Below are 72,089 nucleotides of genomic sequence, written 5' to 3'. Positions count from 1 at the left end.
GTTTTTGGTATCGATTATTGACTTTTTAGCTGGCTTTGGTGCCTTGGACATGAGTTAGGACCCTAAGAATCTGCATGAAAGGGAGACTAGCAGAAAAGTTGCACGGGAGAATTTGAAATGTGCTCATATGTAGTATTAACCTGAGAAATCCGTCCGTTTTCGTCTTTTGTTATCGAGTCGACTAAAGGCCAGATCGTAACATTGTCCGCCCTTCTCTCTGAAACTGCTGTACTTATCGTCTGAAAGCTATGTCGCGTGCTGCAGTATGCGGAGACATTAAAATCACCATAGTAGAACACAGATGAAGATTCTAAGTTGACGTAATAGCCACTAAGAAATAGTACAATTCAATTTTTAGGTATCGATTATTGACTTTTTAGCTGACTTTAGTGCCTTGGACATGAGCTAGGACCTTAAGAATCTGCATGAAAGGAGGACTAGCAGCCGAGTTGCACGGGACAATGTGAAAAGTGTTCATATGTAGTAAAAACCTGAGAAACCCGACCGTTTTCGTCATTTGTTATCGAATCGACTTAAAGCCAGATCGTCACATAGGCCGCTCTTCTCTCTGAAACGGTTGTACTTATCGTCTGCAAAGCTATGTCGAGTGCTGCGGTATGTGGAGACACTTAAAGCACCATAGTAGAACACAGATGAAGCCTCTAAGTTGATGTAATTGCCAGTAAGAGTTAGTACAATTCAAGTTTTAGGTATCGATTATTGACTTTTTAGCTGGCTTTGGTGCCTTGGACATGAGCTAGGACCTTAAGATTCTGCATGAAAGGAGGAATAGCAGCCGAGATGCACGGGAGAATGTGAAAAGTGTTCATATGTAGTAAAAACCTGAGAAATCCATTCGTTATTGTCATATATTATCGAATCGACTTCAAGCCAGATCGTCACATTGGCCGCTCTTCTCTCTGAAACGGTTGTACTTATCGTCTACAAAGCTATGTCGCGTGCTGCGGTATACGGAGACACTAAAAGCACCATTGTAGGACACAGATGAAGTTTCTAAGTTGATGTAATAGCCAGTAAGAAGTAGTACAATGCAAGTTTTAGGTATCGATTATAGACTTTTTAGCTGGCTTTGGTGCCTTGGACATGAGCTAGGACCTTAAGATTCTGCATGAAAGGAGGACTAACAGCCGCGTTGCACGTGAGAATGTGAAAAGTGTTCATATGTAGTAAAAACCCGAGAAATCCGTCCGTTTTCGTCATTTGTTATCGAATCGACTTAAAGTCAGATCGTCACATTGGCCGCTCTGCTCTCTGAAACGGTTGTACTTATCGTCTGCAAAGCTATGTCGCGTGCTGCGGTATGTGGAGACACTAAAAGCACCATAGTAGAAACAGATCAAGTTTCTAATTTGATGTAATAGCCAGTAAGAAGTAGTACAATTCAAGTTTTACTTATCGATTATTGACTTTTTAGCTGGCTGTGGTGCCTTGGACATGAGCTAGGACCTTAAGATTCTGCATGAAAGGAGGACTAGCAGCCGAGTTGCACGGAAGGATGTGAAGAGTTTTCATATGTAGTAAAAACCTGAGAAATCCGTTCAATGTCGTCATTTGTTATCGAATCGGCGTAAAACCGGATCCAGACATTGGCCGCTCTTCTCTCTGAAACGGTTGTACTTATCGTCTGCAAAGCTATGTCGCGTGCTGCGGTATGTGGAGACGCTAAAATCACCATAGTAGGACACAGATGAAGCTTCTAAGTTGATGTAATAGCCAGTAAGAAGTAGTACAATTCAAGTTTTTGGTATCGATTATTGACTTTTTAGCTGGCTTTGGTGCCTTGGACATGAGCTAGGACCCTAAGAATCTGCATGAAAGGGAGACTAGCAGAAAAGTTGCACGGGAGAATTTGAAATGTGCTCATATGTAGTATTAACCTGAGAAATCCGTCCGTTTTCGTCTTTTGTTATCGAGTCGACTAAAGGCCAGATCGTAACATTGTCCACCCTTCTCTCTGAAACTGCTGTACTTATCGTCTGAAAGCTATGTCGCGTGCTGCGGTATGCGGAGACATTAAAATCACCATAGTAGAACACAGATGAAGATTCTAAGTTGACGTAATAGCCACTAAGAAATAGTACAATTCAATTTTTAGGTATCGATTATTGACTTTTTAGCTGACTTTTGTGCCTTGGACATGAGCTAGGACCTTAAGAATCTGCATGAAAGGAGGACTAGCAGCCGAGTTGCACGGGACAATGTGAAAAGTGTTCATATGTAGTAAAAACCTGAGAAATCCGACTGTTTTCGTCATATATTATCGAATCGACATCAAGCCAGATCGTCACATTGGCCGCTCTTCTCTCTGAAACGGTTGTACTTATCGTCTGCAAAGCTATGTCGCGTGCTGCGGTATGTGGAGACACTAAAAGCACCATAGTAGGACACAGATGAAGCTTCTAAGTTGATGTAATAGCCAGTAAGAAGTAGTACAATTCAAGTTTTAGGTATCGATTATTGACTTTTTAGCTGGCTTTGGTGCCTTGGACATGAGCTAGGACCCTAAGAATCTGCATGAGAGGGAGACTAGCAGAAAAGTTGCACGGGAGAATGTGGAATGTGCTCATATGTAGTATTAACCTGAGAAATCCATCCGTTTTCGTCTTTTGTAATCGAATCGACTTCAAGCCAGATCGTCACATTGGCCGCTCTTCTCTCTGAAACGGCTGTACGTATCGTCTGAAAGCTATGTCGCGTGCTGCGGTATACGGAGACACTAAAAGCACCATAGTAGAACACAGATGAAGCTTCTAAGATGATGTAATAGCCAGTAAGAATTAGTACAATACCAGTTTTAGGTATCGATTATTGACTTTTAGCTGGCTTTGGTGCCTTGGACATGAGCTAGGACCTTAATATTCTGCATGAAAGCAGGGTTAGCAGCTGAGTTGCACGGGAGAATGTGAAAAGTGTTCATATGTAGTAAAAACCTGAGAAATCCGTCCGTTTTCGTCATTTGTTATGGAATCGACTTAAAGCCAGATCGTCACATTGGCCACTCTTCCCTCTGACGCTGTTGTACTTATCGTCTGCAATGCTATGTCGCGTGCTGTGGTATGCGGAGACACTTAAAGCACCATAGTAGAACACAGATGAAGCTTCTAAGTTGATGTAATAGCCAGTAAGAAGTAGTACAATGCAAGTTTTAGGTATCGATTATTGAATTTGTTGCTGGCTTTGGTGCCTTGAACATGAGCTAGGACCTTAAGATTCTGCATGAAAGGAGGACTAGCAGCCAAGTTGCACGGGAGATTGTGGAAAGTGTTCATATGTAGTAAAAACCTGAGAGATCCGTTCGCCATCGTCATTTGTTAACGAATCGACTTAAAGCCAGATCGTCACATTGGCCGCTCTCCTCTCTGAAACGGTTGTACTTATCGTCTGCAAAGCTATGTCGAGTGCTGCGGTATGTGGAGACACTAAAAGCACCATAGTAGAACACAGATGAAGATTCTAAGTTGATGTAATAGCCAGTAAGAAGTAGTACAAATCAAGTTTTAGGTATCGATTATAGACTTTTTAGCTGGCTTTGGTGCCTTGGACATGAGCTAGGACCTTAAGATTCTGCATGAAAGGAGGACTAACAGCCGCGTTGCACGTGAGAATGTGAAAAGTGTTCATATGTAGTAAAAACCCGAGAAATCCGTCCGTTTTCGTCATTTGTTATCGAATCGACTTAAAGTCAGATCGTCACATTGGCCGCTCTACTCTCTGAAACGGTTGTACTTATCGTCTGCAAAGCTATGTCGCGTGCTGCGGTATGTGGAGACACTAAAATCACCATAGTAGGACACAGATGAAGCTTCTAACTTGATGTAATAGCCAGTAAGAAGTAGTACAATTCAAGTTTTTGGTATCGATTATTGACTTTTTAGCTGGCTTTGGTGCCTTGGACATGAGCTAGGACCCTAAGAATCTGCATGAAAGGGAGACTAGCAGAAAAGTTGCACGGGAGAATTTGAAATGTGCTCATATGTAGTATTAACCTGAGAAATCCCACCGTTTTCGTCTTTTGTTATCGAGTCGACTAAAGGCCAGATCGTAACATTGTCCGCCCTTCTCTCTGAAACTGCTGTACTTATCGTCTGAAAGCTATGTCGCGTGCTGCGGTATGCGGAGACATTAAAATCACCATAGTAGAACACAGATGAAGATTCTAAGTTGTCGTAATAGCCACTAAGAAGTAGTACTATTCAAGTTGTAGGTATCGATTATTGACTTATTAGCTGATTTTAGTGCCTTGGACATGAGCTAGGACCTTAAGAATCTGCATGAAAGGAGGACCAGCAGCCGAGTTGCACGGGACAATGTGAAAAGTGTTCATATGTAGTAAAAACCTGAGAAATCCATTCGTTATCGTCATATATTATCGAATCGACTTCAAGCCAGATCGTCACATTGGCCGCTCTTCTCTCTGAAACGGTTGTACTTATCGTCTGCAAAGCTATGTCGCGTGCTGCGGTATGTGGAGACACTAAAAGCACCATAGTAGGACACAGATGAAGCTTCTAAGTTGATGTAATAGCCAGTAAGAAGTAGTACAATTCAAGTTTTAGGTATCGATTATTGACTTTTTAGCTGGCTTTGGTGCCTTGGACATGAGCTAGGACCCTAAGAATCTGCATGAGAGGGAGACTAGCAGAAAAGTTGCACGGGAGAATGTGGAATGTGCTCATATGTAGTATTAACCTGAGAAATCCATCCGGTTTCGTCTTTTGTTATCGAGTCGACTAAAGGCCAGATCGTAACATTGTCCGCCCTTCTCTCTGAAACGGCTGTACTTATCGTCTGAAAGCTATGTCGCGTGCTGCGGTATACGGAGACACTAAAAGCACCATAGTAGAACACAGATGAAGCTTCTAAGATGATGTAATAGCCAGTAAGAATTAGTACAATACCAGTTTTAGGTATCGATTATTGACTTTTAGCTGGCTTTGGTGCCTTGGACATGAGCTAGGACCTTAAGATTCTGCATGAAAGCAGTGTTAGCAGCTGAGTTGCACGGGAGAATGTGAAAAGTGCTCATATGCAGTAAAAACCTGAGAAATCCGTCCGTTTTCGTCATTTGTTATGGAATCGACTTAAAGCCAGATCGTCACATTGGCCGCTCTTCCCTCTGACGCTGTTGTACTTATCGACTGCAATGCTATGTCGCGTGCTGTGGTATGCGGAGACACTTAAAGCACCATAGTAGAACACAGATGAAGATTCTAAGTTGATGTAATAGCCAGTAAGAAGTAGTACAATGCAAGTTTTAGGTATCGATTATAGACTTTTTAGCTGGCTCTGGTGCCTTGGACATGAGCTAGGACCTTAAGATTCTGCATGAAAGGAGGACTAACAGCCGCGTTGCACGTGAGAATGTGAAAAGTGTTCATATGTAGTAAAAACCCGAGAAATCCGTCCGTTTTCGTCATTTGTTATCGAATCGACTTAAAGTCAGATCGTCACATTGGCCGCTCTACTCTCTGAAACGCTTGTACTTATCGTCTGCAAAGCTATGTCGCGTGCTGCGGTATGCGGAGACACAAAAAAGCACCAAAGTAGAAACAGATCAAGCTTCTAATTTAATGTAATAGCCAGTAAGAAGTAGTACAATTCAAGTTTTACTTATCGATTATTGACTTTTTAGCTGGCTGTGGTGCCTTGGACATGAGCTAGGACCTTAAGATTCCGTATGAAAGGAGGACTAGCAGCCTAGTTGCACGGGAGAATGTGAAAAGTGTTCATATGTAGTAAAAACCTGAGAAATCCGTCGGTTTTCGTCATTTGTTATCGAATCGACTTAAAGCCAGATCGTCACATTTGCCGCTCTTCACTCAGAAACGGTTGTACTTATCGTCTGCAAAGCTATGTCGCGTACTGCGGTATGCGGAGACACTAAAAGCACCATAGTAGAACACAGATGAAGCTTCTAAGTTGATGTAATAGCCAGTAAGAAGTGGTACAATTCAAGTTTTAGGTATCGATTATTGACTTTTTAGCTGGCTTTGGTGCCTTGGACATGAGCTAGGACCTTACGAATCTGCATGAGAGGAGGACTAGCTGAAAAGTTGCACGGGAGAATGTGAAATGTGTTAATATGTAGTATTAACCTGAGATATCCGTCCGTTTTCGTCATTTGTTATCGAATCGACTTAAAGCCAGATCGTCACATTGTCCGCCCTTCTCTCTGAAACGGTTGTACTTATCGACTGCAAAGCTATGTCGTGTGCTGCGGTATGCGGAGACACTAAAAATACCATAGTAGAACACGGATGAAGCTTCTAAGTTGATGTAATAGCCAGTAAGAAGTAGTACAATTCAAGTTTTAGGCATCGATTATTGACTCTTAGCTGGCTTTGGTGCCTTGGACTTGAGCTAGGACCTTAAGATTCTGTATGAAAGGAGGACTAGCAGCCGAGTTGCACGGGAGAATGTGAAAAGTGTTCATATGTAGTAAAAACGTGAGAAATCCGTCCGTTTTCGTCGTTTGTTATCGAATCGACTTAAAGCCAGATCGTCACATTGGAAGCTCTTCTCTCTGAAACGGTTGTACTTATCGTCTGCAAAGCGATGTCACGTGCTGCGGTATGTGGAGACACTAAAAGCACCATAGTAGAACACAGATGAAGCTTCTAAGTTGATGTAGTAGCTAGTAAGAAGTAGTACAATTTAAAGTTTAGATATCGATTATTGACTTTTTAGCTGGCTTTGGTGCCTTGGACATGAGCTAGGACCTTAAGAATCTGCATGAAAGGAGGACTAGCAGCCGAGTTGCACGGGAGAATGTGAAAAGTGTTCATATGTAGTAAAAACCTGAGAAACCCGTCCGTTTTCGTCATTTGTTATCGAATCGACTTAAAGCCAGATCGTCACATTGGCCGCTCTTCTCTCTGAAACGGTTGTAGTTATCGTCTGAAAGCTATGTTGCGTGCTGCGGTTTGCGGAGACACTAAAAGCACCATAGTAGAACACAGATGAAGCTTCTAAGATGATGTAATAGCCAGTAAGAATTAGTACAATACCAGTTTCAGGTATCGGTTATTGACTTTTTAGCTGGCTTTGGAGCCTTCCACATGAGCTAGGACCTTAAGATTCTGCATGAAAGGAGGACTAGCAGCCGAGTTGCACAGGAGAATGTGAAAAGTGTTCATATGTAGTAAAAACCCAAGAAATCCGTACGTTTTCGTCATTGGTTATCGAATCGTCTTAAAGCCAGGTCGTCACATTGGCCGCTCTTCTCTCTGAAACGGTTGTACTTATCGTCTGCAAAGCTAGGTCGAGTGCTGCGGTATGTGGAGACACTAAAAGCACCATAGTAGAACACAGATGAAGCTTCTAAGTTGATGTAATAGCCAATAAGAAGTAGCACAATTCAAGTTTTAGGTATCGATTATTGACTTTTTAGCTGGCTTTGGTGCCTTGGACATGAGCTAGGACCTTAAGATTCTGCATGAAAGGAGGACTAGCAGCTGACTTGCCTGGGAGAATATGAAAAGTGTTTATATGTAGTAAAAACCTGAGAAATCCGTCCGTTTTCGTCATTTGTTATCGAATCGACTTAAAGCCTGATCGTCACATTGGGCGCCCTTCTCTCTGAAACGGTTGCACTTATCGTCTGCAAAGCTATGTCGCGTGCTGCAGTATGCGGAGACACTAAAAGCAGCGTAGTTGAACACAGATGAAGCTTCTAAGTTGATGTAATAGCCAATAAGAAGTAGTACAATTCAAGTTTTAGGTATTGATTATTGACTTTTTAGCTGGCTTTCGTGCCTTGGACATGAGCTAGGACCTTAAGATTCTGCACGAAAGGAGGACTAGCAGCTGACTTGCCTGGGAGAATATGAAAAGTGTTTATATGTAGTAAAAACCTGAGAAATCCTTGTATTTTCGTCATTTGTTATCGAATCGACCTAAAGCCAGATCGTGACATTGGCCGCTCTTCTCTCTGAAACGGTTGTACTTATCGTCTGCAAAGCTATGTCGCATGCTGTGGTATGCGGAGACACTAAAATCACCATAGTAGGACACAGATGAAGCTTCTAAGTTGATGTAATAGCCAGTAAGAAGTGGTACAATTCAAGTTTTAGGTATCGATTATTGACTTTTTAGCTGGCTTTGGTGCCTTGGACATGAGCTATTACCTTACGAATCTGCATGAGAGGAGGAGTAGCAGAAAAGTTGCACGGGAGAATGTGAAATGTGTTAATATGTAGTATTAACCTGAGAAATCCGTCCGTTTTCGTCATTGGTTATCGAATCGTCTTATGGCCAGATCGTCACATTGGCCGCTCTTCTCTCTGAAACGGTTGTACTTATCGTCTGCAAAGCTATGTCGAGTGCTGCGGGATGTGGAGACACTAAAAGAACCATAGTAGAACACAGATGAAGCTTCTAAGTTGATGTAATAGCCAGGAAGAGGTAGTACAATTCAAGTTTTATGTATCGATTATTGACTTTTTATCTGGCTTTGGTGCCTTGGACATGAGCTAGGACCTTAAGATTCTGCATGAAAGGAGGACTAGCAGCTGACTTGCCTGGGAGAATATGAAAAGTGTTCATATGTAGTAAAAACCTGAGAAATCCTTCCGTTTTCGTCATTTGTTATCGAATCGACCTAAAGCCAGATCGTGACATTGGCCGCTCTTCTCTCTGAAACGGTTGTACTTATCGTCTGCAAAGCTATGTCGCGTGCTGCGGTATGCGGAAACACTAAAAAACCATAGTAGAACACAGATGAAGCTTCTAAGTTGATGTAATAGCCAGTAAGAAGTACTACAATTCAAGACTTGGGCATCGATTATTGACTTTTTAGCTGGCTTTGGTGACTTGGACATGAGCTAGGACCTTAAGATTCTTTATGAAAGGAGGACTAGCAGCCGAGTTGCACGGGAGAATGTGAAAAGTGTTCATATGTAGTAAAAACCTGAGAAATCCGTCCGTTTTCGCCATTTGTTATCGAATCGACTTAAAGCCAGATCGTCACATTGGCCGCTCTTCTCTCTGAAACACTTGTACTTATCGTCTGCAAAGCTATGTCACATGCTGTGGTATGCGGAGACACTAAAATCACCATAGTAGGACACAGATGAAGCTTCGAAGTTGATGTAATAGCCAGTAAGAAGTGGTACAATTCAAGTTTTAGGTATCGATTATTGACTTTTTAGCTGGCTTTGGTGCCTTGGACATGAGCTAGGACCTTACGAATCTGCATGAGAGGAGGAGTAGCAGAAAAGTTGCACGGGAGAATGTGAAATGTGTTAATATGTAGTATTAACCTAAGAAATCCGTCCGTTTTCGTCGTTTGTTATCGAATCGACTTAAAGCCAGATCGTCACATTGTCCACCCTTCTCTCTGAAACGGTTGTACTTATCGTCTGCAAAGCTATGTCGCGTGCTGCGGTATGTGGAGACACTAAAAGCACCATTGTAGAACACAGATGAAGCTTCTAAGTTGATGTAATAGCTAGTAAGAAGTAGTACAATTTAAATTTTATATATCGATTATTGACTTTTTAGTTGGCTTTGGTGCCTTGGACATGAGCTAGGACCTTAAGAATCTGCATGATAGGAGGACTAGCCGCCGAGTTGCACGGGAGAATGTGAAAAGTGTTCATATGTAGTAAAAACCTGAGAAACACGTCCGTTTTCGTCATTTGTTATCGAATCGACTTAAAGCCAGATCATCACATTGGCCGCTCTTCTCTCTGAAACGGTTGTACTTATCGTCTGAAAACTATGTCGCGTGCTGCGGTTTGCGGAGACACTAAAAGCACCATAGTAGAACACAGATGAAGCTTCTAAGATGATGTAATAGCCAGTAAGAATTAGTACAATACCAGTTTTAGGTATCGATTATTGACTTATTAGCTGGCTTTGGTGCCTTGGACATGAGCTAGGACCTTAACATTCTGCATGAAAGGAGGGCTAGCAGCTGAGTTGCACGGCAGAATGTGAGAAGTGTTCATATGTAGTAAAAACCTGAGAAATCCGTCCGTTTTCGTCGTTTGTTATCGAATCGACTTAAAGCCTGATCGTCACATTGGGCGCTCTTCTCTCTGAAACGGTTGTACTTATCGTCTGCAAAGCTATGTCGCGTGCTGCAGTATACGGAGACACTAAAAGCAGCATAGTAGAACACAGATGAAGCTTCTATGTTGATGTAATAGCTAGTAAGAAGTAGTACAATTGAAATTTTAGATATCGATTATTGAATTTTTAGCTGGCTTTGGTGCCTTGGACATGAGCTAGAACCTTAAGATTCTGCGTGAAAGGAGGACTAGCAGCCGAGTTGCATGGGAGAATGTGAAAAGTGTTCATATGTAGTAAAAACCCAAGAAATCCGTACGTTTTCGTCATTGGTTATCGAATCGTCTTAAAGCCAGGTCGTCACATTGGCCGCTCTTCTCTCTGAAACGGTTGTACTTATCGTCTGCAAAGCTATGTCGAGTGCTGCGGTATGTGGAGACACTAAAAGCACCATAGTAGAACACAGATGAAGCTTCTAAGTTGATGTAATAGCCAGTAAGAGGTAGTACAATTCATGTTTTAGGTATCGATTATTGACTTTTTAGCTGGCTTTGGTGCCTTGGACATGAGCTAGGACCTTAAGATTCGGCATGAAAGGAGGACTAGCAGCCGAGTTGCACGGGAGAATGTGAAAAGTGTTCATATGTAGTAAAAACCTGAGAAATCCGTCCGTTTTCGTCATTTGTTATCGAATCGACTTAATGTCAGATCGTCACATTGGCCGCTCTTCTCTCTGAAACGGTTGTACTTATCGTCTGCAAAGCTATGTCGAGTGCTGCGGTATGTGGAGACACTAAAAGAACCATAGTAGAACACAGATGAAGCTTCTAAGTTGATGTAATAGCCAGGAAGAGGTAGTACAATTCAAGTTTTATGTATCGATTATTGACTTTTTATCTGGCTTTGGTGCCTTGGACATGAGCTAGGACCTTAAGATTCTGCATGAAAGGAGGACTAGCAGCTGACTTGCCTGGGAGAATATGAAAAGTGTTCATATGTAGTAAAAACCTGAGAAATCCTTCCGTTTTCGTCATTTGTTATCGAATCGACCTAAAGCCAGATCGTGACATTGGCCGCTCTTCTCTCTGAAACGGTTGTACTTATCGTCTGCAAAGCTATGTCGCGTGCTGCGGTATGCGGAAACACTAAAAAACCATAGTAGAACACAGATGAAGCTTCTAAGTCGATGTAATAGCCAGTAAGAAGTGGTACAATTCAAGTTTTAGGTATCGATTATTGACTTTTTAGCTGGCTTTGGTGCCTTGGACATGAGCTAGGACCTTACGAATCTGCATGAGAGGAGGAGTAGCAGAAAAGTTGCACGGGAGAATGTGAAATGTGTTAATATGTAGTATTAACCTAAGAAATCCGTCCGTTTTCGTCGTCTGTTATCGAATCGACTTAAAGCCAGATCGTCACATTGTCCACCCTTCTCTCTGAAACGGTTGTACTTATCGTCTGCAAAGCTATGTCGCGTGCTGCGGTATGTGGAGACACTAAAAGCACCATTGTAGAACACAGATGAAGCATCTAAGTTGATGTAATAGCTAGTAAGAAGTAGTACAATTTAAATTTTATATATCGATTATTGACTTTTTAGTTGGCTTTGGTGCTTTGGACATGAGCTAGGACCTTAAGATTCTGCATGAAAGGAGGGCTAGCAGCTGAGTTGCACGGCAGAATGTGAAAAGTGTTCATATGTAGTAAAAACCTGAGAAATCCGTCCATTTTCGTCGTTTGTTATCGAATCGACTTAAAGCCTGATCGTCACATTGGGCGCTCTTCTCTCTGAAACGGTTGTACTTATCGTCTGCAAAGCTATGTCGCGTGCTGCAGTATACGGAGACACTAAAAGCAGCATAGTAGAACACAGATGAAGCTTCTATGTTGATGTAATAGCTAGTAAGAAGTAGTACAATTGAAATTTTAGATATCGATTATTGACTTATTAGCTGGCTTTGGTGCCTTGGACATGAGCTAGGACCTTAAGATTCTGCATGAAAGGAGGACTAGCAGCCGAGTTGCATGGGAGAATGTGAAAAGTGTTCATATGTAGTAAAAACCCAAGAAATCCGTACGTTTTCGTCATTGGTTATCGAATCGTCTTAAAGCCAGGTCGTCACATTGGCCGCTCTTCTCTCTGAAACGGTTGTACTTATCGTCTGCAAAGCTATGTCGAGTGCTGCGGTATGTGGAGACACTAAAAGCACCATAGTAGAACACAGATGAAGCTTCTAAGTTGATGTAATAGCCAGTAAGAGGTAGTACAATTCAAGTTTTAGGTATCGATTATTGACTTTTTAGCTGGCTTTGGTGCCTTGGACATGAGCTAGGACCTTAAGATTCTGCATGAAAGGAGGACTAGCAGCTGACTTGCCTGCGAGAATATGAAAAGTGTTCATATGTATTAAAAACCTGAGAAATCCTTCCGTTTTCGTCATTTGTTATCGAATCGACCTAAAGCCAGATCGTGACATTGGCCGCTCTTCTCTGTGAAACGGTTGTACTTATCGTCTGCAAAGCTATGTCTCGTGCTGCGGTATGTGGAGACACTAAAAGCCCCATGGTGGAACACAGATGAAGCTTCTAAGTTGATGTAATACCCAGTAAGAAGTAGTACAACTCAAGTTTTAGGTATCGATTATTGACTTTTAAGCTGGCTTTGGTGCCTTGGACATGAGCTAGGACCTTAAGATTCTGCATGAAAGGAGGACTAGCAGCTGACTTGCCTGCTGAGAATATGAAAAGTGTTCATATGTATTAAAAACCTGAGAAATCCCTCCCTTTTGTCATTTGTTATCGAATCGACCTAAAGCCAGATCGTGACATTGGCCGCTCTTCTCTCTGAAACGGTTGCACTTATCGTCTGCAAAGCTATGTCTCGTGCTGCGGTATGTGGAGACACTAAAAGCACCATGGTGGAACACAGATGAAGCTTCTAAGTTGATGTAATAGCTAGTAAGAAGTAGTACAACTCAAGTTTTAGGTATCGATTATTGACTTTTAAGCTGGCTTTGGTGCCTTGGACATGAGCTAGGACCTTAAGATTCTGCATGAAAGGAGGACTAGCAGCCGAGCTGCACGGGAGGATGTGAAAAGTTTTCATATGTAGTAAAAACCTGAGAAATCCGTACATTTTCGTCATTTGTTATGGAATCGACTTAAAGCCGGATCGTCACATTGGCCGCTCTTCTCTCTGAAACGGTTGTACTTATCGTCTGCAAAGCTATGTCGCGTGCTGCTGTATGCGGAGACACTAAAATAACCATAGTAGAACACAGATGAAGCTTCTAAGTTGATGTAATGGCCGGTAAGAAGTAGTACAATTCAAGATTTGGGCATCGATTATTGACTTTTTAGCTGGCTTTGGTGCCTTGGACATGAGCTAGGACCTTAAGATTCGGCATGAAAGGAGGACTAGCAGCCGAGTTGCACGGGAGAATGTGAAAAGTGTTCATATGTAGTAAAAACCTGAGAAATCCGTCCGTTTTCGTCATTTGTTATCGAATCGACTTAAAGTCAGATCGTCACATTGGCCGCTCTTCTCTCTGAAACGGTTGTACTTATCGTCTGCAAAGCTATGTCGCATGCTGTGGTATGCGGAGACACTAAAAGCACCATAGTTGAACACAGATGAAGCTTCTAAGTTAAAGTAATAGCCAGTAAGAGGTAGTACAATTCAATTTTTAGGTATCGATTATTGACTTTTTAAATGGCTTTGGTGCCTTGGACATGAGCTAGGACCTTAAGATTCCTCATGAATGGAGGACTGGCAGCCGAGTTGAACGGGAGAATGTGAAAAGTGTTCATATGTAGTAAAAACCTGAGAAATCCGTCCGTCTTCGTCATTTGTTATCTTATCGACTTAAAGCCAGATCGTCACATTGGCCGCTCTTCTCTCTGAAACGGTTGTACTTATCGTCTGCAAAGCTATGTCGTGTGCTGCGGTATGCGGAGACACTAAAAATACCATGGTAGAACACAGATGAAGCTTCTAAGTTGATGTAATAGCTAGTAAGAAGTAGTACAATTTAAATTTTATATATCGATTATTGACTTTTTAGCTGGCTTTGGTGCCTTGGACATGAGCTAGGACCTTAAGAATCTGCATGAAAGGAGGACTTGCAGCCGAGTTGCACGGGAGTATGTGAAAAGTGTTCATATGTAGTAAAAACCTGAGAAACCCGTCCGTTTTCGTCATTTGTTATCGCATCGACTTAAAGCCAGATCGTCACATTGGCAGCTCTTCTCCCTGAAACGGTTGTACTTATCGTCTGAAAGCTATGTCGCGTGCTGCGGTTTGCGGAGACACTAAAAGCACCATTGTAGAACACAGATGAAGCTTCTAAATTGATGTAATAGCCAGTAAGAAGTAGTACAATTCAAGTTTTACTTATCGATTATTGACTTTTTAGCTGGCTGTGGTGCCTTGGACATGAGCTACGACCTTACGATTCTGCATGAGAGGAGGACTAGCAGCCGAGTTGCACGGGAGAATGTGAAAAGTGTTCATATGTAGTAAAAACCTGAGAAATCCGTCCGTTTTCGTCGTTTGTTATCGAATCGACTTAAAGCCTGATCGTCACATTGGGCGCTTTTCTCTCTGAAACGGTTGTACTTATCGTCTGCAAAGCTATGTCGAGTGCTGCGGTATGTGGAGACACTAAAAGCACCATAGTAGACCACAGATGAAGATTCTAAGTTGATGTAATAGCCAGTAAGAAGTAGTAAAATTCCAGTTTTAGGTATCGACTATTGACTTTTTAGCTGGCTTTGGTGCCTTGGACATGAGCTAGGACCTTAAGATTCTGCATGAAAGCAGTACTAGTAGCCGAGTTGCACGGGAGAATGTGAAAAGTGTTCATATGTAGTAAAAACCTGAGAAATCCGTCCGTTTTCGTCGTTTGTTATCGAATCGACTTAAAGCCGGATCGTTACATTGGCCGCTCTTCTCTCTGAAACGGTTGTACTTATCGTCTGCAAAGCTATGTCGCGTGCTGCGGTATGCGGAGACACTAAAATAACCATAGTAGAACACAGATGAAACTTCTAAGTTGATGTAATAGCCAGTAAGAAGCAGTACAATTCAAGATTTGGGCATCGATTATTGACTTTTAGCTGGCTTTGGTGCCTTGGACATGCGCTAGGACCTTAAGATTCTGCATGAAAGGAGGACTAGCAGTCGAGCTGCACGGGAGGATGTGAAAAGTTTTCATATGTAGTAAAAACCTGAGAAATCCGTCCGTTTTCGTCATTTGTTATGGAATCGACTTAAAGCCAGATCGTCACATTGGCCGCTCTTCTCTCTGAATCGGTTGTACTTATCGTCTGCAAAGCTATGTCGAGTGCTGCGGTATGTGGAGACACTAAAAGCACCATAGTAGACCACAGATGAAGATTCTAAGTTGATGTAATAGCCAGTAAGAAGTAGTAAAATTCCAGTTTTAGGTATCGACTATTGACTTTTTAGCTGGCTTTGGTGCCTTGGACATGAGCTAGGACCTTAAGATTCTGCATGAAAGCAGTACTAGTAGCCGAGTTGCACGGGAGAATGTGAAAAGTGTTCATATGTAGTAAAAACCTGAGAAATCCGTCCGTTTTCGTCGTTTGTTATCGAATCGACTTAAAGCCGGATCGTTACATTGGCCGCTCTTCTCTCTGAAACGGTTGTACTTATCGTCTGCAAAGCTATGTCGCGTGCTGCGGTATGCGGAGACACTAAAATAACCATAGTAGAACACAGATGAAACTTCTAAGTTGATGTAATAGCCAGTAAGAAGCAGTACAATTCAAGATTTGGGCATCGATTATTGACTTTTAGCTGGCTTTGGTGCCTTGGACATGCGCTAGGACCTTAAGATTCTGCATGAAAGGAGGACTAGCAGTCGAGCTGCACGGGAGGATGTGAAAAGTTTTCATATGTAGTAAAAACCTGAGAAATCCGTCCGTTTTCGTCATTTGTTATGGAATCGACTTAAAGCCAGATCGTCACATTGGCCGCTCTTCTCTCTGAATCGGTTGTACTTATCGTCTGCAAAGCTATGTCGCGTGCTGCGGTATTCGGAGACACTAAAAGCACCATACTAGAACACAGATGAAGCTTCTAAGTTAAAGTAATAGCCAGTAAGAGGTAGTACAACTCAAGTTTTAGGTATCGATTATTGACTTTTTAGCTGGCTTTGGTGCCTTGGACATGAGCTAGGACCTTAAAATTCTGCATTAAAGGAGGAGTAGCAGCCGAGTTGCACGGGAGAATGTGAAAAGTGTTCATATGTATTAAACCCTGAGAAATACGTCCGTTTTCGTCATTTCTTATCGAATTGACTTAAAGCCAGATCGTCACATTGGCCGCTCTTCTCTCTGAAACGGTTGTACTTATTGTCTGCAAAGCTATGTCAAATGCTGCGGTATGCGGAGACACTAAAAGCACCATAGTTGAACACAGATGAAGCTTCTAAGTTAAAGTAATAGCCAGTAAGAGGTAGTACAATTCAATTTTTAGGTATCGATTATTGACTTTTTAAATGGCTTTGGTGCCTTGGACATGAGCTAGGACCTTAAGATTCCTCATGAATGGAGGACTGGCAGCCGAGTTGAACGGGAGAATGTGAAAAGTGTTCATATGTAGTAAAAACCTGAGAAATCCGTCCGTCTTCGTCATTTGTTATCTTATCGACTTAAAGCCAGATCGTCACATTGGCCGCTCTTCTCTCTGAAACGGTTGTACTTATCGTCTGCAAAGCTATGTCGTGTGCTGCGGTATGCGGAGACACTAAAATCAGCATAGTAGGACACAGATGAAATTTCTAAGTTGATGTAATAGCCAGTAAGAAGTAGTAAAATTCAAGTTTTAATCATCGATTATTGACTTTTAGCTGGCTTTGTTGCCTTGGACATGAGCTAGGACCTTAAGATCCTGCATGAAAGGAGGACTAGCAGCCGAGTTGCACGGGAGAATGTGAAAAGTGTTCATATGCAGTAAAAACCTAAGAAATCCGTCCGTTTTTGTCATTTGTTATTGAATCGACTTAAAGCCAGATCGTGACATTGGTCACTCTTCTCTCTGAAACGGTTGTACTTATCGTCTGCAAAGCTATGTCACGTGCTGCGGTATGCCGAGACACTAAAAATACCATAGTAGAACACGGATGAAGCTTCTAAGTTGATGTAATAGCCAGTAAGAATTAGTACAATACCAGTTTTAATTCTCGATTATTGACTTTTAGCTGGCTTTGGTGCCTTGGACATGAGCTAGGACCTTAAGATTCTGCATGAAAGGAGGGTTAGCAGCTGAGATGCACTTGAGAATGTGAAAAGTGTTCATATGTAGTGAAAACCTGTGAAATCCGTCCGTTTTCGTCATTTGTTATGGAATCGACTTAAAGCCAGATCGTCACATTAGCCGCTCTTCTTTCTGAAACGGTTGTACTTATAGTCTGCAAAGCTATGTCGCGTGCTGCGGTATGCGGTGACACTAAAAGCACCATAGAAGAACACAGATGAAGCTTCTAAGTTGATGTAATAGCCAGTAAGAAGTAGCTAATTTCAAGTTTTAGGTATCGATTATTGACTTTTTGGCTGGCTTTGGTGCCTTGGACAAGAGCTAGGACCTTAAGATTCTGCGTGAAAGGAGGACTAGCTGCCGAGTTGCACGGGAGAATGTGAAAAGTGTTCATATGTAGTAAAAACCTGAGAAATCCGTCCGTTTTTGTCATTTGTTATTGAATCGACTTAAAGCCCGATCGTCACATTGGCCGCTATTCTCTCTGAAACGGTTATACTTATCGTCTGCAAATCTATGTCTCGTGCTGCGGTATGTGGAGACACTGAAAGCACCATAGTAGAACACAGATGAAGCTTCTAAGATGTTGTAATAGCCAGTAAGAAGTAGTACAATTACAATTTTAGGTATCAATTATTGAATTTTAGCTGGCTTTGGTGCCTTGGACATGAGCTAGGACCTTAAGATTCTGCATGAAAGCAGGACTAGCAGCCGAGTTGCACGGGAGAATGTGAAAAGTGTTCATATGTAGTAGAAACCCGAGAAATCCGTCCGTTTTCGTCATTTGTTATCGAATCGACTTAAAGCCAGATCGTCACATTGTCCGCCCTTCTCTCTGAAACGGTTGTACTTATCGTCTGCAAAGCTATGTCGCGTGCTGCGGTATGCGGAGACACTAGAAATACCATAGTAGAACACGGATGAAGCTTCTACGTTGATGTAATAGCCAGTAAAAAGTAGTACAATTCAAGTTTATTCATCGATAATTGACTTTTAGCTGGCTTTGGTGACTTGGACATGAGCTGGGACCTTAAGATTCTGCATGAAAGGAGGACTAGCAGCCGAGTTGCACGGGAGAATGTGAAAAGTGTTCATATGTAGTAAAAACCTGAGAAATCCGTCCGTATTCGTCATTTGTTATGGAATTGACTTAAAGCCAGATTGTCACATTGGCCGCTCTTCTCTCTGAATCGGTTGTACTTATCGTCTGCAAAGCTATGTCGCGTGCTGCGGTATGCGGAGACGCTAAAAGCACCATAGTAGAACACAGATGAAGCTTCTTAGATGATGTAATAGCCAGTAAGAATTAGTACAATTCAAGTTTTAGGTATCGATTATTGACTTTTTAGCTGCCTTTGGTGCCTTGGACATGAGCTAGGACCTTAAGATTCAGCATGAAAGGCGGACTTGCTGCCGAGTTGCACGGGAGAATGTGAAAAGAGTTCATATGTAGTAAAAACCTGAGAAATCCGTTCGGTATCGTCATTTGTTATGGAATTGACTTAAAGCCAGATTGTCACATTGGCCGCTCTTCTCTCTGAATCGGTTGTACTTATCGTCTGCAAAGCTATGTCGCGTGCTGCGGTATGCGGAGACGCTAAAAGCACCATAGTAGAACACAGATGAAGCTTCTAAGATGATGTAATAGCCAGTAAGAATTAGTACAATACCAGTTTTAGGTATCGATTATTGACTTTTTAGCTGGCTTTGGTGCCTTGGACATGAGCTAGGACCTTAGGATTCTGCACGAAAGCAGGACTAGCAACCGAGTTGCACGGGAGTATGTGAAAAGTGTTCATATGTAGTAAAAACCTGAGAAATCCGTCCGTTTTCGACATTTGTTATGGAATTGACTTATAGCCAGATTGTCACATTGGCCGCTCTTCTCTCTGAAACGATTGTACTTATCGTCTGCAAATCTATGTCACGTGCTGCGGTATGTGGAGACACTGAAAGCACCATAGTAGAACACAGATGAAGCTTCTAAGATGTTGTAATAGCCAGTAAGAAGGAGTACAATTCCAATTTTAGGTATCGATTATTGACTTTTTAGCTGGCTTTGGTGCCTTGGACATGAGCTACGACCTTAAGATTCAGCATGAAAGGCGGACTTGCAGCCGAGTTGCACGGGAGAATGTGAAAAGTGTTCATATGTAGTAAAAACCTGAGAAATCCGTTCGTTATCGTCATTTGTTATCGAATCGACTTAAAGCCAGATCGTGACATTGGCCACTCTTCTCTCTGAAACGGTTGTACTTATCGTCTGCTAAGCTATGTCGCGTGCTGCGGTATGTGGAGACACTAAAAGCACCATAGTAGAACACAGATGAAACTTCTAAGTTGATGTAATAGCCAGTAAGAAGTAGTAAAATTCCAGTTTTAGGTATCGACTATTGACTTTTTAGCTGGCTTTGGTGCCTTGGACATGAGCTAGGACCTTAAGATTCTGCATGAAAGCAGTACTAGTAGCCGAGTTGCACGGGAGAATGTGAAAAGTGTTCATATGTAGTAAAAACCTGAGAAATCCGTCCGTTTTCGTCGTTTGTTATCGAATCGACTTAAAGCCGGATCGTTACATTGGCCGCTCTTCTCTCTGAAACGGTTGTACTTATCGTCTGCAAAGCTATGTCGCGTGCTGCGGTATGCGGAAACACTAAAATAACCATAGTAGAACACAGATGAAACTTCAAAGTTGATGTAATAGCCAGTAAGAAGCAGTACAATTCAAGATTTGGGCATCGATTATTGACTTTTAGCTGGCTTTGGTGCCTTGGACATGAGCTAGGACCTTAAGATTCTGCATGAAAGGAGGACTAGCAACCGAGCTGCACGGGAGGATGTGAAAAGTTTTCATATGTAGTAAAAACCTGAGAAATCCGTCCGTTTTCGTCATTTGTTATGGAATCGACTTAAAGCCAGATCGTCACATTGTCCGCTCTTCTCTCCGAATCGGTTGTACTTATCGTCTGCAAAGCTATGTCGCGTGCTGCGGTATTCGGAGACACTAAAAGCACCATAGTAGAACACAGATGAAGCTTCTAAGTTAAAGTAATAGCCAGTAAGAGGTAGTACAACTCAAGTTTTAGGTATCGATTATTGACTTTTTAGCTGGCTTTGGTGCCTTGGACATGAGCTAGGACCTTAAGATTCTGCATGAAAGGAGGACTAGTAGCCGAGTTGCACTGGAGAATGTGAAAAGTGTTCATATGTAGTAAAAACCCGAGAAATCAAAACGTTTTCGTCATTGGTTATCGTATGGTCTTAAAGCCAGATCGTCACATTGGCCGCTCTTCTCTCTGAAACGGTTGTACTTATAGTCTGCAAAGCTATGTCAAATGCTGCGGTATGCGGAGACACTAAAAGCACCATAGTAGAACACAGATGAAGCTTCTAAGATGATGTAATAGCCAGTAAGAATTAGTACAATACCAGTTTTAGGTATCGATTATTGACTTTTTGACTGGCTTTGGTGCCTTGGACATGAGCTAGGACCTTAACATTCTGCATTAAAGGAGGAGTAGCAGCCGAGTTGCACGGGAGAATGTGAAAAGTGTTCATATGTATTAAACCCTGAGAAATACGTCCGTTTTCATCATTTCTTATCGAATTGACTTAAAGCCAGATCGTCACATTGGCCGCTCTTCTCTCTGAAACGGTTGTACTTATAGGCTGCAAAGCTATGTCAAATGCTGCGGTATGCGGAGACACTAAAAGCACCATAGTAGAACACAGATGAAGCTTCTAAGTTAAAGTAATAGCCAGTAAGAGGTAGTACAACTCAAGTTTTAGGTATCGATTATTGACTTTTTAGCTGGCTTTGGTGCCTTGGACATGAGCTAGGACCTTAAGATTCCGCATGAATGGAGGACTGGCAGCCGAGTTGAACGGGGGAATGTGAAAAGTGTTCATATGTAGTAAAAACCTGAGAAATCCGTCCGTTTTCGTCATTTGTTATCTTATCGACTTAAAGCCAGATCGTCACATTGGCCGCTCTTCTCTCTGAAACGGTTGTACTTATCGTCTGCAAAGCTATGTCGTGTGCTGCGGTATGCGGAGACACTAAAATCAGCATAGTTGGACACAGATGAAGCTTCTAAGTTGATGTAATAGCCAGTAAGAAGTAGTAAAATTCAAGTTTTAATCATCGATTATTGACTTTAGCTGGCTTTGTTGCCTTGGACATGAGCTAGGACCTTAAGATCCTGCATGAAAGGAGGGTTAGCAGCTGAGATGCACGGGAGAATGTGAAAAGTGTTCATATGTAGTAAAAACCTGAGAAATCCGTCCGTTTTCGTCATTTGTTATGGAATCGACTTAAAGCCAGATCGTCACATTAGCCGCTCTTCTTTCTGAAACGGTTGTACTTATAGTCTGCAAAGCTATGTCGCGTGCTGCGGTATGCGGTGACACTAAAAGCACCATAGTAGAACACAGATGAAGCTTCTAAGTTGATGTAATAGCCAGTAAGAAGTAGCTAATTTCAAGTTTTAGGTATCGATTATTGACTTTTTAGCTGGCTTTTGTGCCTTGGACAAGAGCTAGGACCTTAAGATTCTGCGTGAAAGGAGGACTAGCTGCCGAGTTGCACGGGAGAATGTGAAAAGTGTTCATATGTAGTAAAAACCTAGGAAATCCGTTCGTTATCGTCATTTGTTATCGAATCGACTTAAAGCCAGATCGTGACATTGGTCACTCTTCTCTCTGAAACGGTTGTACTTATCGTCTGCAAAGCTATGTCGCGTGCTGCGGTATGCGGAGACACTAAAATCAACATAGTAGGACACAGATGAAGCTTCTAAGTTGATGTAATAGCCAGTAAGAAGTAGTAAAATTCAAGTTTTAATCATGGATTATTGACTTTTAGCTGGCTTTGGTGCCTTGGACAAGAGCTAGGACCTTAAGATTCTGCGTGAAAGGAGGACTAGCTGCCGAGTTGCACGGGAGAATGTGAAAAGTGTTCATATGTAGTAAAAACCTGAGAAATCCATCCGTTTTTGTCATTTGTTATTGAATCGACTTAAAGCCCGATCGTCACATTGGCCGCTATTCTCTCTGAAACGATTGTACTTATCGTCTGCAAAACTATGTCACGTGCTGCGGTATGTGGAGACACTGAAAGCACCATAGTAGAACACAGATGAAGCTTCTAAGATGTTGTAATAGCCAGTAAGAAGTAGTACAATTACAATTTTTGGTATCAATTATTGAATTTTAGCTGGCTTTGGTGCCTTGGACATGAGCTAGGACCTTAAGATTCTGCATGAAAGCAGGACTAGCAGCCGAGTTGCACGGGAGAATGTGAAAAGTGTTCATATGTAGTAGAAACCCGAGAAATCCGTCAGTTTTCGTCATTTGTTATCGAATCGACTTAAAGCCAGATCGTCACATTGTCCGCCCTTCTCTCTGAAACGGTTGTACTTGTCGTCTGCAAAGCTATGTCGCGTGCTGCGGTATGCGGAGACACTAGAAATACCATAGTAGAACACGGATGAAGCTTCTACGTTGATGTAATAGCCAGTAAAAAGTAGTACAATTCAAGTTTTAATCATCGATTATTGACTTTTAGCTGGCTTTGGTGACGTGGACATGAGCTGGGACCTTAAGATTCTGCATGAAAGGAGGACTAGCAGCCGAGTTGCACGGGAGAATGTGAAAAGTGTTCATATGTAGTAAAAACCTGAGAAATCCGTCCGTTTTCGTCATTTGTTATGGAATTGACTTAAAGCCAGATTGTCACATTGGCCGCTCTTCTCTCTGAATCGGTTGTACTTATCGTCTGCAAAGCTATGTCGCGTGCTGCGGTATGCGGAGACGCTAAAAGCACCATAGTAGAACACAGATGAAGCTTCTTAGAAGATGTAATAGCCAGTAAGAATTAGTACAATTCAAGTTTTAGGTATCGATTATTGAATTTTTAGCTGCCTTTGGTGCCTTGGACATGAGCTAGGACCTTAAGATTCAGCATGAAAGGCGGACATGCAGCCGAGTTGCACGGGAGAATGTGAAAAGTGTTCATATGTAGTAAAAACCTGAGAAATCCGTCCGTTTTCGACATTTGTTATGGAATTGACTTAAAGCCAGATTGTCACATTGGCCGCTCTTCTCTCTGAAACGGTTGTACTTATCGTCTGCAAATCTATGTCACGTGCTGCGGTACGTGGAGACACTGAAAGCACCATAGTAGAACACAGATGAAGCTTCTAAGATGTTGTAATAGCCAGTAAGAAGGAGTACAATTCCAATTTTAGGTATCGATTATTGACTTTTTAGCTGGCTTTGGTGCCTTAGACATGAGCTAGGACCTTAAGATTCAGCATGAAAGGCGGACTTGCAGCCGAGTTGCACGGGAGAATGTGAAAAGTGTTCATATGTAGTAAAAACCTGAGAAATCCGTTCGTTATCGTCATTTGTTATGGAATTGTTTTAAAGCCAGATTGTCACATTGGCCGCTCTTCTCTCTGAATCGGTTGTACTTATCGTCTGCAAAGCTATGTCGCGTGCTGCGGTATGCGGAGACACTAAAAATACCATAGTAGAACACGGATGAAGCTTCTAAGTTGATGTAATAGCCAGTAAGAAGTAGTACAATTCAAGTTTTAGGCATCGATTATTGACTTTTAGTTGGCTTTGGTGCCTTGGACATGAGCTAGGACCTTAAGATTCTGCATGAAAGGAGGACTAGCAGCCGAGTTGCACGGGAGAATGTGAAAAGTGTTCACATGTAGTAAAAACCTGACTAATCCATCCGTTTTCGTCATTTGTTATCGAATCGACTTAAAGCCAGATCGTCACATTGGCCGCTCTTCTCTCTGAAACGGTTGTACTTATCGTCTGCAAAGCTATGTCGCGTGCTGAGGTATGCGGAGACACTAAAATCACCATAGTAGGACACAGATGAAGCTTCAAAGTTGATGTAATAGCCAGTAAGAAGTAGTACAATTCAAGTTTTAATCATCGATTATTGACTTTACCTGGCTTTGGTGCCTTGGACATGAGCTAGGACCTTAAGATTCTGAATGAAAGGAGGACTAGCAGCCGAGTTGCACGGGAGAATGTGTAAAGTGTTCATATGCTGTAAATACCTGAGAAATCCGTCCGTTTTTGTCATTTGTTATTGAATCGACTAATAGCCAGATCGTCACATTGGCCGCTCTTCTCTCTGAAACGGTTGTACTTATCGTCTGCAAAGCTATGTCACGTGCTGCGGTATGTGGAGACACTAAAAGCACCATAGTAGAACACAGATAAAGCTTCTAAGTTGATGTAATAGCCAGTAAGAAGTAGTACAATTCAAGTTTTAGGCATCGATTATTGACTTTTAGTTGGCTTTGGTGCCTTGGACATGAGCTAGGACCTTAAGATTCTGCATGAAAGGAGGACTAGCAGCCGAGTTGCACGGGAGAATGTGAAAAGTGTTCATATGTAGTAAAAACCTGACTAATCCATCCGTTTTCGTCATTTGTTATCGAATCGACTTAAAGCCAGATCGTCACATTGGCCGCTCTTCTCTCTGAAACGGTTGTACTTATCGTCTGCAAAGCTATGTCGCGTGCTGTGGTATGCGGAGACACTAAAATCACCATAGTAGGACACAGATGAAGCTTCAAAGTTGATGTAATAGCCAGTAAGAAGTAGTACAATTCAAGTTTTAATCATCGATTATTGACTTTTAGCTGGCTTTGGTGCCTTGGACATGAGCTGGGACCTTAAGATTCTGCATGAAAGGAGGACTAGCAGCCGAGTTGCACGGGAGAATGTGAAAAGTGTTCATATGTAGTAAAAACCTGAGAAATCCGTCCGTTTTCGTCATTTGTTATCGAATCGACTTAAAGCCAGATCGTCACATTGGCCGCTCTTCTCTCCGAAACGGTTGTACTTATCGTCTGAAAGCTATGTCGCGTGCTGCGGTATGTGGAGACACTAAAAGCAAAATAGTAGAACACAGATGAAGCTTCTAAGTTGATGCAATACCCAGTAAGAAGTAGTACAATTCAAGTTTTAGGTATCGATTATTGACTTTTTAGCTGGCTTTGGTGCCTTGGACGTGAGCTAGGACCTTAAGATTCATCATGAAAGGCGGAGTTGCAGCCGAGTTGCACGGGAGAATGTGAAAAGTGTTCATATGTAGTAAAAACCTGAGAAATCGGTTCGTCATCGTCATTTGTTATCGAATCGACTTATAGCCAGATCGTCACACTGGCCGCTGTTCTCTCTGAAACGGTTGTACTTATAGTCTGCAAAGCTATGTCGCGTGCTGCGGTATGTGGAGACACTAAAAGCAAAATAGTAGAACACAAATGAAGCTTCTAAGTTGATGTAATCGCCAGTAAGAAGTAGTACAATTCAATTTTTCGTTATCGATTATTGACTTTTAAGCTGGCTTTGGTGCCTTGGACATGAGCTAGGACCTTAAGATTCTGCATGAAAGGAGGACTAGCAGCCGAGTTGTACGGGAGAATGTGAAAAGTGTTCATATGTAGTAAAAACCTGGGAAATCCGTCCGTTTTCGTCATTTGTTATCGAATCGACTTAAAGCCAGATCGTCACATTTTCCGCCCTTCTCTCTGAAACGGTTGTACTTATCGTCTGCAAAGCTATGTCGCGTGCTGCGGTATGCGGAGACGCTAAAAGCACCATAGTAAACCACAGATGAAGCTTCGAAGATGATGTAATAGCCAGTAAGAAGTAGTACAATTAAAGTTTTAGGTATCGATTATTGACTTTTTAGCTGGCTTTGGTGCCTTGGGTATGAGCTAGGACCTTAAGATTCAGCATGAAAGGCGGACTTGCATCCGAGTTGCACGGGAGAATGTGAAAAGTGTTCATATGTATTAAAAACCTGAGAAATCCGTTCGTTATCGACATTTGTTATCGAATCGACTAATAGCCAGATCGTCACATTGGCCGCTGTTCTCTCTGAAACGGTTGTACTTATCGTGTGCAAAGCTATGTCGCGTGCTGCGGTATGAGGAGACACTAAAAGCACCATAGTAGAACACAGGTGAAGCTTCTAAGTTGTTGTGATTGCCAGTGAGAAGTAGTACAATTCAAGTTTTAGGTATCGATTATTGACTTTTTAGCTGGCTTTTATGCCTTGGACATGAGCTAGGACCTTATGATTCTGCATGAAAGGAGGACTAGCAGCCGAGATGCATGGGAGAATGTGAATAGTGTTCATATGTAGTAAAAAAATGAGAAATCCGTCCGTTTTCGTCATTTGTTATCGAATCGACTTAAAGCCAGATGGTCACATTGTCCGCCCTTCTCTCTGAAACGGTTGTACTTATCGTCTGCAAATCTATGTCACGTGCTGCGGTATGTGGAGACACTGAAAGCACCATAGTAGAACACAGATGAAGCTTCTAAGATTTTGTAATAGCCAGTAAGAAGTAGTACAATTCCAGTTTTAGGTATCAATTATTGACTTTTTAGCTGGCTTTGGTGCCTTCGACATGAGCTAGGACCTTACGATTGTGCATCAAAGCAGGGCTATCAACCGAGTTGCACGGGAGAATGTAAAAAGTGTTCATTTGTAGTAAAAACCCGAGAAATCTGTCCGTTTTCGTCATTTGTTATCGAATCGACTGAAAGCCAGATCGTCACATTGTCCGCCCTTCTCTCTGAAACGGTTGTACATATCGTCTGCAAAGCTATGTCGCGTGCTGCGGTATGCGGAGAAACTAGAAATACCATAATAGAACACGGATGAAGCTTCTAAGTTGATGTAATAGCCAGTAAAATGTAGTACAATTCAAGTTGTAATCATCGATTATTGACTTTTAGCTGGCTTTGGTGCCTTGGACATGAGCTAGGACCTTTAGATTCAGCATGAAAGGAGGACTAGCAGCCGAGTTGCACGGGAGAATGTGAAAAGTGTTCATATGTAGTAAAAACCTGAGAAATCCGTCCGTTTTCGTCATTTTTTATCGAATCGACTTACAGCCAGATCGTCACATTGGCCGCTCTTCTGTCTGATACGGTTGTACTTATCGTCTGAAAGCTATGTCGCGTGCTGCGGTATGCGGAGACACTAAAAGCCTCATATTAGAACACAGATGAAGCTTCTAAGTTGATGTAATAGCCAGTAAGAAGTAGTACAATTCAAGTTTTAGGTATCGATTGTTGACTTTTTACCCTTCTTTGGTGCCTTGGGCATGAGCTAGGAACTTAAGATTTTGCATGATAGGAGGTCTAGCAGCCGCGTTGCACGTGAGAATGTGAAAAGTGTTCATATGTAGTAAAAACCTGAGAAATACGTCCGTTTTCGTCATTTGTTATCGAATCGACTTAAAGCCAGATCGTCACATTGGCCGCTCTACTCTCTAAAACGGTTGTACTTATCGTCTGCAAAGCTATGTCGCGTGCTGCGGTATGCGGAGACACTAAAAGCACCATAGTAGAACACAGATGAAGCTTCTAAGTTGATGTAATAGCCAGTAAGAAGTAGTACAATTCAAGTTATAGGTATCGATTATTGACTTTTTAGCTGGCTTTGGTGCCTTGGACATGAGCAAGGACCTTAAGATTCTGCATGAAAGGAGGACTAACAGCCAAGTTGCGCGGAAGAATGTGAAAAGTGTTCATATATAGTAAAAACCTGAGAAATACGTCCGTTTTCGTCATTTGTTATCGAATCGACTTAAAGCCAAATCGTCACATTGGCCGCTCTTCTCTCTGAAACGGTTGTACTTATCGTCTGCAAAGCTATGTCGCGTGCTGCGGTATGTGGAGACACTAAAAGCACCATAGTAGAACACAGATGAAGCTTCCAAGTTGATGTAATAGCCAGTAAGAAGTAGTACAATTCAAGTTGTAGGTATCGATTATTGACTTTTTAGCTGGCTTTGGTGCCTTGAACATGAGCTAGGACCTTAAGATTCTTCATTAATGGAGGACTAGCAGCCGAGTTGCACGGGAGAGTGTGAAAAGTGTTCATATGTAGTAAAACCCTCAGAAATCCGTCCGTGTTCGACATTTGTTATCGAATCGACTTAAAGCCAAATCGTCAAATTGGCCGCTCTTCTCTCTGAAACGGTTGTACTTATTGTCTGCAAAGCTATGTCGAGTGCTGCGGTATGCGGAGACACTAAAAGCACCATAGTAGAACACAGATGAAGCTTCTAAGTTGATGTAATAGCCAGTAAGAAGTAGTACAATTCAAGTTATAGGTATCGATTATTGACTTTTTAGCTGGCTTTGGTACCTTGGACATGAGCTAGGACCTTATGATTCTGCATGAAAGGAGGACTAGCAGCCCAGTTGCACGGGAGAATGTGAAAATTGTTCATATGTAGTAAAAACCTGAGAAATCCGTCCGTTTTGCCATTTGTTATGGAATTGACTTACAGCCAGATCGTCACATTGGCCGCTCTTCACTCTGAAACGGTTGTACTTATCGACTGCAAAGCTATGTCGCGGGCTGCGGTATGCGGGGATACTAAAAGCACCATAGTAGAACACAGATGAAGCCTCTAATTTGATGTAATAGCCAGTAAGAAGTCGTATAATTCAAGATTTAGGTATCGATTATTGACTTTTTAGCTGGCTTTGGAGCCTTGGACATGGCTAGGACCTTAAGATTCTGCATGAAAGGAGGACTAGCAGCCGAGTTAAACGGGAGAATGTGAAAAGTGTTCATATGTAGTAAAAACCTTAAAAATCCGTTCGTTATCGTCATTGTTATCGAATCGACTTAAAGCCAGATCGTCACATTAGCCGCTCTTCTCTCTGAAACGGTTGTACTAATCGACTGCAAAGCTATGTCGCGTGCTGCCGTATGCGGAGACACTAAAAGCACCATAGTAGAACACAGATGAAGCTTCTAAGTTGATGTAATAGTCAGTAAGAAGTAGTACAATTCAAGTTTTAGGTATTGATTATTGACTTTTTAGCTGGCCTTGGTGCCTTGGACATGAGCTAGGACCTTAAGATTCTGCATGAAGGGAGGACTAGCAGCCGAGTTGCACGGGAGAATGTGAAAAGTTTTAATATGTAGTAAAAAATAGAGAAATCCGTCCGTGTTCGACATTTGTTATCGAATCGACTTAAAGCCAGATCGTCACATTGGCCGCACTTCTCTCTGAAACGGTTGTACTTATCGTCTGCAAAGCTATGTCGAGTGCTGCGGCATGCGGAGACACTAAAAGCACCATAGTAGAACACAGATGAAGCTTCTAAGTTGATGTAATAGTCAGTAAGAAGTAGTACAACTCAAGTTTTAGGTACTGATTATTGACTTTTTAGCTGGCTTTGGAGACTTGGACATGAGCTAGGACCTTAAGATTCTGCATGAAAGGAGGACTAGCAGCCGAGTTGCACGGGAGAATGTGAAAAGTGTTCATATGTAGTAAAAACCAGAGAAATCCGTCCGTGTTCGACATTTGTTATCGAATCGACTTAAAGCCAGATCGTCACATTGGCCGCTCTTCTCTCTGAAACGGTTGTACTTATCGTCTGCAAAGCTATGTCGCGTGCTGCGGTATGCGGAGACACTAAAAGCACCATAGTAGACCACAGATGAAGCTTCTAAGCTGATGTAATAGAAAGTAAGAAGTAGTACAATTCAAGTTATAGGTATCGATTATTGACTTTTCAGCTGGCTTTGGTACCTTGGACATGAGCTAGGACCTTATGATTCTGCACGAAAGGAGGACTAGCAGCCCAGTTACACGGGAGAATGTGAAAAGTGTTCATATGTAGTAAAAACCTAAGAAATCCGTCCGTTTCCGCCATTTGTTATCGAATCGACTTAAAGCCAGATCGTCACATTGGACGCTCTTCTCTCTGAAACGGTTGTACTTATCGTCTGCAAAGCTATGTCGCGTGCTGCGGTATGCGGAGACACTAAAAGCACCATAGTAGAATACAGATGAAGCTTCTAAGCTGATGTAATAGCCAGTAACAAGTAGTAGAATTCATGTTATAGGTATCGATTATTGACTTCTTAGCTTGCTTTAGTGACTTGAACATGAGCTAGGACCTTAAGATTCTGCATGAAAGGACGACTAGCAGCCGAGTTGCACTGGAGAATGTGGAAAATGTTCATATGTAGTAAAAACCTGAGAAATCCTTCCGTTTCCGCCATTTGTAATCGAATCCATTTAAAGCCAGATCGTCACATTGGCCGCTCTTCTCTCTCAACCGGAGGTACTTATCATCTGCAAAGCTATGTGTCGAGCTGCGGTATGCGGAGACACTAAAAGCACCATAGTAGAACACAGATGGAGTTTCTAAGTTGATGTAATAGCCAGTAAGAAGTAGTACAATTCAAGTTTTAGGTATCGATTATTGACTTTCTAGCTGGCTTTGGTGCCTTGGACATGAACTAGGACCTTAAGATTCTGCATGAAAGGAGGACTAGCAGCTGAGTTGAACGGGAGAATGTGAAAAGTGTTCATATGTAGTAAAAACCTGAGAAATAAGTTCGTTATCGTCATTTGTTATCGAATCGACTTAAAGCCAGATCGTCACATTGGGCGCTCTTCTCTCTGAAACGGTAGTAATCTTCTGCAAAGCTATGTCGCGTGCTGCGGTATGTGGAGACACTAAAAACACCATACTAGAACACAGATGAAGCTTCTAAATTGATGTAATAGCTAGTAAGAAGTAGTACAATTTAAATTTTAGATATCGATTATTGACTTTTTAGCTGGCTTTGGTGCCTTGGACATGAGCTAGGACCTTAAGAATCTGCATTAAAGGAGGACTAGCTGCCGAGTTGCATGGGAGAATGTGAAAAGTGTTCATATGTAGTAAAAACCTGAGAACTCCGTCCGTTTTCGTCATTTGTTATCGAATCGACTTAAAGCCAGATCGCCACATTGGCCGCTCTTCTCTCTGAAACGGTTGTACTTATCGTCTGCAGAGCTATGTCGCGTGCTGCGGTATGCGGAGACACTAAAAGCACCATAGTAGAACACAGATGAAGATTCTAAGTTGGCGTAATAGCCAGTAAGAAGTAGTACAATTCAAGTAATAGGTATTGATTATTGACTTTTTAGCTGGCTTTGGTGCCTTGGACATGAGCTAGGACCTTAAGATTCTGCATGAAAGGAGGACTAGCAGCCGAGTTGCACGGGCGAATGTGGAATGTATTCATATGTAGTAAAAACCTAGATATTCGCCCGTTATCGTCATTTGTTATCGAATCGACTTAAAGCCAGATCTTCACATTGGCCGCTCTTCTCTCTGAAACGGTTGTTCTTATCGTCTGCAAAGCAATGACGTGTGCTGCGGTATGCGGAGACACTAAAACCACCATAGTAAAACACAGATGAAGCTTCTAAGTTGATGTAATAGCCAGTAAGAAGTAGTACAATTCAAGTGTTAGGTACCGATTATTGACCTTTTAGCTGGATTTTTGTGCCTTGGACATGAGCTAGGACCTTACGAATCTGCATGAAAGGAGGACTAGCAGCCGAGTTGCATGGGAGAATGTGAAAAGTGTTCATATGTAGTAAAAACCTGAGAACTCCGTCCGTTTTCGTCATTTGTTATCGAATCGACTTAAAGCCAGATCGCCACATTGGCCGCTCTTCTCTCTGAAACGGTTGTACTTATCGTCTGCAGAGCTATGTCGCGTGCTGCGCTATGCGGAGACACTAAAAGCACCATAGTAGAACACAGATGAAGCTTCTAAGTTGATGTAATAGCAAGTAAGAAGTAGTACAATACAAGTTTTAGGTACTGATTATTTACTTTATAGCTAGCTTTGGTGCCTTGGACATGAGCTAGGACCTTAAGAATCTGCATGAAAGGAGGACTAGCAGCCGAGTTGCACGGGAGAATGTGAAAAGTGTTCATATGTAGTAAACACCTGAGAAATCCGTCCGATTTCGTCATTTGTTATCGAATCGACTTAAAGCCAGATCGTCACATTGGCCGCTCTTCTCTCTGAAACGGTTGTACTTACCGTCCGCAAAGCTATGTCGCGTGCTGCGGCATGCGGAGACACAAAAAGCACCATAGTAGAACACAGATGAAGCTTCTAAGTTGATGTAATAGCAAGTAAGAAGAAGTACAATTCTATGTTTTGGTACTGATTATTGACTTTTTAGCTGGCTTTGGTGCCTTGGACATGAGCTAGGACCGTAAGATTCTGCATTAAAGGAGGACTAGCAGCCGAGTTGCACGGGAGAGTGTGAAAAGTGTTTATATGTAGTAAAAACCTGAGAAATCCGTCCGTTTTCGTCATTTGTTATCGAATCGACTTAACGCCAGATCGTCACATTGGCCGCTCTTCTCTCTGAAACGGTTGTACTTATCGTCTGCAAAGCTATGTCGCGTGCTGCGGTATGTGGAGACACTAAAAGCACTATAGTAGAACACAGATGAAGCTTCTAAGTTGATGTAATAGCCAGTAAGAAGTGGTACAATTCAAGTTTTAGGTATTGGTTATTGACATTTTAGCTGGCTTTGGTTCCTTGGACATGAGCTAGGACCTTAAGATTCTGCATGAAAGGAGGACTAGCTTCCGAGTTGCACGGGAGAATGTGAAAAGTGTTCATATGTAGTAAAAACCTGATAAATCCGTCGTTTTCGTCATTTGTTATCGAATCGACTTAAAGCCAGATCGTCACATTTGCCGCTCTTCTCTCTGAAACGGTTGTTCTTACCGTCTGCAAAGCTATGTCACGTGCTGCGGTATGCGGAGACCCTAAAAGCACCATAGTAGAACACAGATGAAGCTTCTAAGTTAATGTAATAGCCAGTAAGAAGTAGTACAATTCAAGTTTTAGGTATTGATTATTGACTTTTTAGCTGGCTTTGGTGCCTTGGACATGAGCTAGGACCTTAAGATTCTGCATGAAAGGAGGACTAGCAGCCGAGTTGCACGGGAGAATGTGAAAAGTGTTCATATGTAGTAAAAACCTGAGAAATCCGTCCGTTTTCGTCATTTGTTATCGAATCGACTTAAAGCCAGATCGTCTCATTTGCCGCTCTTCTCTCTGAAACGGTTGTTCTTACCGTCTGCAAAGCTATGTCACGTGCTGCGGTATGCGGAGACCCTAAAAGCACCATAGTAGAACACAGATGAAGCTTCTAAGTTGATGTAATAGCCAGTGAGAAGTAGTACAATTCAAGTTTTAGGTTTTGATTATTGACATTTTAGCTTACTTTGGTTCCTTGGACATGAGCTAGGACCTTAACATTCTGCATGAAAGGAGGACTAGCAGCCGAGTTGCACGGGAGAATGTGAAAAGTGTTCACATGGAGTAAAAACCTGAGAAATCCGTCCGTTTTCGTCATTTGTTATCGAATCGACTTAAAGCCAGATCGTCACATTTGCCGCTCTTCTCTCTGAAACGGTTGTACTTATCGTCTGCAAAGCTATGTCGCGTGCTGCGGTATGCGGAGACACTAAAAGCACCATAGTAGAACACAGATGAAGCTTCTAAGTTGATGTAATAGCCAGTAAGAAGTAGTACAATTCAAGTTTTAGGTATCGATTATTGACTTTTTAGCTGGCTTTGGTGCCTTGGACATGAGCTAGGACCTTAAGGTTCTGCATGAAAGGAGGACTAGCAGCCGAGTAGCACGGGAGAATGTGAAAAGTGTTCATATGCAGTAAAAACCCGAAAAATCCGTCGGTTTTCGTCATTTGTTATCGAATCGACTTAAAGCCAGATCGTCACATTGGCCGCTCTTCTCTCTGAAACAGTTGTACTTATCGTCTGCAAAGCTATGTAGCGTGCTGCGGTATGCGGAGACACTAAAAGCACCATAGTAGAACACAGATGAAGCTTCTAAGTTGATGTAATAGCCAGTAAGAAGTAGTACAATTCAAGTTTTAGGTATCGATTATTGGCTTTTTAGCTGGCTTTGGCGCCTTGGACATGAGCTAGGACCTTAAGATTCTGCATGAAAGGAGGACTAGCAGCCGCGTTGCACGGGAGAATGTGAAAAGTGTTCATATGTAGTAAAAACCTTAGAAATCCGTCCGTTTTCGTCATTTGTTATCGAATCGACTTAAAGCCAGATCGCCATCTTGGCCGCTCTTCTCTCTGAAATAGCTGTACTTATCGTCTGCAAAGCTATGACGTGTGCTGCGGTATTCGGAGACACTAAAACCACCATAGTAAAACACAGATGAAGCATCTAATTTAATGTAATAGACAGTAAGAAGTAGTACAATTCAAGTTTTAGGTATCGATTATGGACTTTTTAGCTGGCTTTGGTGCCTTGGGCATGAGCTAGGACCTTAAGATTCTGCATGAAAGGTGGACTAGCAGCCGAGTTGCACGGGAGAATGTGAAAAGTGTTCATATGTTGTAAAAACCTGAGAAATCCGTCCGTTTTCACATTTGTTATCGAATCGACTTAAAGCCAGATCATCACTTGGCCGCTCTTCTCTCTGGAACGGTTGTACTTATCGTCTGCAAAGCTATGTCGTGTGCTGCGGTATGCGGAGACACTAGATGCACCATAGTAGAACACAGATGAAGCTTCTAAGTTGATGTAATAGCCAGTAAGAAGTAGTACAATTCAAGTTTTAGGTAGTGATTATTGACTTTTTATCTGGCTTTGGTGCCTTTTACATGAGCTAGGACGTTAAGATTCTGCATGAAAGGAGGACTAGCAGCCGAGTTGCACGGGACAATGTGAAAAGTGTTCATATGTAGTAAAAACCTGAGAAATCCGTCCGTTTCCGTCATTTGTTATCGAATCGACTTAAAAGCCAGATCGTCACATTGGCCGCTCTTCTCTCTGAAACGGTTGTACTTATCGTCTGCAAAGCTATGTCGCGTGCTGCGGTATGCGCAGACACTAAAAGCACCATAGTAGAACACAGATGAAGCTTCTAAGTTGATGTAATAGCCAGTTAGAAGTAGTACAACCCTATGTTTTGGTACTGATTATTGACTTTTTAGCTGTCTTTGGTGCCTTGGACATGAGCTAGGACCTTAAGATTCTGCATGAAAGGAGGACTACCAGCCGAGTTGCACGGGACAATGTGAAAAGTGTTCATATGTAGTAAAAACCTGAGAAATCCGTCCGTTTTCGTCATTTGTTATCGAATCGACTTAAAGCCAGATCATCACATTGGCCGCTCTTCTCTCTGAAACGGTTGTACTTATCGTCTGCAAAGCTATGTCGCGTGCTGCGGTATGCGGAGACACAAAAAGCACCATAGTAGAACACAGATGAAGCTTCTAAGTTGATGTAATAGCAAGTAAGAAGTAGTACAATTCTATGTTTTGGTACTGATTATTGACTTTTTAGCTGGCTTTGGTGCCTTGGACATGAGCTAGGACCTTAAGATTCTGCATGAAAGGAGGACTAGCAGCCGAGTTGCACGGGAGAATGTGAAAGTGTTCATATGTAGTAAAAACCTGAGAAATCCGTCCGTTTTCGTCATTTGTTATCGAATCGACTTAAAGCCAGATCGTCACATTGGCCGCTCTTCTCTCTGCAACGGTTGTACTTATCGTCTGCAAAGCTATGTCGCGTGCTGCGGTATGCGGAGACACTAAAAGCACCATAGTAGAACACAGATGAAGCTTCTATGATGATGTAATAGCCAGTAAGTAGTAGTACAATTCAAGTTTTAGGCATCGATTATTGATTTTTTAGCTGGCTTTGGTGCCTTGGACATGAGCTAGGACCTTAAGATTCTGCATGAAAGGAGGACTAGCAGCTGAGTTGCACGGGAGAAGGTGAAAAGTGTTCATATGTAGTAAAAACCAGACAAATCCGTCCGTTTTCGTCATTTGTTATCGAATCGACTTAAAGCCAGATCATGACATTGGCCGCTCTTCTCTCTGAAATCGTCGTAATTATCGTCTGCAAAGCTATGTCTCGTACTCCGGAATGCGGAGACACTAAAAGCACCATAGTAGAAAACAGATGAAGCTTCTAAGTTTATGTAATAGCCAGTAGCATATAGTACAGTTCAAGTTTTAGGTATCGATTATTGACTTTTTACCCTTCTTTGGTGACTTGGACATGAGCAAGGACCTTAAGAATCTGCATGAAAGGAGGACTAGCAGCCGAGTTGCACGGGAGAATGTGAAAAGTGTTCATATGTTGTAAAAACCTGAGAAATCCGTCCGTTTTCGACATTTGTTATCGAATCGACTTAAAGCCAGATCGTCACTTGGCCGCTCTTCTCTCTGGAACGGTTGTACTTATCGTCTGCAAAGCTATGTCGCGTGCTGCGGTATGCGGAGACACTAAATGCACCATAGTAGAACACAGATGAAGCTTCTAAGTTGATGTAATAGCCAGTAAGAAGTAGTACAATTCAAGTTTTAGGTAGTGATTATTGACTTTTTATCTGGCTTTGGTGCCTTTTGCATGAGCTAGGACGTTAAGATTCTGCATGAAAGGAGGACTAGCAGCCGAGTTGCACGGGACAATGTGAAAAGTGTTCATATGTAGTAAAAACCTGAGAAATCCGTCCGTTTCCGTCATTTGTTATCGAATCGACTTAAAAGCCAGATCGTCACATTGGCCGCTCTTCTCTCTGAAACGGTTGTACTTATCGTCTGCAAAGCTATGTCGCGTGCTGCGGTATGCGGAGACTCTAAGAGCACCATAGTAGAACACAGATGAAGCTTCTAAGTTGATGTAATAGCCAGTAAGAAGTAGTAAAATTCAAGTTTTAGGTATCGATTATTGACTTTTTAGCTGGCTTTGGTGCCTTGGACATGAGCTAGGACATTAAGATTCTGCATGAAAGGAGGACTAGCAGCCGAGTTGCACGGGAGAATGTGAAAAGTGTTCATATGTAGTAAAAACCTGAGAAATACGTCCGTTTTCGTCATTTGTTATCGACTCAACTTAAAGCCAGATCATCACATTGGCCGCTCTTCTCTCTGAAACGGTCGTAATTATCGTCTGCAAAGCTATGTCTCGTGCTCCGGTATGCGGAGACACTAAAAGCACCATAGTAGAACACAGATGAAGCTTCTAAGTTGATGAAATAGCCAGTAAGATATAGTACAATTCAAGTTTTATGTATCGATTATTGACTTTTTAGCTGGCTTTGGTGCCTTGGACATGAGCTAGGACCTTAAGATTCTGCATGAAAGGAGGACTAGCAGCCGAGTTGCACGGGAGAATGTGGAATGTGTTCATATGTAGTAAAAACCTAGAAATCCGTCCGTTTTCGTCATTTGTTATCGAATCGACTTAAAGCCAGATCGTCACATTGGCCGCTCTTCTCTCTGAAACGGTTATACTTATCGTCTGCAAAGCTATGTCGCGTGCTGCGGTATGCGGAGACACTAAAACCGCCATAGTAAAACACAGATGAAGCATCTAATTTAATGTAATAGACAGTAAGAAGTAGTACAATTCAAGTTTTAGGTATCGATTATGGACTTTTTAGCTGGCTTTGGTGCCTTGGGCATGAGCTAGGACCTTAAGAATCTGCATGAAAGGAGGACTAGCAGCCGAGTTGCACGGGAGAATGTGAAAAGTGTTCATATGTAGTAAAAACCAGACAAATCCGTCCGTTTTCGTCATTTGTTATCGAATCGACTTAAAGCCAGATCATGACATTGGCCGCTCTTCTCTCTGAAATCGTCGTAATTATCGTCTGCAAAGCTATTTCTCGTGTTCCGGAATGCGGAGACACTAAAAGCACCATAGTAGAAAACAAATGAAGCTTCTAAGTTTATGTAATAGCCAGTAGGATATAGTACAGTTCAAGTTTTAGGTATCGATTATTGACTTTTTACCCTTCTTTGGTGACTTGGACATGAGCAAGGACCTTAAGAATCTGCATGAAAGGAGGACTAGCAGCCGAGTTGCACGGGATAATGTGGAATGTGTTCATATGTAGTAAAAACCTGAGAAATCCGTCCGTTTTTGTCATTTGTTATCGACTCAACTTAAAGCCAGATCATCACATTGGCCGCTCTTCTCTCTGAAACGGTCGTAATTATCGTCTGCAAAGCTATGGCTCGTGCTCCGGTATGCGGAGACACTAAAAGCACCATAGTAGAACACAGATGAAGCTTCTAAGTTGATGAAATAGCCAGTAAGATATAGTACTATTCAAGTTTTAGATATCGATTATTGACTTTTTAGCTGGCTTTGGTGCCTCGGACATGAGCTAGGACCTTAAGATTCTGCATGAAAGGAGGACTAGCAGCCGAGTTGCACGGGATAATGTGGAATGTGTTCATATGTAGTAAAAACCTAGAAATCCGTCCGTTTTCGTCATTTGTTATCGAATCGACTTAAAGCCAGATCGTCACATTGGCCGCTCTTCTCTCTGAAACGGTTGTACTTATCGTCTGCAAAGCTATGTCGCGTGCTGCGGTATGCGGAGACACTAAAAGGACCATAGTAGAACACAGATGAATCCTCTAAGATGATGTAATTGCCAGTAAGAAGTAGTACAATTCAAGTTTTAGGTATCGATTATTGACTTTTTAGCTGGCTTTGGTGCCTTGGACTTGAGCTAGGACCTTAAGATTCTGCATGAAAGGAGGACTAGCAGCCGAGTTGCACGGGAGAGTGTGAAAAGTGTTCACATGTAGTAAAAACCTGAGAAATCCGTCCGTTTTCGTCATTTGTTATCTAATCGACTTAAAGCCAGATCGTCACATTGGCCGCTCTTCTCTCTGAAACGGTTATACTTATCGTCTGCAAAGCTATGTCGCGTGCTGCGGTATGCGCAGACACTAAAAGCACCATAGTAGAACACAGATGAAGCTTCTAAGTTGATGTAATAGCCAGTTAGAAGTAGTACAACCCTATGATTTGGTACTGATTATTGACTTTTTAGCTGGCTTTGGTGCCTTGGACATGAGCTAGGACCTTAAGATTCTGCATGAAAGGAGGACTAGCAGCCGAGTTGCACGGGACAATGTGAAAAGTGTTCATATGTAGTAAAAACCTGAGAAATCCGTCCGTTTTCGTCATTTGTTATCGAATCGACTTAAAGCCAGATCGTCACATTGGCCGCTCTTCTCTCTGAAACGGTTGTACTTATCGTCTGCAAAGCTATGTCGCGTGCTGCGGTATGCGGAGAAACTAAAAGGACCATAGTAGAACACAGATGAAGCCTCTAAGATGATGTAATTGCCAGTAAGAAGTAGTACAATTCAAGTTTTAGGTATCGATTATTGACTTTTTATCTGGCTTTGGTGCCTTTTACATGAGCTAGGACGTTAAGATTCTGCATGAAAGGAGGACTAGCAGCCGAGTTGCACGGGACAATGTGAAAAGTGTTCATATGTAGTAAAAACCTGAGAAATCCGTCCGTTTCCGTCATTTGTTATCGAATCGACTTAAAAGCCAGATCGTCACATTGGCCGCTCTTCTCTCTGAAACGGTTGTACTTATCGTCTGCAAAGCTATGTCGCGTGCTGCGGTATGCGGAGACTCTAAGAGCACCATAGTAGAACACAGATGAAGCTTCTAAGTTGATGTAATAGTCAGTAAGAAGTAGTAAAATTCAAGTTTTAGGTATCGATTATTGACTTTTTAGCTGGCTTTGGTGCCTTGGACATGAGCTAGGACCTTAAGATTCTGCATGAAAGGAGAACTAGCAACCGAGTTGCACGGGAGAATGTGAAAAGTGTTCATATGTAGTAAAAACCTGAGAAATCCGTCCGTTTTCGTCATTTGTTATCGACTCAACTTAAAGCCAGATCATCACATTGGCCGCTCTTCTCTCTGAAACGGTCGTAATTATCGTCTGCAAAGCTATGTCTCGTGCTCCGGTATGCGGAGACACTAAAAGCACCATAGTAGAACACAGATGAAGCTTCTAAGTTGATGAAATAGCCAGTAAGATATAGTACAATTCAAGTTTTAGGTATCGATTGTTGACTTTTTAGCTGGCTTTGGTGCCTTGGACATGAGCTAGGACCTTAAGATTCTGCATGAAAGGAGGACTAGCAGCCGAGTTGCACGGGAGAATGTGGAATGTGTTCATATGTAGTAAAAACCTAGAAATCCGTCCGTTTTCGTCATTTGTTATCGAATCGACTTAAAGCCAGATCGTCACATTGGCCGCTCTTCTCTCTGAAACGGTTGTACTTATCGTCTGCAAAGCTATGTCGCGTGCTGCGGTATGCGGAGACACTAAAAGGACCATAGTAGAACACAGATGAAGCCTCTAAGATGATGTAATTGCCAGTAAGAAGTAGTACAATTCAAGTTTTAGGTATCGATTATTGACTTTTTAGCTGGCTTTGGTGCCTTGGACTTGAGCTAGGACCTTAAGATTCTGCATGAAAGGAGGACTAGCAGCCGAGTTGCACGTGAGAGTGTGAAAAGTGTTCACATGTAGTAAAAACCTGAGAAATCCGTCCGTTTTGGTCATTTGTTATCGAATCGACTTAAAGCCAGATCGTCACATTTGCCGCTCTTCACTCTGAAACGGTTATACTTATCGTCTGCAAAGCTATGTCGCGTGCTGCGGTATGCGCAGACACTAAAAGCACCATAGTAGAACACAGATGAAGCTTCTAAGTTGATGTAATAGCCAGTTAGAAGTAGTACAACCCTATGTTTTGGTACCGATTATTGACTTTTTAGCTGGCTTTGGTGCCTTGGACATGAGCTAGAACCTTAAGATTCTGCATGAAAGGAGGACTACCAGCCGAGTTGCACGGGACAATGTGAAAAGTGTTCATATGTAGTAAAAACCTGAGAAATCCGTCCGTTTTCGTCATTTGTTATCGAATCGACTTAAAGCCAGATCGTCACATTGGCCGCTCTTCTCTCTGAAACGGTTGTACTTATCGTCTGCAAAGCTATGTCGCGTGCTGCGGTATGCGGAGACACTAAAAGGACCATAGTAGAACACAGATGAAGCCTCTAAGATGATGTAATTGCCAGTAAGAAGTAGTACAATTCAAGTTTTAGGTATCGATTATTGAATTTTTAGCTGGCTTTGGTGCCTTGGACATGAGCTAGGACCTTAAGATTCTGCATGAAAGGAGGACTAGCAGCCGAGTTGCACGGGAGAATGTGAAAGTGTTCATATGTAGTAAAAACCTGAGAAATCCGTCCGTTTTCGTCATTTGTTATCGAATCGACTTAAAGCCAGATCGTCACATTGGCCGCTCTTCTCTCTGAAACGGTTGTACTTATCGTCTGCAAAGCTATGTCGCGTGCAGCGGTATGCGGAGACACAAAAAGCACCATAGTAGATCACAGATGAAGCTTCTAAGTTGATGTAATAGCAAGTAAGAAGTAGTACAATTCTATGTTTTGGTACTGATTATTGACTTTTTAGCTGGCTTTGGTGCCTTGGACATGAGCTAGGACCTTAAGATTCTGCATGAAAGGAGGACTAGCAGCCGATTTGCACGGGAGAATGTGAAAGTGTTCATATGTAGTAAAAACCTGAGAAATCCGTCCGTTTTCGTCATTTGTTATCGAATCGACTTAAAGCCAGATCGTCACATTGGCCGCTCTTCTCTCTGAAACGGTTGTACTTATCGTCTGCAAAGCTATGTCGCGTGCTGCGGTATGCGGAGACACTAAAAGCACTATAGTAGAACACAGATGAAGCTTCTATGATGATGTAATAGCCAGTAAGTAGTAGTACAATTCAAGTTTTAGGCATCGATTATTGATTTTTTAGCTGGCTTTGGTGCCTTGGACATGAGCTAGGACCTTAAGATTCTGCATGAAAGGAGGACTAGCAGCTGAGTTGCACGGGAGAATGTGAAAAGTGTTCATATGTAGTAAAAACCAGACAAATCCGTCCGTTTTCGTCATTTGTTATCGAATCGACTTAAAGCCAGATCATGACATTGGCCGCTCTTCTCTCTGAAATCGTCGTAATTATCGTCTGCAAAGCTATGTCTCGTGCTCCGGAATGCGGAGACACTAAAAGGACCATAGTAGAACACAGATGAAGCCTCTAAGATGATGTAATTGCCAGTAAGAAGTAGTACAATTCAAGTTTTAGGTATCGATTATTGAATTTTTAGCTGGCTTTGGTGCCTTGGACATGAGCTAGGACCTTAAGATGCTGCATGAAAGGAGGACTAGCAGCCGAGTTGCACGGGAGAATGTGAAAAGTGTTCATATGTTGTAAAAACCTGAGAAATCCGTCCGTTTTCGACATTTGTTATCGAATCGACTTAAAGCCAGATCGTCACTTGGCCGCTCTTCTCTCTGGAACGGTTGTACTTATCGTCTGCAAAGCTATGTCGCGTGCTGCGGTATGCGGAGACACTAAATGCACCATAGTAGAACACAGATGAAGCTTCTAAGTTGATGTAATAGCCAGTAAGAAGTAGTACAATTCAAGTTTTAGGTAGTGATTATCGACTTTTTATCTGGCTTTGGTGCCTTTTACATGAGCTAGGACGTTAAGATTCTGCATGAAAGGAGGACTAGCAGCCGAGTTGCACGGGACAATGTGAAAAGTGTTCATATGAAGTAAAAACCTGAGAAATCCGTCCGTTTCCGTCATTTGTTATCGAATCGACTTAAAAGCCAGATCGTCACATTGGCCGCTCTTCTCTCTGAAACGGTTGTACTTATCGTCTGCAAAGCTATGTCGCGTGCTGCGGTATGCGGAGACTCTAAGAGCACCATAGTAGAACACAGATGAAGCTTCTAAGTTGATGTAATAGCCAGTAAGAAGTAGTAAAATTCAAGTTTTAGGTATCGATTATTGACTTTTTAGCTGGCTTTGGTGCCTTGGACATGAGCTAGGACCTTAAGATTCTGCATGAAAGGAGGACTAGCAGCCGAGTTGCACGGGAGAATGTGAAAAGTGTTCATATGTAGTAAAAACCTGAGAAATCCGTCCGTTTTCGTCATTTGTTATCGACTCAACTTAAAGCCAGATCATCACATTGGCCGCTCTTCTCTCTGAAACGGTCGTAATTATCGTCTGCAAAGCTATGTCTCGTGCTCCGGTATGCGGAGACACTAAAAGCACCATAGTAGAACACAGATGAAGCTTCTAAGTTGATGAAATAGCCAGTAAGATATAGTACAATTCAAGTTTTAGGTATCGATTATTGACTTTTTAGCTGGCTTTCGTGCCTTGGACATGAGCTAGGACCTTAAGATTCTGCATGAAAGGAGGACTAGCAGCCGAGTTGCACGGGAGAATGTGGAATGTGTTCATATGTAGTAAAAACCTAGAAATCCGTCCGTTTTCGTCATTTGTTATCGAATCGACTTAAAGCCAGATCGTCACATTGGCCGCTCTTCTCTCTGAAACGGTTGTACTTATCGTCTGCAAAGCTATGTCGCGTGCTGCGGTATGCGGAGACACTAAAAGGACCATAGTAGAACACAGATGAAGCCTCTAAGATGATGTAATTGCCAGTGAGAAGTAGTACAATTCAAGTTTTAGGTATCGATTATTGACTTTTTAGCTGGCTTTTGTGCCTTGGACTTGAGCTAGGACCTTAAGATTCTGCATGAAAGGAGGACTAGCAGCCGAGTTGCACGGGAGAGTGTGAAAGGTGTTCACATGTAGTAAAAACCTGAGAAATCCGTCCGTTTTCGTCATTTGTTATCGAATCGACTTAAAGCCAGATCGTCACATTGGCCGCTCTTCTCTCTGAAACGGTTGTACTTATCGTCTGCAAAGCTATGTCGCGTGCAGCGGTATGCGGAGACACAAAAAGCACCATAGTAGATCACAGATGAAGCTTCTAAGTTGATGTAATAGCAAGTAAGAAGTAGTACAATTCTATGTTTTGGTACTGATTATTGACTTTTTAGCTGGCTTTGGTGCCTTGGACATGAGCTAGGACCTTAAGATTCTGCATGAAAGGAGGACTAGCAGCCGATTTGCACGGGAGAATGTGAAAGTGTTCATATGTAGTAAAAACCTGAGAAATCCGTCCGTTTTCGTCATTTGTTATCGAATCGACTTAAAGCCAGATCGTCACATTGGCCGCTCTTCTCTCTGAAACGGTTGTACTTATCGTCTGCAAAGCTATGTCGCGTGCTGCGGTATGCGGAGACACTAAAAGCACTATAGTAGAACACAGATGAAGCTTCTATGATGATGTAATAGCCAGTAAGTAGTAGTACAATTCAAGTTTTAGGCATCGATTATTGATTTTTTAGCTGGCTTTGGTGCCTTGGACATGAGCTAGGACCTTAAGATTCTGCATGAAAGGAGGACTAGCAGCTGAGTTGCACGGGAGAATGTGAAAAGTGTTCATATGTAGTAAAAACCAGACAAATCCGTCCGTTTTCGTCATTTGTTATCGAATCGACTTAAAGCCAGATCATGACATTGGCCGCTCTTCTCTCTGAAATCGTCGTAATTATCGTCTGCAAAGCTATGTCTCGTGCTCCGGAATGCGGAGACACTAAAAGGACCATAGTAGAACACAGATGAAGCCTCTAAGATGATGTAATTGCCAGTAAGAAGTAGTACAATTCAAGTTTTAGGTATCGATTATTGAATTTTTAGCTGGCTTTGGTGCCTTGGACATGAGCTAGGACCTTAAGATGCTGCATGAAAGGAGGACTAGCAGCCGAGTTGCACGGGAGAATGTGAAAAGTGTTCATATGTTGTAAAAACCTGAGAAATCCGTCCGTTTTCGACATTTGTTATCGAATCGACTTAAAGCCAGATCGTCACTTGGCCGCTCTTCTCTCTGGAACGGTTGTACTTATCGTCTGCAAAGCTATGTCGCGTGCTGCGGTATGCGGAGACACTAAATGCACCATAGTAGAACACAGATGAAGCTTCTAAGTTGATGTAATAGCCAGTAAGAAGTAGTACAATTCAAGTTTTAGGTAGTGATTATCGACTTTTTATCTGGCTTTGGTGCCTTTTACATGAGCTAGGACGTTAAGATTCTGCATGAAAGGAGGACTAGCAGCCGAGTTGCACGGGACAATGTGAAAAGTGTTCATATGAAGTAAAAACCTGAGAAATCCGTCCGTTTCCGTCATTTGTTATCGAATCGACTTAAAAGCCAGATCGTCACATTGGCCGCTCTTCTCTCTGAAACGGTTGTACTTATCGTCTGCAAAGCTATGTCGCGTGCTGCGGTATGCGGAGACTCTAAGAGCACCATAGTAGAACACAGATGAAGCTTCTAAGTTGATGTAATAGCCAGTAAGAAGTAGTAAAATTCAAGTTTTAGGTATCGATTATTGACTTTTTAGCTGGCTTTGGTGCCTTGGACATGAGCTAGGACCTTAAGATTCTGCATGAAAGGAGGACTAGCAGCCGAGTTGCACGGGAGAATGTGAAAAGTGTTCATATGTAGTAAAAACCTGAGAAATCCATCCGTTTTCGTCATTTGTTATCGACTCAACTTAAAGCCAGATCATCACATTGGCCGCTCTTCTCTCTGAAACGGTCGTAATTATCGTCTGCAAAGCTATGTCTCGTGCTCCGGTATGCGGAGACACTAAAAGCACCATAGTAGAACACAGATGAAGCTTCTAAGTTGATGAAATAGCCAGTAAGATATAGTACAATTCAAGTTTTAGGTATCGATTATTGACTTTTTAGCTGGCTCTCGTGCCTTGGACATGAGCTAGGACCTTAAGATTCTGCATGAAAGGAGGACTAGCAGCCGAGTTGCACGGGAGAATGTGGAATGTGTTCATATGTAGTAAAAACCTAGAAATCCGTCCGTTTTCGTCATTTGTTATCGAATCGACTTAAAGCCAGATCGTCACATTGGCCGCTCTTCTCTCTGAAACGGTTGTACTTATCGTCTGCAAAGCTATGTCGCGTGCTGCGGTATGCGGAGACACTAAAAGGACCATAGTAGAACACAGATGAAGCCTCTAAGATGATGTAATTGCCAGTGAGAAGTAGTACAATTCAAGTTTTAGGTATCGATTATTGACTTTTTAGCTGGCTTTTGTGCCTTGGACTTGAGCTAGGACCTTAAGATTCTGCATGAAAGGAGGACTAGCAGCCGAGTTGCACGGGAGAGTGTGAAAGGTGTTCACATGTAGTAAAAACCTGAGAAATCCGTCCCTTTTCGTCATTTGTTATCGAATCGACTTAAAGCCAGATCGTCACATTTGCCGCTCTTCACTCTGAAACGGTTATACTTATCGTCTGCAAAGCTATGTCGCGTGCTGCGGTATGCGCAGACACTAAAAGCACCATAGTAGAACACAGATGAAGCTTCTAAGTTGATGTAATAGCCAGTTAGAAGTAGTACAACTCTATGTTTTGGTACTGATTATTGACTTTTTAGCTGGCTTTGGTGCCTTGGACATGAGCTAGGACCTTAAGATTCTGCATGAAAGGAGGACTAGCAGCAGAGTTGCACGGGACAATGTGAAAAGTGTTCATATGTAGTAAAAACCTGAGAAATCCGTCCGTTTTTGTCATTTGTTATCGAATCGACTTAAAGCCAGATCGTCACATTGGCCGCTCTTCTCTCTGAAACGGTTGTACTTATCGTCTGCAAAGCTATGTCGCGTGCTGCGGTATGCGGAGACACTAAAAGGACCATAGTAGAACACAGATGAAGCCTCTAAGATGATGTAATTGCCAGTAAGAAGTAGTACAATTCAAGTTTTAGGTATCGATTATTGAATTTTTAGCTGGCTTTGGTGCCTTGGACATGAGCTAGGACCTTAAGATGCTGCATGAAAGGAGGACTAGCAGCCGAGTTGCACGGGAGAATGTGAAAGTGTTCATATGTAGTAAAAACCTGAGAAATCCGTCCGTTTTCGTCATTTGTTATCGAATCGACTTAAAGCCAGATCGTCACATTTTCCGCTCTTCTCTCTGAAACGGTTGTACTTATCGTCTGCAAAGCTATGTCGCGTGCTGCGATATGCGGTGACACAAAAAGCACCACAGTAGAACACAGATGAAGCTTCTAAGTTGATGTAATAGCAAGTAAGAAGTAGTACAATTCTATGTTTTGGTACTGATTATTGACTTTTTAGCTGGCTTTGGTGCCTTGGACATGAGCTAGGACCTTAAGATTCTGCATGAAAGGAGGACTAGCAGCCGAGTTGCACGGGAGAATGTGAAAGTGTTCATATGTAGTAAAAACCTGAGAAATCCGTCCGTTTTCGTCATTTGTTAACGAATCGACTTAAAGCCAGATCGTCACATTGGCCGCTCTTCTCTCTGAAACGGTTATACTTATCGTCTGCAAAGCTATGTCGCGTGCTGCGTTATGCGGAGACACTAAAACCACCATAGTAAAACACAGATGAAGCATCTAATTTAATGTAATAGACAGTAAGAAGTAGTACAATTCAAGTTTTAGGTATCGATTATGGACTTTTTAGCTGGCTTTGGTGCCTTGGGCATGAGCTAGGACCTTAAGAATCTGCATGAAAGGAGGACTAGCAGCCGAGTTGCACGGGAGAATGTGAAAAGTGTTCATATGTAGTAAAAACCAGACAAATCCGTCCGTTTTCGTCATTTGTTATCGAATCGACTTAAAGCCAGATCATTACATTGGCCGCTCTTCTCTCTGAAATCGTCGTAATTATCGTCTGCAAAGCTATGTCTCGTGCTCCGGAATGCGGAGACACTAAAAGCACCATAGTAGAAAACAAATGAAGCTTCTAAGTTTATGTAATAGCCAGTAGGATATAGTACAGTTCAAGTTTTAGGTATCGATTATTGACTTTTTACCCTTCTTTGGTGACTTGGACATGAGCAAGGAGCTTAAGAATCTGCATGAAAGGAGGACTAGCAGCCGAGTTGCACGGGAGAATGTGAAAAGTGTTCATATGTTGTAAAAACCTGAGAAATCCGTCCGTTTCCGTCATTTGTTATCGAATCGACTTAAAAGCCAGATCGTCACATTGGCCGCTCTTCAGTCTGAAACGGTTGTACTTATCGTCTGCAAAGCTATGTCGCGTGCTGCGGTTTGCGGAGACTCTAAGAGCACCATAGTAGAACACAGATGAAGCTTCTAATTTGATGTAATAGCCAGTAAGAAGTAGTAAAATTCAAGTTTTATGTATCGATTATTGACTTTTTAGCTGGCTTTAGTGCCTTGGACATGAGCTAGGACCTTAAGATTCTGCATGAAAGGAGAACTAGCACCCGAGTTGCACGGGAGAATGTGAAAAGTGTTCATATGTAGTAAAAACCTGAGAAATCCGTCCGTTTTTGTCATTTGTTATCGACTCAACTTAAAGCCAGATCATCACATTGGCCGCTCTTCTCTCTGAAACGGTCGTAATTATCGTCTGCAAAGCTATGGCTCGTGCTCCGGTATGCGGAGACACTAAAAGCACCATAGTAGAACACAGATGAAGCTTCTAAGTTGATGAAATAGCCAGTAAGATATAGTACAGTTCAAGTTTTAGGTATTGATTATTGACTTTTTAGCTGGCTTTGGTGCCTCGGACATGAGCTAGGACCTTAAGATTCTGCATGAAAGGAGGACTAGCAGCCGAGTTGCATGGGAGAATGTGGAATGTGTTCATATGTAGTAAAAACCTAGAAATCCGTCCGTTTTCGTCATTTGTTATCGAATCGACTTAAAGCCAGATCGTCACATTGGCCGCTCTTCTCTCTGAAACGGTTGTACTTATCGTCTGCAAAGCTATGTCGCGTGCTGCGGTATGCGGAGACACTAAAAGGACCATAGTAGAATACAGATGAAGCCTCTAAGATGATGTAATTGCCAGTAAGAAGTAGTACAATTCAAGTTTTAGGTATCGATTATTGACCTTTTAGCTGGCTTTGGTGCCTTGGACTTGAGCTAGGACCTTAAGATTCTGCATGAAAGGAGGAATAGCAGCCGAGTTGCACGGGAGAGTGTGAAAAGTGTTCACATGTAGTAAAAACCTGAGAAATCCGTCCGTTTTGGTCATTTGTTATCGAATTGACTTAAAGCCAGATCGTCACATTTGCCGCTCTTCACTCTGAAACGGTTATACTTATCGTCTGCAAAGCTATGTCGCGTGCTGCGGTATGCGCAGACACTAAACGCACCATAGTAGAACACAGATGAAGCTTCTAAGTTGATGTAATAGCCAGTTAGAAGTAGTACAACCCTATGTTTTGGTACTGATTATTGACTTTTTAGCTGGCTTTGGTGCCTTGGACATGAGCTAGGACCTTAAGATTCTGCATGAAAGGAGGACTAGCAGCCGAGTTGCACGGGACAATGTGAAAAGTGTTCATATGTAGTAAAAACCTGAGAAATCCGTCCGATTTCGTCATTTGTTATCGAATCGACTTAAAGCCAGATCGTCACATTGGCCGCTCTTCTCTCTGAAACGGTTGTACTTATCGTCTGCAAAGCTATGTCGCGTGCTGCGGTATGCGGAGACACTAAAAGGACCATAGTAGAACACAGATGAAGCCTCTAAGATGATGTAATTGCCAGTAAGAAGTAGTACAATTCAAGTTTTAGGTATCGATTATTGAATTTTTAGCTGGCTTAGGTGCCTTGGACATGAGCTAGGACCTTAAGATTCTGCATGAAAGGAGGACTAGCAGCCGAGTTGCACGGGAGAATGTGAAAGTGTTCATATGTAGTAAAAACCTGAGAAATCCGTCCGTTTTCGTCATTTGTTATCGAATCGACTTAAAGCCAGATCGTCACATTGGCCGCTCTTCTCTCTGAAACGGTTGTACTTATCGTCTGTAAAGCTATGTCGCGTGCTGCGGTATGCGGAGACACAAAAAGCACCATAGTAGATCACAGATGAAGCTTCTAAGTTGATGTAATAGCAAGTAAGAAGTAGTACAATTCTATGTTATGGTACTGATTATTGACTTTTTAGCTGGCTTTGGTGCCTTGGACATGAGCTAGGACCTTAAGATTCTGCATGAAAGGAGGACTAGCAGCCGAGTTGCACGGGAGAATGTGAAAGTGTTCATATGTAGTAAAAACCTGAGAAATCCGTCCGTTTTCGTCATTTGTTATCGAATCGACTTAAAGCCAGATCGTCACATTGGCCGCTCTTCTCTCTGAAACGGTTGTACTTATCGTCTGCAAAGCTATGTCGCGTGCTGCGGTATGCGGAGACACTAAAAGCACCATAGTAGAACACAGATGAAGCTTCTATGATGATGTAATACCCAGTTAGAAGTAGTACAATTCAAGTTTTAGGTAGCGATTATTGATTTTTTGGCTGGCTTTGGTGCCTTGGACATGAGCTAGGACCTTAAGATTCTGCATGAAAGGAGGACTAGCAGCCGAGTTGCACGGGAGAATGTGAAAAGTGTTCATATGTAGTAAAAACCAGACAAATCCGTCCGTTTTCGTCATTTGCTATCGAATCGACTTAAAGCCAGATCATGACATTGGCCGCTCTTCTCTCTGAAATCGTCGTAATTATCGTCTGCAAAGCTATGTCTCGTGCTCCGGAATGCGGAGACACTAAAAGCAGCATAGTAGAAAACAGATGAAGCTTCTAAGTTTATGTAATAGCCAGTAGCATATAGTACAGTTCAAGTTTTAGGTATCGATTATTGACTTTTTACCCTTCTTTGGTGAATTGGACATGAGCAAGGACCTTAAGAATCTGCATGAAAGGAGGACTAGCAGCCGAGTGGCACGGGAGAATGTGAAAAGTGTTCATATGTTGTAAAAACCTGAGAAATCCGTCCGTTTTCGACATTTGTTATCGAATCGACTTAAAGCCAGATCGTCACTTGGACGCTCTTCTCTCTGGAACGGTTGTACTTATCGTCTGCAAAGCTATGTCGCGTGCTGCGGTATGCGGAGACACTAAATGCACCATAGTAGAACACAGATGAAGCTTCTAAGTTGATGTAATAGCCAGTAAGAAGTAGTACAATTCAAGTTTTAGGTAGTGATTATTGACTTTTTATCTGGCTTTGGTGCCTTTTACATGAGCTAGGACGTTAAGATTCTGCATGAAAGGAGGACTAGCAGCCGAGTTGCACGGGACAATGTGAAAAGTGTTCATATGTAGTAAAAACCTGAGAAATCCGTCCGTTTCCGTCATTTGTTATCGAATCGACTTAAAAGCCAGATCGTCACATTGGCCGCTCTTCTCTCTGAAACGGTTGTACTTATCGTCTGCAAAGCTATGTCGCGTGCTGCGGTATGCGGAGACTCTAAGAGCACCATAGTAGAACACAGATGAAGCTTCTTAGTTGATGTAATAGCCAGTAAGAAGTAGTAAAATTCAAGTTTTAGGTATCGATTATTGACTTTTTAGCTGGCTTTGGTGCCTTGGACATGAGCTAGGACCTTAAGATTCTGCATGAAAGGGGAACTAGCACCCGAGTTGCACGGGAGGATGTGAAAAGTGTTCATATGTAGTAAAAACCTGAGAAATCCGTCCGTTTTCGTCATTTGTTATCGACTCAAAGCCAGATCATCACATTGGCCGCTTCTCTCTCTGAAACGGTCGTAATTATCGTCTGCAAAGCTATGTCTCGTGCTCCGGTATGCGGAGACACTAAAAGCACCATAGTAGAACACAGATGAAGCTTCTAAGTTGATGAAATAGCCAGTAAGATATAGTACAATTCAAGTTTTAGGTATCGATTTTTGACTTTTTAGCTGGCTTTGGTGCCTTGGACATGAGCTAGGACCTTAAGATTCTGCATGAAAGGAGGACTAGCAGCCGAGTTGCACGGGAGAATGTGGAATGTGTTCATATGTAGTAAAAACCTAGATATCCGTCCGTTTTCGTCATTTGTTATCGAATCGACTTAAAGCCAGATCGTCACATTGGCCGCTCTTCTCTCTGAAACGGTTGTACTTATCGTCTGCAAAGCTATGTCGCGTGCTGCGGTATGCGGAGACACTAAAAGGACCATAGTAGAACACAGATGAAGCCTCTAAGATGGTGTAATTGCCAGTAAGAAGTAGTAAAATTCAAGTTTTAGGTATCGATTATTGACTTTTTAGCTGGCTTTGGTGCCTTGGACTTGAGCTAGGACCTTAAGATTCTGCATGAAAGGAGGAATAGCAGCCGAGTTGCACGGGAGAGTGTGAAAAGTGTTCACATGCAGTAAAAACCTGAGAAATCCGTCCGTTTTCGTCATTTGTTATCGAATTGACTTAAAGCCAGATCGTCACATTTGCCGCTCTTCACTCTGAAACGGTTATACTTATCGTCTGCAAAGCTATGTCGCGTGCTGCGGTATGCGCAGACACTAAACGCACCATAGTAGAACACAGATGAAGCTTCTAAGTTGATGTAATAGCCAGTTAGAAGTAGTACAACCCTATGTTTTGGTACTGATTATTGACTTTTTAGCTGGCTTTGGTGCCTTGGACATGAGCTAGGACCTTAAGATTCTGCATGAAAGGAGGACTAGCAGCCGAGTTGCACGGGACAATGTGAAAAGTGCTCATATGTAGTAAAAACCTGAGAAATCCGTCCGATTTCGTCATTTGTTATCGAATCGACTTAAAGCCAGATCGTCACATTGGCCGCTCTTCTCTCTGAAACGGTTGTACTTATCGTCTGCAAAGCTATGTCGCGTGCTGCGGTATGCGGAGACACTAAAAGGACCATAGTAGAACACAGATGAAGCCTCTAAGATGATGTAATTGCCAGTAAGAAGTAGTACAATTCAAGTTTTAGGTATCGATTATTGAATTTTTAGCTGGCTTTGGTGCCTTGGACATGAGCTAGGACCTTAAGATTCTGCATGAAAGGAGGACTAGCAGCCGAGTTGCACGGGAGAATGTGAAAGTGTTCATATGTAGTAAAAACCTGAGAAATCCGTCCGTTTTCGTCATTTGTTATCGAATCGACTTAAAGCCAGATCGTCACATTGGCCGCTCTTCTCTCTGAAACGGTTGTACTTATCGTCTGTAAAGCTATGTCGCGTGCTGCGGTATGCGGAGACACAAAAAGCACCATAGTAAAACACAGATGAAGCTTCTAAGTTGATGTAATAGCAAGTAAGAAGTAGTACAATTCTATGTTTTGGTACTGATTATTGACTTTTTAGCTGGCTTTGGTGCCTTGGACATGAGCTAGGACCTTAAGATTCTGCATGAAAGGAGGACTAGCAGCCGAGTTGCACGGGAGAATGTGAAAGTGTTCATATGTAGTAAAAACCTGAGAAATCCGTCCGTTTTCGTCATTTGTTATCGAATCGACTTAAAGCCAGATCGTCACATTGGCCGCTCTTCTCTCTGAAACGGTTGTACTTATCGTCTGCAAAGCTATGTCGCGTGCTGCGGTATGCGGAGACACTAAATGCACCATAGTAGAACACAGATGAAGCTTCTAAGTTGATGTAATAGCCAGTAAGAAGTAGTACAATTCAAGTTTTAGGTAGTGATTATTGACTTTTTATCTGGCTTTGGTGCCTTTTACATGAGCTAGGACGTTAAGATTCTGCATGAAAGGAGGACTAGCAGCCGAGTTGCACGGGACAATGTGAAAAGTGTTCATATGTAGTAAAAACCTGAGAAATCCGTCCGTTTCCGTCATTTGTTATCGAATCGACTTAAAAGCCAGATCGTCACATTGGCCGCTCTTCTCTCTGAAACGGTTGTACTTATCGTCTGCAAAGCTATGTCGCGTGCTGCGGTATGCGGAGACTCTAAGAGCACCATAGTAGAACACAGATGAAGCTTCTTAGTTGATGTAATAGCCAGTAAGAAGTAGTAAAATTCAAGTTTTAGGTATCGATTATTGACTTTTTAGCTGGCTTTGGTGCCTTGGACATGAGCTAGGACCTTAAGATTCTGCATGAAAGGGGAACTAGCACCCGAGTTGCACGGGAGGATGTGAAAAGTGTTCATATGTAGTAAAAACCTGAGAAATCCGTCCGTTTTCGTCATTTGTTATCGACTCAAAGCCAGATCATCACATTGGCCGCTTCTCTCTCTGAAACGGTCGTAATTATCGTCTGCAAAGCTATGTCTCGTGCTCCGGTATGCGGAGACACTAAAAGCACCATAGTAGAACACAGATGAAGCTTCTAAGTTGATGAAATAGCCAGTAAGATATAGTCCAATTCAAGTTTTAGGTATCGATTTTTGACTTTTTAGCTGGCTTTGGTGCCTTGGACATGAGCTAGGACCTTAAGATTCTGCATGAAAGGAGGACTAGCAGCCGAGTTGCACGGGAGAATGTGGAATGTGTTCATATGTAGTAAAAACCTAGATATCCGTCCGTTTTCGTCATTTGTTATCGAATCGACTTAAAGCCAGATCGTCACATTGGCCGCTCTTCTCTCTGAAACGGTTGTACTTATCGTCTGCAAAGCTATGTCGCGTGCTGCGGTATGCGGAGACACTAAAAGGACCATAGTAGAACACAGATGAAGCCTCTAAGATGGTGTAATTGCCAGTAAGAAGTAGTAAAATTCAAGTTTTAGGTATCGATTATTGACTTTTTAGCTGGCTTTGGTGCCTTGGACTTGAGCTAGGACCTTAAGATTCTGCATGAAAGGAGGAATAGCAGCCGAGTTGCACGGGAGAGTGTGAAAAGTGTTCACATGCAGTAAAAACCTGAGAAATCCGTCCGTTTTCGTCATTTGTTATCGAATTGACTTAAAGCCAGATCGTCACATTTGCCGCTCTTCACTCTGAAACGGTTATACTTATCGTCTGCAAAGCTATGTCGCGTGCTGCGGTATGCGCAGACACTAAACGCACCATAGTAGAACACAGATGAAGCTTCTAAGTTGATGTAATAGCCAGTTAGAAGTAGTACAACCCTATGTTTTGGTACTGATTATTGACTTTTTAGCTGGCTTTGGTGCCTTGGACATGAGCTAGGACCTTAAGATTCTGCATGAAAGGAGGACTAGCAGCCGAGTTGCACGGGACAATGTGAAAAGTGCTCATATGTAGTAAAAACCTGAGAAATCCGTCCGATTTCGTCATTTGTTATCGAATCGACTTAAAGCCAGATCGTCACATTGGCCGCTCTTCTCTCTGAAACGGTTGTACTTATCGTCTGCAAAGCTATGTCGCGTGCTGCGGTATGCGGAGACACTAAAAGGACCATAGTAGAACACAGATGAAGCCTCTAAGATGATGTAATTGCCAGTAAGAAGTAGTACAATTCAAGTTTTAGGTATCGATTATTGAATTTTTAGCTGGCTTTGGTGCCTTGGACATGAGCTAGGACCTTAAGATTCTGCATGAAAGGAGGACTAGCAGCCGAGTTGCACGGGAGAATGTGAAAGTGTTCATATGTAGTAAAAACCTGAGAAATCCGTCCGTTTTCGTCATTTGTTATCGAATCGACTTAAAGCCAGATCGTCACATTGGCCGCTCTTCTCTCTGAAACGGTTGTACTTATCGTCTGTAAAGCTATGTCGCGTGCTGCGGTATGCGGAGACACAAAAAGCACCATAGTAAAACACAGATGAAGCTTCTAAGTTGATGTAATAGCAAGTAAGAAGTAGTACAATTCTATGTTTTGGTACTGATTATTGACTTTTTAGCTGGCTTTGGTGCCTTGGACATGAGCTAGGACCTTAAGATTCTGCATGAAAGGAGGACTAGCAGCCGAGTTGCACGGGAGAATGTGAAAGTGTTCATATGTAGTAAAAACCTGAGAAATCCGTCCGTTTTCGTCATTTGTTATCGAATCGACTTAAAGCCAGATCGTCACATTGGCCGCTCTTCTCTCTGAAACGGTTGTACTTATCGTCTGCAAAGCTATGTCGCGTGCTGCGGTATGCGGAGACACTAAAAGCACCATAGTAGAACACAGATGAAGCTTCTATGATGATGTAATACCCAGTAAGAAGTAGTACAATTCAAGTTTTAGGTATCGATTATTGATTTTTTAGCTGGCTTTGGTGCCTTGGACATGAGCTAGGACCTTAAGATTCTGCATGAAAGGAGGACTAGCAGCCGAGTTGCACGGGAGAATGTGAAAAGTGTTCATATGTAGTAAAAACCAGACAAATCCGTCCGTTTTCGTCATTTGCTATCGAATCGACTTAAAGCCAGATCATGACATTGGCCGCTCTTCTCTCTGAAATCGTCGTAATTATCGTCTGCAAAGCTATGTCTCGTGCTCCGGAATGCGGAGACACTAAAAGCAGCATAGTAGAAAACAGATGAAGCTTCTAAGTTTATGTAATAGCCAGTAGCATATAGTACAGTTCAAGTTTTAGGTATCGATTATTGACTTTTTACCCTTCTTTGGTGAATTGGACATGAGCAAGGACCTTAAGAATCTGCATGAAAGGAGGACTAGCAGCCGAGTGGCACGGGAGAATGTGAAAAGTGTTCATATGTTGTAAAAACCTGAGAAATCCGTCCGTTTTCGACATTTGTTATCGAATCGACTTAAAGCCAGATCGTCACTTGGACGCTCTTCTCTCTGGAACGGTTGTACTTATCGTCTGCAAAGCTATGTCGCGTGCTGCGGTATGCGGAGACACTAAATGCACCATAGTAGAACACAGATGAAGCTTCTAAGTTGATGTAATAGCCAGTAAGAAGTAGTACAATTCAAGTTTTAGGTAGTGATTATTGACTTTTTATCTGGCTTTGGTGCCTTTTACATGAGCTAGGACGTTAAGATTCTGCATGAAAGGAGGACTAGCAGCCGAGTTGCACGGGACAATGTGAAAAGTGTTCATATGTAGTAAAAACCTGAGAAATCCGTCCGTTTCCGTCATTTGTTATCGAATCGACTTAAAAGCCAGATCGTCACATTGGCCGCTCTTCTCTCTGAAACGGTTGTACTTATCGTCTGCAAAGCTATGTCGCGTGCTGCGGTATGCGGAGACTCTAAGAGCACCATAGTAGAACACAGATGAAGCTTCTTAGTTGATGTAATAGCCAGTAAGAAGTAGTAAAATTCAAGTTTTAGGTATCGATTATTGACTTTTTAGCTGGCTTTGGTGCCTTGGACATGTGCTAGGACCTTAAGATTCTGCATGAAAGGGGAACTAGCACCCGAGTTGCACGGGAGGATGTGAAAAGTGTTCATATGTAGTAAAAACCTGAGAAATCCGTCCGTTTTCGTCATTTGTTATCGACTCAACTTAAAGCCAGATCATCACATTGGCCGCTCTTCTCTCTGAAACGGTCGTAATTATCGTCTGCAAAGCTATGTCTCGTGCTCCGGTATGCGGAGACACTAAAAGCACCATAGTAGAACACAGATGAAGCTTCTAAGTTGATGAAATAGCCAGTAAGATATAGTACAATTCAAGTTTTAGGTATCGATTATTGACTTTTTAGCTGGCTTTGGTGCCTTGGACATGAGCTAGGACCTTAAGATTCTGCATGAAAGGAGGACTAGCAGCCGAGTTGCACGGGAGAATGTGGAATGTGTTCATATGTAGTAAAAACCTAGAAATCCGTCCGTTTTCGTCATTTGTTATCGAATCGACTTAAAGCCAGATCGTCACATTGGCCGCTCTTCTCTCTGAAACGGTTGTACTTATCGTCTGCAAAGCTATGTCGCGTGCTGCGGTATGCGGAGACACTAAAAGGACCATAGTAGAACACAGATGAAGCCTCTAAGATGATGTAATTGCCAGTAAGAAGTAGTACAATTCAAGTTTTAGGTATCGATTATTGACTTTTTAGCTGGCTTTGGTGCCTTGGACTTGGGCTAGGACCTTAAGATTCTGCATGAAAGGAGGACTAGCAGCCGAGTTGCACGGGAGAGTGTGAAAAGTGTTCACATGTAGTAAAAACCTGAGAAATCCGTCCGTTTTCGTCATTTGTTATCGAATCGACTTAAAGCCAGATCGTCACATTTGCCGCTCTTCACTCTGAAACGGTTATACTTATCGTCTGCAAAGCTATGTCGCGTGCTGCGGTATGCGCAGACACTAAAAGCACCATAGTAGAACACAGATGAAGCTTCTAAGTTGATGTAATAGCAAGTAAGAAGTAGTAAAATTCTATGTTTTGGTACTGATTATTGACTTTTTAGCTGGCTTTGGTGCCTTGGACATGAGCTAGGACCTTAAGATTCTGCATGAAAGGAGGACTAGCAGCCCAGTTGCACGGGAGAATGTGAAAGTGTTCATATGTAGTAAAAACCTAAGACATCCGCCCGTTTTCGTCGTTTACTATCGATTCGATTTTATATCAGATCGTCACATTGGGCGCTCTTCTCTCTGAAACGGTTACATTTATCGTGCGCAAAGCTTTGTTGCGTGCTGCGGTATGCGGAGACACTAAAAGCACCATAGTAGAACACAGATGAAGCTTCTATGATGATGTAATAGCCAGTAAGAAGTAGTACAATTCAAGTTTTAGGTATCGATTATTGATTATTTAGCTGGCTTTGGTGCCTTGGACTTGAGCTAGGACCTTAAGATTCTGCATGAAAGGAGGACTACCAGCCGAGTTGCACGGGAGAGTGTGAAAAGTGTTCACATGTAGTAAAAACCTGAGAAATCCGTCCGTTTTCGTCATTTGTTATCGAATCGACTTAAAGCCAGATCGTCACATTTGCCGCTCTTCACTCTGAAACGGTTGTACTTATCGTCTGTAAAAGCTATGTCGCGTACTGCGGTATGCTGAGACACTAAAAGCACCATAGTAGAACACAGATGAAGCTTCTAAGTTGATGTAATAGCCAGTTAGAAGTAGTACAACTCTATGTTTTGGTACTGATTATTGACTTTTTAGCTGGCTTTGGTGCATTGGACATGAGCTAGGACCTTAAGATTCTGCATGAAAGGAGGACTAGCAGCAGAGTTGCACGGGACAATGTGAAAAGTGTTCATATGTAGTAAAAACCTGAGAAATCCGTCCGTTTTCGTCATTTGTTATCGAATCGACTTAATGCCAGATCGTCACATTGGCCGCTCATCTCTCTGAAACGGTTGTACTTATCGTCTGCAAAGCTATGTCGCGTGCTGCGGTATGCGGAGACACTAAAAGCACCATAGTAGAACACAGATGAAGCCTCTAAGATGATGTAATTGCCAGTAAGAAGTAGTACAATTCAAGTTTTAGGTATCGATTATTGAATTTTTAGCTGGCTTTGGTGCCTTGGACATGAGCTAGGACCTTAAGATTCTGCATGAAAGGAGGACTAGCAGCCGAGTTGCACGGGAGAATGTGAAAGTGTTCATATGTAGTAAAAACCTGAGAAATCCGTCCGTTTTCGGCATTTCTTATCGAATCGACTTAAAGCCAGATCGTCACATTGGCCGCTCTTCTCTCTGAAACGGTTGTACTTATCGTCTGCAAAGCTATGTCGCGTGCTGCGGTATGCGGAGACACTAAAAGCACCATAGTAGAACACAGATGAAGCTTCTAAGTTGATGTAATAGCAAGTAAGAAGTAGTACAATTCTATGTTTTGGTACTGATTATTGACTTTTTAGCTTTCTTTGGTGCCTTGGACATGAGCTAGGACCTTAAGATTGTGCATGAAAGGAGGACTAGCAGCCGAGTTGCACGGGAGAATGTGAAAGTGTTCATATGTAGTAAAAACCTGAGAAATCCGTCCGTTTTCGTCATTTGTTATCGAATCGACTTAAAAGCCAGATCGTCACATTGGCCGCTCTTCTCTCTGAAACGGTTGTACTTATCGTCTGCAAAGCTATGTCGCGTGCTGCGGTATGCGGAGACACTAAAAGCACCATAGTAGAACACAGATGAAGCTTCTATGATGATGTAATAGCCAGTAAGAAGTAGTACAATTCAAGTTTTAGGTATCGATTATTGATTTTTTAGCTGGCTTTGGTGCCTTGGACATGAGCTAGGACCTTAAGATTCTGCATGAAAGGAGGACTAGCAGCCGAGTTGCACGGGAGAATGTGAAAAGTGTTCATATGTTGTAAAAATCTGAGAAATCCGTCCGTTTTCGACGTTTGTTATCGAATCGACTTAAAGCCAGATCGTCACTTGGCCGCTCTTCTCTCTGGAACGGTTGTACTTATCGTCTGCAAAGCTATGTCGCGTGCTGCGGTATGCGGAGACACTAAATGCACCATAGTAGAACACAGATGAAGCTTCTAAGTTGATGTAATAGCCAGTAAGAAGTAGTACAATTCAAGTTTTAGGTAAAGATTATTGACTTTTTATCTGGCTTTGGTGCCTTTTACATGAGCTAGGACGTTAAGATTCTGCATGAAAGGAGGACTAGCAGCCGAGTTGCACGGGAGAATGTGGAATGTGTTCATATGTAGTAAAAACCTAGAAATCCGTCCGTTTTCGTCATTTGTTATCGAATCGACTTAAAGCCAGATCGTCACATTGGCCGCTCTTCTCTCTGAAACGGTTGTACTTATCGTCTGCCAAGCTATGTCGCGTGCTGCGGTATGCGGAGACACTAAAAGGACCATAGTAGAACACAGATGAAGCATCTAAGATGATGTAATTGCCAGTAAGAAGTAGTACAATTCAAGTTTTAGGTATCGATTATTGACTTTTTAGCTGGCTTTGGTGCCTTGGACATGAGCTAGGACGTTAAGATTCTGCATGAAAGGAGGACTAGCAGCCGAGTTGCACGGGACAATGTGAAAAGTGTTCATATGTAGTAAAAACCTGAGAAATCCGTCCGTTTTCGTCATTTGTTATCGAATCGACTTAAAGCCAGATCGTCACATTGGCCGCTCTTCTCTCTGAAACGGTTGTACTTATCGTCTGCAAAGCTATGTCGCGTGCTGCGGTATGCGGAGACACTAAAAGGACCATAGCAGAACACAGATGAAGCCTCTAAGATGATGTAATTGCCAGTAAGAAGTAGTACAATTCAAGTTTTAGGTATCGATTATTGAATTTTTAGCTGGCTTTGGTGCCTTGGACATGAGCTAGGACCTTAAGATGCTGCATGAAAGGAGGACTAGCAGCCGAGTTGCACGGGAGAATGTGAAAGTGTTCATATGTAGTAAAAACCTGAGAAATCCGTCCGTTTTCGTCATTTGTTATCGAATCGACTTAAAGCCAGATCGTCACATTGGCCGCTCTTCTCTCTGAAACGGTTGTACTTATCGTCTGTAAAGCTATGTCGCGTGCTGCGGTATGCGGAGACACAAAAAGCACCATAGTAGAACACAGATGAAGCTTCTAAGTTGATGTAATAGCAAGTAAGAAGTAGTACAATTCTATGTTTTGGTACTGATTATTGACTTTTTAGCTGGCTTTGGTGCCTTGGACATGAGCTAGGACCTTAAGATTCTGCATGAAAGGAGGACTAGCAGCCGAGTTGCACGGGAGAATGTGAAAGTGTTCATATGTAGTAAAAACCTGAGAAATCCGTCCGTTTTCGTCATTTGTTATCGAATCGACTTAAAGCCAGATCGTCACATTGGCCGCTCTTCTCTCTGAAACGGTTGTACTTATCGTCTGCAAAGCTATGTCGCGTTCTGCGGTATGCGGAGACACTAAAAGCACCATAGTAGAACACAGATGAAGCTTCTATGATGATGTAATAGCCAGTAAGAAGTAGTACAATTCAAGTTTTAGGTATCGATTATTGATTTTTTAGCTGGCTTTGGTGCCTTGGACATGAGCTAGGACCTTAAGATTCTGCATGAAAGGAGGACTAGAAGCCGAGTTGCACGGGAGAATGTGAAAAGTGTTCATATGTAGTAAAAACCAGACAAATCCGTCCGTTTTCGTCATTTGTTATCGAATCGACTTAAAGCCAGATCATGACATTGGCCGCTCTTCTCTCTGAAATCGTCGTAATTATCGTCTGCAAAGCTATGTCTCGTGCTCCGGAATGCGGAGACACTAAAAGCAGCATAGTAGAAAACAGATGAAGCTTCTAAGTTTATGTAATAGCCAGTAGGAAATAGTACAGTTCAAGTTTTAGGTATCGATTATTGACTTTTTACCCTTCTTTGGTGACTTGGACATGAGCAAGGACCTTAAGAATCTGCATGAAAGGAGGACTAGCAGCCGAGTTGCACGGGAGAATGTGAAAAGTGTTCATATGTTGTAAAAACCTGAGAAATCCGTCCGTTTTCGACATTTGTTATCGAATCGACTTAAAGCCAGATCGTCACTTGGACGCTCTTCTCTCTGGAACGGTTGTACTTATCGTCTGCAAAGCTATGTCGCGTGCTGCGGTATGCGGAGACACTAAATGCACCATAGTAGAACACAGATGAAGCTTCTAAGTTGATGTAATAGCCAGGAAGAAGTAGTACAATTCAAGTTTTAGGTAGTGATTATTGACTTTTTATCTGGCTTTGGTGCCTTTTACATGAGCTCGGACGTTAAGATTCTGCATAAAAGGAGGACTAGCAGCCGAGTTGCACGGGACAATGTGAAAAGTGTTCATATGTAGTAAAAACCTGAGAAATCCGTCCGTTTCCGTCATTTGTTATCGAATCGACTTAAAAGCCAGATCGTCACATTGGCCGCTCTTCTCTCTGAAACGGTTGTACTTATCGTCTGCAAAGCTATGTCGCGTGCTGCGGTATGCGGAGACTCTAAGAGCACCATAGTAGAACACAGATGAAGCTTCTAAGTTGATGTAATAGCCAGTAAGAAGTAGTAAAATTCAAGTTTTAGGTATCGATTATTGACTTTTTAGCTGGCTTTGGTGCCTTGGACATGAGCTAGGACCTTAAGATTCTGCATGAAAGGAGAACTAGCACCCGAGTTGCACGGTAGAATGTGAAAAGTGTTCATATGTAGTAAAAACCTGAAAAATCCGTCCGTTTTCGTCATTTGTTATCGACTCAACTTAAAGCCAGATCGTCACATTGGCCGCTCTTCTCTCTGAAACGGTTGTACTTATCGTCTGCAAAGCTATGTCGCGTGCTGCGGTATGCGGAGACACTAAAAGGACCATAGTAGAACACAGATGAAGCCTCTAAGATGATGTAATTGCCAGTAAGAAGTAGTACAATTCAAGTTTTAGGTATCGATTATTGATTTTTTAGCTGGCTTTGGTGCCTTGGACATGAGCTAGGACCTTAAGATTCTGCATGAAAGGAGGACTAGCAGCCGAGTTGCACGGGAGAATGTGAAAAGTGTTCATATGTAGTAAAAACCAGACAAATCCGTCCGTTTTCGTCATTTGTTATCGAATCGACTTAAAGCCAGATCATGACATTGGCCGCTCTTCTCTCTGAAATCGTCGTAATTATCGTCTGCAAAGCTATGTCTCGTGCTCCGGAATGCGGAGACACTAAAAGCAGCATAGTAGAAAACAGATGAAGCTTCTAAGTTTATGTAATAGCCAGTAGGATATAGTAAAGTTCAAGTTTTAGGTATCGATTATTGACTTTTTACCCTTCTTTGGTGACTTGGACATGAGCAAGGACCTTAAGAATCTGCATGAAAGGAGGACTAGCAGCCGAGTTGCACGGGACAATGTGAAAAGTGTTCATATGTAGTAAAAACCTGAGAAATCCGTCCGTTTCCGTCATTTGTTATCGAATCGACTTAAAAGCCAGATCGTCACATTGGCCGCTCTTGTCTCTGAAACGGTTGTACTTATCGTCTGCAAAGCTATGTCGCGTGCTGCGGTATGCGGAGACTCTAAGAGCACCATAGTAGAACACAGATGAAGCTTCTAAGTTGATGTAATAGCCAGTAAGAAGTAGTAAAATTCAAGTTTTAGGTATCGATTATTGACTTTGTTAGCTGGCTTTGGTGCCTTGGACATGAGCTAGGACCTTAAGATTCTGCATGAAAGGAGAACTAGCACCCGAGTTGCACGGAAGAATGTGAAAAGTGTTCATATGTAGTAAAAACCTGAGAAATCCGTCCGTTTTCGTCATTTGTTATCGAATCAACTTAAAGCCAGATCATCACATTGGCCGCTCTTCTCTCTGAAACGGTCGTAATTATCGTCTGCAAAGCTATGTCTCGTGCTCCGGTATGCGGAGACACTAAAAGCACCATAGTAGAACACAGATGAAGCTTCTAAGTTGATGAAATAGCCAGTAAGATATAGTACAATTCAAGTTTTAGGTATCGATTATTGAATTTTTAGCTGGCTTTGGTGCCTTGGACATGAGCTAGGACCTTAAGATTCTGCATGAAAGGAGGACTAGCAGCCGAGTTGCACGGGAGAATGTGGAATGTGTTCATATGTAGTAAAAACCTAGAAATCCGTCCGTTTTCGTCATTTGTTATCGAATCGACTTAAAGCCAGATCGTCACATTGGCCGCTCTTCTCTCTGAAACGTTGTACTTATCGTCTGCAAAGCTATGTCGCGTGCTGCGGTATGCGGAGACAGTAAAAGGACCATAGTAGAACACAGATGAAGCCTCTAAGATGATGTAATTGCCAGTAAGAAGTAGTACAATTCAAGTTTTAGGTATCGATTATTGACTTTTTAGCTGGCTTTGGTGCCTTGGACTTGAGCTAGGACCTTAAGATTCTGCATGAAAGGAGGACTAGCAGCCGAGTTGCACGGGAGAGTGTGAAAAGTGTTCACATGTAGTAAAAACCTGAGAAATCCGTCCGTTTTCGTCATTTGTTATCGAATCGACTTAAAGCCAGATCGTCACATTTGCCGCTCTTCACTCTGAAACGGTTATACTTATCGTCTGCAAAGCTATGTCGCGTGCTGCGGTATGCGCAGACACTAAAAGCACCATAGTAGAACACAGAAGAAGCTTCTAAGTTGATGTAATAGCCAGTTAGAAGTAGTACAACTCTATGTTTTGGTACTGATTATTGACTTTTTAGCTGGCTTTGGTGCCTTGGACATGAGCTAGGACCTTAAGATTCTGCATGAAAGGAGGACTAGCAGCAGAGTTGCACGGGACAATGTGAAAAGTGTTCATATGTAGTAAAAACCTGAGAAATCCGTCCGTTTTCGTCATTTGTTATCGAATCGACTTAAAGCCAGATCGCCACATTGGCCGCTCTTCTCTCTGAAACGGTTGTACTTATCGTCTGCAAAGCTATGTCGCGTGCTGCGGTATGCGGAGACACTAAAAGGATCATAGTAGAACACAGATGAAGCCTCTAAGATGATGTAATTGCCAGTAAGAAGTAGTACAATTCAAGTTTTAGGTATCGATTATTGAATTTTTAGCTGGCTTTGGTGCCTTGGACATGAGCTAGGACCTTAAGATTCTGCATGAAAGGAGGACTAGCAGCCGAGTTGCACGGGAGAATGTGAAAGTGTTCATATGTAGTAAAAACCTGAGAAATCCGTCCGTTTTCGTCATTTGTTATCGAATCGACTTAAAGCCAGATCGTCACATTGGCCGCTCTTCTCTCTGAAACGGTTGTACTTATCGTCTGCAAAGCTATGTCGCGTGCTGCGGTATGCGGAGACACAAAAAGCACCATAGTAGAACACAGATGAAGCTTCTAAATTGATGTAATAGCAAGTAAGAAGTAGTACAATTCTATGTTTTGGTACTGATTATTGACATTTTAGCTGGCTTTGGTGCCTTGGACATGACCTAGGACCTTAAGATTCTGCATGAAAGGAGGACTAGCAGCCGAGTTGCACGGGAGAATGTGAAAGTGTTCATATGTAGTAAAAACCTGAGAAATCCGTCCGTTTTCGTCATTTGTTATCGAATCGACTTAAAGCCAGATCGTCACATTGGCCGCTCTTCTCTCTGAAACGGTTGTACTTATCGTCTGCAAAGCTATGTCGCGTGCTGCGGTATGCGCAGACACTAAAAGCACCATAGTAGAACACAGATGAAGCTTCTAAGTTGATGTAATAGCCAGTTAGAAGTAGTACAACTCTATGTTTTGGTACTGATTATTGACTTTTTAGCTGGCTTTGGTGCCTTGGACATGAGCTAGGACCTTAAGATTCTGCATGAAAGGAGGACTAGCAGCAGAGTTGCACGGGACAATGTGAAAAGTGTTCATATGTAGTAAAAACCTGAGAAATCCGTCCGTTTTCGTCATTTGTTATCGAATCGACTTAAAGCCAGATCGCCACATTGGCCGCTCTTCTCTCTGAAACGGTTGTACTTATCGTCTGCAAAGCTATGTCGCGTGCTGCGGTATGCGGAGACACTAAAAGGATCATAGTAGAACACAGATGAAGCCTCTAAGATGATGTAATTGCCAGTAAGAAGTAGTACAATTCAAGTTTTAGGTATCGATTATTGAATTTTTAGCTGGCTTTGGTGCCTTGGACATGAGCTAGGACCTTAAGATTCTGCATGAAAGGAGGACTAGCAGCCGAGTTGCACGGGAGAATGTGAAAGTGTTCATATGTAGTAAAAACCTAAGAAATCCGTCCGTTTTCGTCATTTGTTATCGAATCGACTTAAAGCCAGATCGTCACATTGGCCGCTCTTCTCTCTGAAACGGTTGTACTTATCGTCTGCAAAGCTATGTCGCGTGCTGCGGTATGCGGAGACACAAAAAGCACCATAGTAGAACACAGATGAAGCTTCTAAATTGATGTAATAGCAAGTAAGAAGTAGTACAATTCTATGTTTTGGTACTGATTATTGACTTTTTAGCTGGCTTTGGTGCCTTGGACATGAGCTAGGACCTTAAGATTCTGCATGAAAGGAGGACTAGCAGCCGAGTTGCACGGGAGAATGTGAAAGTGTTCATATGTAGTAAAAACCTGAGAAATCCGTCCGTTTTCGTCATTTGTTATCGAATCGACTTAAAGCCAGATCGTCACATTGGCCGCTCTTCTCTCTGAAACGGTTGTACTTATCGTCTGCAAAGCTATGTCGCGTGCTGCGGTATGCGGAGACACTAAAAGGACCATAGTAGAACACAGATGAAGCCTCTAAGATGATGTAATTGCCAGTAAGAAGTAGTACAATTCAAGTTTTAGGTATCGATTATTGAATTTTTAGCGGGCTTTGGTGCCTTGGACATGAGCTAGGACCTTAAGATTCTGCATGAAAGGAGGACTAGCAGCCGAGTTGCACGGGAGAATGTGAAAGTGTTCATATGTAGTAAAAACCTGAGAAATCCGTCCGTTTTCGTCATTTGTTATCGAATCGACTTAAAGCCAGATCGTCACATTGGCCGCTCTTCTCTCTGAAACGGTTGTACTTATCGTCTGCAAAGCTATGTCGCGTGCTGCGGTATGCGGAGACACAAAAAGCACCATAGTAGAACACAGATGAAGCTTCTAAGTTGATGTAATAGCAAGTAAGAAGTAGTACAATTCTATGTTTTGGTACTGATTATTGACTTTTTAGCTGGCTTTGGTGCCTTGGACATGAGCTAGGACCTTAAGATTCTGCATGAAAGGAGGACTAGCAGCCGAGTTGCACGGGAGAATGTGAAAGTGTTCATATGTAGTAAAAACCTGAGAAATCCGTCCGTTTTCGTCATTTGTTATCGAATCGACTTAAAGCCAGATCGTCACATTGGCCGCTCTTCTCTCTGAAACGTTGTACTTATCGTCTGCAAAGCTATGTCGCGTGCTGCGGTATGCGGAGACACTAAAAGGACCATAGTAGAACACAGATGAAGCCTCTAAGATGATGTAATTGCCAGTAAGAAGTAGTACAATTCAAGTTTTAGGTATCGATTATTGACTTTTTAGCTGGCTTTGGTGCCTTGGACTTGAGCTAGGACCTTAAGATTCTGCATGAAAGGAGGACTAGCAGCCGAGTTGCACGGGAGAGTGTGAAAAGTGTTCACATGTAGTAAAAACCTGAGAAATCCGTCCGTTTTCGTCATTTGTTATCGAATCGACTTAAAGCCAGATCGTCACATTTGCCGCTCTTCACTCTGAAACGGTTATACTTATCGTCTGCAAAGCTATGTCGCGTGCTGCGGTATGCGCAGACACTAAAAGCACCATAGTAGAACACAGATGAAGCTTCTAAGTTGATGTAATAGCCAGTTAGAAGTAGTACAACTCTATGTTTTGGTACTGATTATTGACTTTTTAGCTGGCTTTGGTGCCTTGGACATGAGCTAGGACCTTAAGATTCTGCATGAAAGGAGGACTAGCAGCAGAGTTGCACGGGACAATGTGAAAAGTGTTCATATGTAGTAAAAACCTGAGAAATCCGTCCGTTTTCGTCATTTGTTATCGAATCGACTTAAAGCCAGATCGTCACATTGGCCGCTCTTCTCTCTGAAACGGTTGTACTTATCGTCTGCAAAGCTATGTCGCGTGCTGCGGTATGCGCAGACACTAAAAGCACCATAGTAGAACACAGATGAAGCTTCTAAGTTGATGTAATAGCCAGTTAGAAGTAGTACAACTCTATGTTTTGGTACTGATTATTGACTTTTTAGCTGGCTTTGGTGCCTTGGACATGAGCTAGGACCTTAAGATTCTGCATGAAAGGAGGACTAGCAGCAGAGTTGCACGGGACAATGTGAAAAGTGTTCATATGTAGTAAAAACCTGAGAAATCCGTCCGTTTTCGTCATTTGTTATCGAATCGACTTAAAGCCAGATCGTCACATTGGCCGCTCTTCTCTCTGAAACGGTTGTACTTATCGTCTGCAAAGCTATGTCGCGTGCTGCGGTATGCGGAGACACTAAAAGGACCATAGTAGAACACAGATGAAGCCTCTAAGATGATGTAATTGCCAGTAAGAAGTAGTACAATTCAAGTTTTAGGTATCGATTATTGAATTTTTAGCTGGCTTTGGTGCCTTGGACATGAGCTAGGACCTTAAGATTCTGCATGAATGGAGGACTAGCAGCCGAGTTGCACGGGAGAATGTGAAAGTGTTCATATGTAGTAAAAACCTGAGAAATCCGTCCGTTTTCGTCATTTGTTATCGAATCGACTTAAAGCCAGATCGACACATTGGCCGCTCTTCTCTCTGAAACGGTTGTACTTATCGTCTGCAAAGCTATGTCGCGTGCTGCGGGGTGCGGAGACACAAAAAGCACCATAGTAGAACACAGATGAAGCTTCTAAATTGATGTAATAGCAAGTAAGAAGTAGTACAATTCTATGTTTTGGTACTGATTATTGACTTTTTAGCTGGCTTTGGTGCCTTGGACATGAGCTAGGACCTTAAGATTCTGCATGAAAGGAGGACTAGCAGCCGAGTTGCACGGGAGAATGTGAAAGTGTTCATATGTAGTAAAAACCTGAGAAATCCGTCCGTTTTCGTCATTTGTTATCGAATCGACTTAAAGCCAGATCGTCACATTGGCCGCTCTTCTCTCTGAAACGGTTGTACTTATCGTCTGCAAAGCTATGTCGCGTGCTGCGGTATGCGCAGACACTAAAAGCACCATAGTAGAACACAGATGAAGCTTCTAAGTTGATGTAATAGCCAGTTAGAAGTAGTACAACTCTATGTTTTGGTACTGATTATTGACTTTTTAGCTGGCTTTGGTGCCTTGGACATGAGCTAGGACCTTAAGATTCTGCATGAAAGGAGGACTAGCAGCCGAGTTGCACGGGAGAATGTGGAATGTGTTCATATGTAGTAAAAACCTAGAAATCCGTCCGTTTTCGTCATTTGTTATCGAATCGACTTAAAGCCAGATCGTCACATTGGCCGCTCTTCTCTCTGAAACGTTGTACTTATCGTCTGCAAAGCTATGTCGCGTGCTGCGGTATGCGGACACACTAAAAGGACCATAGTAGAACATAGATGAAGCCTCTAAGATGATGTAATTGCCGGTAAGAAGTAGTACAATTCAAGTTTTAGGTATCGATTATTGACTTTTTAGCTGGCTTTGGTGTCTTGGACTTGAGCTAGGACCTTAAGATTCTGCATGAAAGGAGGACTAGCAGCCGAGTTGCACGGGAGAGTGTGAAAAGTGTTCACATGTAGTAAAAACCTGAGAAATCCGTCCGTTTTCGTCATTTGTTATCGAATCGACTTAAAGCCAGATCGTCACATTTGCCGCTCTTCACTCTGAAACGGTTATACTTATCGTCTGCAAAGCTATGTCGCGTGCTGCGGTATGCGCAGACACTAAAAGCACCATAGTAGAACACAGATGAAGCTTCTAAGTTGATGTAATAGCCAGTTAGAAGTAGTACAACTCTATGTTTTGGTACTGATTATTGACTTTTTAGCTGGCTTTGGTGCCTTGGACATGAGCTAGGACCTTAAGATTCTGCATGAAAGGAGGACTAGCAGCCGAGTTGCACGGGACAATGTGAAAAGTGTTCATATGTAGTAAAAACCTGAGAAATCCGTCCGTTTTCGTCATTTGTTATCGAATCGACTTAAAGCCAGATCGTCACATTGGCCGCTCTTCTCTCTGAAACGGTTGTACTTATCGTCTGCAAAGCTATGTCGCGTGCTGCGGTATGCGGAGACACTAAAAGGACCATAGTAGAACACAGATGAAGCCTCTAAGATGATGTAATTGCCAGTAAGAAGTAGTACAATTCAAGTTTTAGGTATCGATTATTGAATTTTTAGCTGGCTTTGGTGCCTTGGACATGAGCTAGGACCTTAAGATTCTGCATGAAAGGAGGACTAGCAGCCGAGTTGCACGGGAGAATGTGAAAGTGTTCATATGTAGTAAAAACCTGAGAAATCCGTCCGTTTTCGTCATTTGTTATCGAATCGACTTAAAGCCAGATCGTCACATTGGCCGCTCTTCTCTCTGAAACGGTTGTACTTATCGTCTGCAAAGCTATGTCGCGTGCTGCGGTATGCGGAGACACAAAAAGCACCATAGTAGAACACAGATGAAGCTTCTAAGTTGATGTAATAGCAAGTAAGAAGTAGTACAATTCTATGTTTTGGTACTGATTATTGACTTTTTAGCTGGCTTTGGTGCCTTGGACATGAGCTAGGACCTTAAGATTCTGCATGAAAGGAGGACTAGCAGCCGAGTTGCACGGGAGAATGTGAAAGTGTTCATATGTAGTAAAAACCTGAGAAATCCGTCCGTTTTCGTCATTTGTTATCGAATCGACATAAGCCAGATCGTCACATTGGCCGCTCTTCTCTCTGAAACGTTGTACTTATCGTCTGCAAAGCTATGTCGCGTGCTGCGGTATGCGGAGACACTAAAAGGACCATAGTAGAACACAGATGAAGCCTCTAAGATGATGTAATTGCCAGTAAGAAGTAGTACAATTCTATGTTTTGGTACTGATTATTGACTTTTTAGCTGGCTTTGGTGCCTTGGACATGAGCTAGGACCTTAAGATTCTGCATGAAAGGAGGACTAGCAGCCGAGTTGCACGGGAGAATGTGAAAGTGTTCATATGTAGTAAAAACCTGAGAAATCCGTCCGTTTTCGTCATTTGTTATCGAATCGACTTAAAGCCAGATCGTCACATTGGCCGCTCTTCTCTCTGAAACGGTTGTACTTATCGTCTGCAAAGCTATGTCGCGTGCTGCGGTATGCGGAGACACTAAAAGGACCATAGTAGAACACAGATGAAGCCTCTAAGATGATGTAATTGCCAGTAAGAAGTAGTACAATTCAAGTTTTAGGTATCGATTATTGAATTTTTAGCTGGCTTTGGTGCCTTGAACATGAGCTAGGACCTTAAGATTCTGCATGAAAGGAGGACTAGCAGCCGAGTTGCACGGGAGAATGTGAAAGTGTTCATATGTAGTAAAAACCTGAGAAATCCGTCCGTTTTCGTCATTTGTTATCGAATCGACTTAAAGCCAGATCGTCACATTGGCCGCTCTTCTCTCTGAAACGGTTGTACTTATCGTCTGTAAAGCTATGTCGCGTGCTGCGGGGTGCGGAGACACAAAAAGCACCATAGTAGAACACAGATGAAGCTTCTAAGTTGATGTAATAGCAAGTAAGAAGTAGTACAATTCTATGTTTTGGTACTGATTATTGACTTTTTATCTGGCTTTGGTGCCTTGGACATGAGCTAGGACCTTAAGATTCTGCATGAAAGGAGGACTAGCAGCCGAGTTGCACGGGAGAATGTGAAAGTGTTCATATGTAGTAAAAACCTGAGAAATCCGTCCGTTTTCGTCATTTGTTATCGAATCGACTTAAAGCCAGATCGTCACATTGGCCGCTCTTCTCTCTGAAACGGTTGTACTTATCGTCTGCAAAGCTATGTCGCGTGCTGCGGTATGCGGAGACACTAAAAGCACCATAGTAGAACACAGATGAAGCTTCTATGATGATGTAATACCCAGTAAGAAGTAGTACAATTCAAGTTTTAGGTATCGATTATTGATTTT

The sequence above is a fragment of the Schistocerca gregaria genome, unplaced genomic scaffold, assembly GCF_023897955.1.
Source record: "Schistocerca gregaria isolate iqSchGreg1 unplaced genomic scaffold, iqSchGreg1.2 ptg000327l, whole genome shotgun sequence".
Lineage (NCBI taxonomy): Eukaryota > Metazoa > Arthropoda > Insecta > Orthoptera > Acrididae > Schistocerca > Schistocerca gregaria.
The sequence above is the reverse complement of the archived record's forward strand: the minus strand, read 5'-3'. Positions refer to the sequence as shown.